This window comes from Triticum aestivum, chromosome 6B (genome assembly GCF_018294505.1).
Source record: "Triticum aestivum cultivar Chinese Spring chromosome 6B, IWGSC CS RefSeq v2.1, whole genome shotgun sequence".
Lineage (NCBI taxonomy): Eukaryota > Viridiplantae > Streptophyta > Magnoliopsida > Poales > Poaceae > Triticum > Triticum aestivum.
In genome coordinates, this window is record NC_057810.1 from 403,362,275 (window position 1) to 403,434,363 (window position 72,089).

At 44.6% G+C, this 72,089-nt stretch overlaps 1 protein-coding gene and 1 long non-coding RNA gene across 2 annotated transcripts; both read left to right on the top strand.

Annotated features, from left to right (window-relative positions):
* The first annotated feature begins 8,289 nt into the window (after positions 1-8,289).
* Positions 8,290-8,891, top strand: LOC123137282 (uncharacterized). The gene is made up of 2 exons (XR_006468030.1): positions 8,290-8,557; positions 8,651-8,891. It is a non-coding gene; the product is annotated as an uncharacterized lncRNA (long non-coding RNA).
* Positions 8,892-18,362: 9,471 nt separating this feature from the next.
* LOC123134168 (uncharacterized) lies at positions 18,363-19,506 on the top strand. Its single transcript, XM_044553474.1, has 2 exons — positions 18,363-18,632; positions 18,714-19,506. The coding sequence occupies exons 1-2, from the start codon at positions 18,467-18,469 to the stop codon at positions 19,367-19,369; spliced, it is 822 nt and encodes a 273-aa protein (XP_044409409.1). The 5' UTR covers positions 18,363-18,466; the 3' UTR covers positions 19,370-19,506.
* Positions 19,507-72,089: the final 52,583 nt, after the last annotated feature.

Genomic DNA, 72,089 nt, shown 5'->3' on the forward strand with positions numbered 1-72,089 from the left:
ATTGTCACTCAAGTCTTGTCTACTATATAAAGGGGCGGATCCCTCTCAACAAAGCAAAGAACATTATTGTTCACTTTTTGTGTACTACTTCACAGTAAATAGGAAAATAAGGTTATGTCAGTACTAGATCCTTCCATAATTATTCAATGCTCATGGAACCACATGCATGCAAGCTTACAATGAATTGATATACGAGGCTAGTCAATAAACAAGAATGTTCCGATCAAAACAGGCATCATCATTCATTCAATTTTAAGCATTGGGCAAGTCTAAGACTACACATGTTTTGCGAGGTAAATAATAACAAATAACAAATGCAAATATTTCAAATGTGGAAGAAAAGCAAATAATAATCAGAGAATATGTACTGTGGCAAAGTTTAGAACTAGAGACAGAGCTAACATACACAAGAAGTAGGAATATTCTTCTAAACAAGTTGTAGCTGTTTAGCAATGGCCTGATAGGTTAAGAACAGTTTGAGACAATCATGCTGGTAAAGATTATGGTGTAACAAAAGATTTGTCATGTACAGGTGTGATATGCATAAAAAAGTGTCGCGGTAATCATACCATGTGACATAAAGCGACACTGGATATGCTGCCAATAGTAGCTACAAATAAGAACCAGACACTGTAGTAATAAATCAGAAGGATAATACTGACCTCACCAAATGGTATATATGAAGGCAAAGAAGGCACTCTACTCCACCGCTTGGAACATCCAACTTTAGATGAATTAATTTTTTCAGTCCTATTGTGTTCTTCAGTGGTCCCTCCATGATTGTCAGATAAAGGGGTAAGAGCAATCCCTTCTGAACCTTCCTGAATTTCAAGAGACCACGGTTCTTCTTCCGATTCATCAACCTTCGCTTGCAAATAACTATCCAACTGTGTGGATGCCTTTTCAAAAATATTTGCTTGTTTTTGAAGTACACTTAAACTCTTCCGCACTCCTTCAACGGGAACAAGCTTTGAAAGTCTCCAGAGTGACTTTTGAACAGGGCCAACACCAAGAACAAGTTGTTCCCTATTGTTATCCACGGCACCTTCAGTGCTTATTTTCTTATTTTCTTCTGATCTTACATCCACTCTATTTGCAAAAGATGCTTCGGTTGTTTGGGCATTGTAGTGATGAAAGTACGCAGGTGACAGAATACGGGGCACCACATCCTCTGGAATACAGTACGATTTGAAGTAGTATTGCCATCCTCTTCGATGAACATAACTAATGCATGAAAAGAGGAGCAATTAAGAATTGGTTCACAATAATTAAAATAAAATAAAGTAAAGTATATTTACGATATTACACCACCCTGTCAAGTAGCACATTATGCCCATTCTAACCAAACTTACTCTCTTAATGCAGCATTCCCAACAGGTGGCTGAGAAAACGTGATACACTTCACCTGAAGCCTGTTAGCCTCTTTAGTTGGAGACGACGAGGATAGTACTCTTAATATAGCAAGAGTAGCCAAAGCAGCTACCTGTAATACAGTTTGTGACACATGAGTAATGAAAAAAGGGTAAGATAATGCAAGTTAGGCATTGCCTACCGCTCCGCCAAGCGAATGACCACAAAGAACAAGTTTTCTGTTCTTTTTCTGTGCAAGTTTGTATAGCTCCAGTGCTGGGATTCCCTTAGCACGAGCTAAAAAACCCTACATGAATTATTGAGTTAAAAGTCATAATAGCGCTGAATCAGTTCCTAGAAAAGACAAGAATTTTTTTCGAACAAAAATTGCAGCTAACGCATACTCTGTGTGCAGCAGGTTTTGATTTCCCGAACTGTTTTGGTTTTTCTCGACAGGATACCCCAATGTTTTCTTCACCAAATTGGTCACTGTTCTGCTCAGAGTCAACAGCATCAGCTAAATCCTGAGCTGTATCCTCGTGAAATATGGTTCCTTGGAGTATATTCACATCAGCAATAAAATCTCTAGAAACAAAAACATGGGAGAACCTGATGCAATTGTAAACGCAGCAAACTTTTCATACTTTTAAGTTCCCAAAAAATAAGCTTACTTGTATTGGTTTGTGCCGATAAATGTAGCAAATAGAGTGTCACCAGCCTCCGCTAAAAGATATCTACATGATTTCACCAACAAATAGATAAAAAAAGGCAGCAATAGCATGAGAAGATTTAGCATATGTGTGATTGGATCTTGTCTATTTGAGAGTTCTTCATGTGTTCCTCTTTGATTTGTCTTTCCCCCCTCCAAGTGTGAAAAGATCATCAATTAGGGTTCCACCCTACATCAACTGCCCTAAAGATTCTGCTCAGTGGTGCCGGACAGAAAAAAAATCTTGAAAGCGTTTGTTTCTGGTTTCAGATATATCAGGGGTCATATGCAATGTATCTGGATAATTTGCTGATTAAAGATGAGTGAAATTCTACCTGATATGGTTCTCTCATTAAGTGAATTTATCTTAGGCCATGTCACCATAGCAATATATAGGGTGCCATGCAAATACTCTTTAACAACGCAGAGAAGTCGTAAAGATCGGCACCAAAACTGTGTTAATCAAGAACGAATTCCAGCCTGGTAATGTTGGAATTAATCCTATTTCACATGACTGGTCCACTCCATATTCAGAGCAAAGCGGGAATTGGCACTAAAATTGGAATTCTGAGAACCTTACTATAGCATTGTCAAGACTGTACCACAATCCACATCATTCCAGGGAAGGCTCATTCTTGAAATGTGAATGGCGTGAAAAGAGGTTACGCAAAGCAAGAACAGCACATGATTACTTGAACAACTAGAGACTTACTCAAGCATAGTTGCATCGTATTTTAGCTTAATGCTTGATTAGAAAGGTTTATCGAGAAGGAACACCCATAATGTTGGCAAAAGTAAGTGTGAAGTTTAGCTTACAGCTTACCGATGTGGTACATGGTCCAAGGATGGCTGAACACGCTCAAGTGAAATAATGTTTCCACCAAAATCAGATTTGAACTTATTGATATATCTCATCATCTCAGAAACAGGCCTCTGTCATGCACAAAAAGGTGACAGAATAACATAAGAAAATGAACTGAACTTTATCCAAAAAGAGGAACAGTTATTGATGCTACTGCTGAGCTGGGCAACATCGACCCCTTCGTCAGCTTTTACAAGTAGAAGAATTGAAGATGTCAAATGGGAGAAGATTTTTTGACTTTGGCATGAATCGTCATAGTTGGTTCATGTTTTTGACTTTGCCCTCTTTTGGTGAGATCAAGTTTACTTTCTTTGTAATAAACAATGTAATAAGGTAGGCTATATGCATCTAAGGATGCAGAGGCCGGGGGTAATAAAGCTTCCATTTTCTAAAAAAAGAGGCGAGGGGATTAACATAATCATGATGGGCAAATATGCCAGGCGGCCCAGGACTAATGCTCTGTCATCGAATGCAGGTCTTTTTTCACCTCACCTAACTATTTCTGCAGAGACACTGCGAATATCCAGAGCACATGCTCTACAGAACTACATAAGGCATCAAGGCCATAGAGAATAGCAAGTTGTGTACTTTATGGGTGAGACTAACTAGAAGAGCTTTCCTCTGGAAGTGGAGTCTTCAGTTCTTAGCAGCTCGTCAAGCAATAACCAATTTAAGAAGGCCAAATCAGGTACTTATGCTTAAACTCACAAGTTCTACAACAAACAAGATATTCCTGCGGTAGATTTTCTATGAAGAAATATTATAAATGTATGTTCCTCATGCTGCTAGAGTAGAAAAGGTATGTATTGGTGGACAGATCATAGATGTACATAGGCAATTATATCTTTTTAGAGGTATTGCAGGTCCAAACTTTGGCGATGACTCTTCTATTATTGCTTAGTCAGACCTTTGGAAGGGTTCTATACTCCAATGGGCAATTCCAAAACACATCAAAGTATACAGATATTTAAACTTGCTAGAAATGGAAAGTGCATTCTTGCTTCCTTTGTCTAGATTGGCTTGGATCAGTTTCAAGAATTAGATGGTAAGGTGTCTGGAATAAAGTATTTAGAGTAAAGATAACTTCACATAAATTTGGTAATCGCCTGAATTCCAACGGACCAAGTGTATAAATTTTTATCAGATTCTGAGGAGAATTGGCATTTCCTTTTTGGAAAGGGAGAATGTCCTCTTGCATATGGATATGGATGAACTGCACACTTAAGCATGTGGTATTCATTTCCATGAATTATGTTGCATGATAACTCAACGTGAAACTTATAATGAGGAAGCACTTCGCGGAATCTTAACTATGAGCCCTTTGTCGCTCAGGTCATTTAGATGATTAACAGCACTTATTATTTGGCAGCTCTTTAGTCAAAGTTGATGCAGGCTTGGACCTTTCTTGGTCTCATATGGGGAATGTGTCTGGAAAAAAATTCACACGTTGGAATTTGCTAAAAGCTAGGCTACATAATAGTGTAATACACATAATCTTCCAAGGATCGTTAACTTTGAGCTGCTAGCATGTTTGATTCAATGGAACTGGAACAAACTCTAATTACCCTAGGCCTAATAGAAAGTACTACTCTGAATTCTGATGCTTTATCAGAAGCCCAATATATACGAGGGATAGCTTGGCTGACAATCCGACTCAAAGGAAAAACAATCTGACTCTGAAGCGAATTCTAATCTGGACTCTGCACCTAATAGGACTCTGAACCTAAAGAAATAACTTGTAGCAGCAAGGGAATCCTGGCCACTTTGGGCTGGATCAGGGAGGTGGTGTGGCCAGGGCTGGGACCCTCCGACCATATGTGGTTTCCCACATAACATCTCTCCCTCCCTCCACAAACAGCTCGTCCTTGAGCTGAAACGAGGGAAAACGAGCAATGAACTCGTCCAAAGGCTCCCATGTTGCATCATCTTCAGAAGCCCCAACCCACTGCACAAGGATATGCTTCACTCCACGGCGAAGGCTGGACTGAAGAACGTTGGCTGGTGCATGCACCAAACGACATTCTCAATGGCGGGCAGTACAGCAGGAGTGGCCGGCGGGTCACCATCAAACTTTTTTGAGGAGACTGACACTGAACATATCATGGAGCCGAGTACCAGCAGGCAGCGCGAGTCTATATGCAACGGATCCAATGACCTCTGTGGGGACAACTTGCCCACTGCATGCTTGCCACGCCATAGAAGCAGGAGACAACTTGCCATGCTTGCAGCCTGGTAACGATGCGGCTGCACAATGGTGAAGGTGAAGCCATGCCAATCTCCGACGTCAAATGCCAGCTCACGGTGCTTGCCATCATAATAATGCTTTGCCCATTGCATGCGGATGGTGGGGGTGTTATGTGGGGAATTCCTTAGGCGCAAGGCAGCAGGGGCAGGTTAGGTTGTGGCTAGACAAGAGCAGTTTGATGTCCGGAAGGATGCCCCTGTTTTGGTAGTCTCCAGGTTATGGTAAGGTAGTCTAGTTTGAGTCAGATTCCAATTAGAGTCCAGGGTATGTCAAAGTAGTACTAGTCTGTGTCCTATATAAAGGACCTGCTCTTGTAAGCTAGAGGGAGGCAATATAATCAATGGAAAGGCCGCTGCTAGGCGTAAGCCGGCTGATTTCAGGGGGAAATCAGTCGGCTCGCCAGCCGTCCGATCTAGGTCCCCGCATCCATTGGATTTATAATCGCATCTTTCTCATGCAAACGCTGCCGCAGCTTCGTCCTGCTCCCGCATCACAGCAAAAAAATTCCCCCACGCTCTCTTCTCCTCTTCCACGCACACGGGGAGTGCTGAGGAGGGCGACGAGCTCCGGCGAGACGCACTGAATGCCTCGCTGCTGGATTGTGGCAGTGCATCTGCAACTTGTGACCTGCTGCAACGCAGCTCCGCTGCCGGACATGGCAGCGGTGTCCTCCATGGCCGTTACAGCACCACCGGTGGGCGTGACAGCAACATTCCCGTGGTTCTCCTGCCGGAACGCAGCTCCACCGCCGTATATGGCAGCAGCGCCCCGTGCTTCTTCTGCTGCAACCCAGCTCCGTCACCGGCGTGGCAGCAGCGTTTCTCCTGCTGCAATGCAGCTCCACCGCCGGTGAGGCAGCAGCGTCCTCGTGCTTCGCCCTGCTGCAACGCAGCTCCGCTGCCGGCACGGCAGCAGCTTCCTCGTGCTTATCCCTGCTGCAACGCAGGTCCGCCGGCGGCGCGGCAGCGGCGTCCTCGTGCTTCGCCCTGCAGCAACGCAGCTCCGCCGCCGACGCGGCAGCAGCTTCCTCGTGCTTAGCCCTGCTGCAACGCAGCTCCGCCACCGGCGCGGCAACGGCGTCCTCGTGCTTCGCCCTGCTGCAACGCAGCTCCGCCACCGACGCGGCACCAGCTTCCTCGTGCTTATCCCTGCTGCAACGCAGCTCCGCCGCCGGCGCGGCAGCGGCGTCCTCGTGCTTCGCCCTGCTGCAACGCAGCTCTGCCGCCGACCTGGCAGCAGGCAACGTGATGCGGAGCATCCCAAGGTCATCCCCATGGACCTATCATTGTCTCACCAAGTTCCTAGGGGACCCATGACACGAGCACGTGCAAGAGCTCTCGAAACCGAGGTGACATCACTCCTCTCACAACTCCCTTTCAAATCACATGAGACATGGCTACTACCTCAAACAGAGACGCTTTGCATACTCAAGTACCAAGGAGTTAGCCATGAAGAAGGTAAGGAGCAAGGAGGATCGGAAGCGGAAGACATGCGCGAAGACGGAGAAGAAATCAGCCAAGTCTCAGGCTGGCCGGATGATCCAGACCCCGGTCCAGACAATCCGGCTAAGCCACCCAAGAGCAACCGAAACTGCGCCCCGAAGCCGGACCATCCGGACGTGCCCCGGATCATCCGGACCCCAGCCGGACGTCCAGGCCACAGGATCGCCATCAGACCCAGGGGTTGTTCCAATTTGGTATCAGATTCCATGTCTGGTGCCGAAACCGACACCGAGCATCAGTTCACGCTTCTTGACACCAAAATATGGGCGCTGCATCAAGAGCAACTTGCAACCCTCTAGGAACAACTCCACGATGTCAACAAGGATGGTGGCTTACGAGACCCGTCCACTGACCAGTGTTCCACTGGCTGCCGGCGTCGGCATCATGGGTCCTCTGCCTCCTCCCTCACCGACCCATCGCATCCTCCAGTATAGCAGCAGCTGTCTCCAGCAGCGCCTCACCTTCAGCCACCGCCGCTGCCAATCAACCATCGTTAGTAAGTACCTCCTTCCCCGCCCTTGCATCCCCTTCCCCTACCATGTTGCCAATGCAACCACCCTACCAGCCCTACTCGCCATACTACTTTCCACCCACCGGTACCCCTTGGCCTACCCTGCAACTTCCTACCCAATCCAGCAAAGCACACCAATTATCTCTATCCCTCCGAACCAAGCAAAACAACAGCCACCCAACTACCTGCCTCCACCATATAGTTCTGCCCACTTTCCACAAATCATCATCCATTCCGAACCAACATTCAGTTGACATCCTTGACCCAGGTGCTTCTTCCAAGCTGGAGTTTCCACTATTTGATGGCAAGGAAGACCTTTCTGCATGGCTGGTACAATGTGAGCAAGTTTTTTTGAAGGCCAGTTTTTAGAGTATAGGTTATGGTAGGTTAGGATTTGTTAAGATTGATTGTAATCTCTCTTGTACGATTCCTACTTTATCTCTAGGGGAGGCTTCTTGCCCTCCAAGTCTTGTACACTATATATACTAGCCCTCGAGGCTCCGGAACACAACAAGCGATTCCACCAATTCTTTCCTCTCTAATCCTCTTACATGGTATCTGCCACAAGTTCCTAGACCTAGCTTGTGCAGTGCGCGCCCTCGGGGAGGTCGATCTTCATGATCTCCTCCAGGGGCTGCGCAACTCGTACCTAGGGTTTGTCTGCCGATCGTGTTGATTGACTGACCTAGAGAAATCTTTTTCCCGATTCATTGATCGGGGTTTTTTTCTCTCGCGCGTACCGATTGATCGGCGTTTCTTTTTGGTTTTCCAATCTAAGATTGATCGTGTCGCCTGCCGCCATGACGACCCTCTACTCCAACCTCGGTAGCAACTACACCAGCCACCTCTCCGCTGCTTCGTCTGCACATCGATCTACGCCGCCATCGCCCATCGTCATGGCCTTCCTCAATCGGGACGCCACCACCTGCGCCAGGCGACGACCTGATCAGTCGTCTCTATGCGCCTCCGTGGTTCTCGTGAAGATCGTCACCGAGTACACGCGTCCCTCCACCGATCGAGCAACAGACTACCGTTGCGTAGCCCCTTCCGGCCAGTGTCGCCACTGCTTTGTGGTCCTTCCCTCCGTTGCATCGAATCGCGACCTGCAGCTATCTCTGTTTTTAAGGCGTCCCTAAGGCGTCGCTTAGGCGACGCCTAGGCGTCAGGGCGCCCCCAGGAGGCAAGGCGTCGGCCTTGCCTTACATGTGTGTCTAAGGCGTCCGCCTTAGTCCTTAAGGCGTCCAAGGCGTCCGCCTAGGCGCCACTCTGCCTGCCTTAGGCAAATAAGGACGCCTTAGACAGAGCTGGGTGGTTTAGGCGGGAAACAGATAACTGGGAGGGAAGGAAAGGGCGGGAAACTTTGTTTTGGCGCCAACAGGTACTAGAGGGAGAGAGAGAGAGACCTGTAACCATTTTCAGTTTCCCCCCACCCCCAGGCTGGATCTGAGCTTCTCCCCCTCCTCTCTGGCAGCTTCCCCCTCCTCCCCGGCAGATCCCCCTCCCCTCCTACAGTTCCTCCTCCTCCTCTCCTGCAGATTCTCCATCCTCTCCTGCAGATTCTCCATCCTCTCCAGAACCATATGGGCTCTACAACCATCAGTTGCAAGGTGTGTATGGCTGTATGCCTAGTTGCCTAATGCCTACCAAATTCTACTTAATTCTGTTGCTTACAAGTCTCTAAGGCGTCGCCTCGCCTTATGCCTTAGCGCTTAGGCAGTGAGGCGCCCCCCCAGCGCCTCGCCTCGCCTTACCGCCTTAAAAACATAGGCAGCTATGTACCCGCCGGAGTCGTAGCGCCGCCACACAGAGTCCACCTCACCGTCCCCGTGCTTAGATGTCTATCGTAGCACCTGTTGCATGGTACTCGTCACGCTGTTGGGTTCTTCCTCGCCTACTTCGAGCATTGCCGCCGCGTTTTACAAGCAACTTATGTGGCCCCCATCAGGCTACATCTAGTTTCCCCGACCACACCTTCATCTTCGTTCAGCACACGCTCGTCGCCAACGTCACCGTCTCTTCCTCGACCACTTCGTCTACTCCGGCAACCGTGGGAAATATAGACACCTTCTACCTCATGTCGTTTGCGCCACACCCGTTCTAGAGGCCTCCTTTGTTGGTCCCTCTGACATGGCGTACAGTTCGTGCTAGTCCCCAACTACGCATGCCCGGGGCTGGCAACACTGATGTGTGCCTTCGTCCTCGACGTGTCCCCGGCCTTGGCAAACATGGTGTGGTGCCTCGTCTACGACGGCTTCGACAACATCATCTTCGGCATTGACACTCCTTGACGACTGCCTCAATCGCGTCCCCGGTTTTCCTCTTAGTGCTTCCCTGCATCCCGGCTACACGGCGCTACCTTGCGCCCGCGGCTCCACATGCGTCTACCTCGACACCGTCAACCCGGACCTCGACATCGACCACGACGTCCCTCGAACAGCTACCTTGACAACGGCTACACCGCCTTGCTTGAGCAACGGCTTTCACTCCAGCCACAACATCTGTGACGCATGGATCATTCTGACTGACCTATGGCTTCTTATCCAGTCTCACCTTATGCTCTGCTACCGTTGTGACTGAGAGTGGGATGTTAGAATATAGGTTACGGTAGGTCCGGATTTGTTAAGATTGATTGTAATCTCTCCTATATGTTTCCTGCCTTATCTCTAGAAGAGGCTTCTTGCCCTCCAAGTCTTGTAATCTATATATACTAGCCCTCGAGGCTCAGCAAAACAACAAGCGGTTCCACCAATTCTCTCTTCCCTACTCTCTCATCCTCTTACACCAGTGCACTCCAGATGCAAATCAGGCTTGGTTGGCATCATTCCATCTACTGAAGATGCTCACTTGTGGTATCACAAGTATGCTAAAGCAAAGGGCCGTCCATCTTGGGATCTCTTTAAGCACTTGTGCGCCAAAAAATTTGGACCGCACGCACACACCAATAAGCTTGGGGCTGCAGCACTTTGACTGGATCAGGGGTGGTGCGGCCAGGGCTGGGGCCCTCCAACCATATGTGGTTCCCCACATAACATGAACGTATGTATTTTTTGACAGAGTTCCCAAAAATAAATACAGATGGAGGAAGCTTCTGGTCACTGACATTGATATTTCCAAATGGCACATTCAATAAATTATCATAGGGCCTCAAAGAAAAGAAGAGGAAAATGCTAATGTCAACTTGGTTGCAATAATTTTCATAAGGCGTGTGGCCTCCTTACTGGGATTTTGTGGATCCTTTTGTACATTGTTTTACATATATTAATATATAATACTCATTTGTCATATCAGCACTTGTGACCAATGCAAAAAACACTCGCGCGCGCGCACACACACACACTCGACTAAAATAGGACAACAAAATGAAATTATCTTATGTACAGGTACAAATGAAATTATCATAAAATTCAGAAATTGTACACGGATAGGTTATACTAAGCCAAGAGAGAGTTGATGCAGACTTAACCATATCAAGCAATGAAGCAACTACTGGAAAGATGTCTTTTCGTGCGGGATAGCACAAGATGTGAGTTACATCAACTGCACATGATTTTCCCGAGTTGGGAAGTTTATACTTTGGTTGATACACATATAGAGTTATAGACACTTGCCAACTCTGATTCACCTTTCCCGAGCACAAGAGGCTACTAGTTCCATAGCCAATTACTGGGTCAAAAGGTTCTCTCTTTTTGCGAAAACTGGACCAAAACGTTCAAACTTCTAACATTGTTGAAAAATAATTGGTTTTATCTTCCCACTTGCACCACATCATTCGTACGTACCAGCGTTCCGGATCTATCTAACCACTCGAACCATATCACACAAACGCAAGGCGACTAGAGAAGGTGGGAGGTTAGGGAACCTTGTAGACGCACTCGGCGAGGACCATGGCGCAGAGCAGCTCCTGCAGCTCGGCGATGGTGTCGACGCGAACGGCGCGGCAGAGCTCGCGAAGCTGGATGCGGCGGCGCTCAAACTCCTCGCGGAACATGCGCTCCCTCTGGCGCCGGCGGTCGCCCGGCCACGCGGGCGCCCACGGCGGGGGCCAGGGCCACCGCGGCACGGCGATAGGTGGCGCCCAGGGTGGCAGCCGCGCCCCCTGGTCGCGCACCCACGACTCCACACGTCTCACCAGGGTCGTCGCCATTGGCGAACGCGCGGGTGAGGAAGAGAGAGGGAAGGAGGGCGGTCCGTCGAGCGGAGGAAGGGAGCGTGCAAGATTAGTATATGCCGCGGTATATCTGCGGCGGGTAATAGAATTTGATCCGAGTCTCCGGATTGACTGGAACAGCACGACACGAGGTAGTAGTACTATGGAACAGCAGGAGGTATATCTCTGTTGGATCTTTCGGTTCCAGTTCTCACAAACGTGAGCACACGGCAACTAACATCGACCGTCAAGTTCAAAAAAAAAAAAAAAAACTAACATCGACCGTCCGATCGGGCATAATTGCTTGAAAAACAATTTGCTACAATTTTCTTTGGAGAAAGCGAGAATTCCCAGTGGTACGCATGAGAGGGCATGCATCTACGAAAAGTCGATGCGCGTTGTGATCCGGAATTCGGAAATTGTTCCGCTTATATTAGATGAAAATAGATTACGACGCAATATACTTGTACTTCGTGCAACTGTTCTTATACATCGCTTTTCTATATGTTACTAGCAAGATGCCGGTGCGTTACACGTAACATCAAAATGCTTTTGTATGAGTAGTTTATCTTATAAGAGTAAAAGATGAAGACCTTATTTGCAAATGTGAAGAGGGGTGTGGGTATTTTTTTGCAAAATTGTCATAGTTTCCTTCCTATTCGTCAGATATAAATCAGACGGTCTATATTGTAGGATGAGAGACACACCATCATCACCAAATCTGCTTTTTACAATAGTAGATAGATCTATCTTCTTTCTTCTGTGTTTAAGGTCTGCTCGTTCGGATCTTTTATTCATTGCTCATGTTCGTCGTCTTCTTTTTGATCGATATCAGGTCGGGGACATGTGAAGGATGTACACTTCCACAGGCCCGAAAAGGAAAGCCTTGGACTAGTTCTTTTAAGTTATGTTACGATTGAATAGGTTAACCAAATTTGTTCCAAAACTGTATACAAATAGCATTTGCTCTGTGAGAATCTGCCTACTCCACAGTCAGTGTTTTTCTCATCTCTTCTTCGCAAATTGCTTTCTTGAAATATGCTCGGTGTTAGTTATGAAGTAAATATGTCTTTTCACCTTCTATCCTTCGGTCTTCCCCACGGCAGCACATGCCTTTAAAAAATCATACACTACTTGGGGAAGCCCTATAGTAGTTCATGTCTTAAGTATACTATAAGTAGTTCGATTCATGTCTTCTACAATCTACACTAATAAAAATATTCATTCGACAACAAATCATGTGCCATATAATTCTTAATTCACTAGTTAAATTGAAGATCTAAAAATTCATGCCCACCTTACAAATCCGGATGGAGGGAGTACAATAACACTTCAAAACTAATAAGAATTCATAATTTTACATAACATATAGTTTTTGAAAATATTATGTTGTGTGTATGGTATAAAAAGAATTATACTAACTATTTTTCTTAATGGCTACGGCCTAGAATTATATTTTGCACATCGCCCCCAAATTATATTTTGCTCGATGTGTTATGCAATCCCCTTGTATTTCTTGTCATATGCTTTCCTTCCTTCCACTCCTTTTCGTGGTCTCGTTTCTCAACTTGTTTTACATCTACCCGTATTCTACTTCTATCCTGTCACATTGCCATAGTTCTTCCAATTGCAAATTCATCGACTCTTTATTTTATGTCAATATTATTACAGTACTACAGTTTATACCATCTTATTGGGTCCCTGGTGTCAGTAGTTCTTTGTGTAATTCTCTCGTTTATTAACAATGTTGACAATGGCGTGGGACCCATATGTCAACCCATTTTGAGGAAGCATTTTTTGTCTTGTAATAGCGAGGCACTTGCTTGCGTACTGCCATGACCCTGATGGGTCCCTACTGTTATCCTCTCCACGTACAATCATCTCCTTATTCCTCTCAGTTATTGACCATGTTAACAACACCAGATGGCGGCACACCGCGCACGGCGAGCGTACCAGGGGGAGGATGATGGCGAGGCCTCTGACGGGAACAAACAGGAGCCGTGGAAGATGCCGTAGTGTAGTCGCAGGCGGAGGGGAGTACGAGGGTTGACTGGTTCGGGTGCGGGTGCGGGTTGGGGCTGACGTCGCCAGAGAATAACATGATGTGTGGGGGAATAGAGGGACGAACTGGCCAACGTTTGAGGGTACGGTAGGGCGGCGAAGGCCCAGCCTGTCGTGGGAGGCGGGAGCAGGCGGGACCGATGGTGTGGTTTGGTTTGGGCGGCTAGAGGAGGAAGACAAAAGATAGAAGAAACACGACAGATGTTGGATGCCAATCGAACGGCTGGTAGGCAGAATCGTTTGTTGACTAAGTCGACACCACCTTGGATAAGCTTTTTCCTCGTGGGTCCCAAATGTCAGAATTCAAATCTGTTAGGGCCATGCAACCTTTCTTATGAAGAATCAACCCATTTGGTGTGCTAGCTCAAAATAAGTTTATGGATGCTGGAGGGGGCTAATCACTTGGGTTCTATAATGCACAGTGGGCTCAAGCAACCGGCGAGAGTGATGTTATTTTCCTTGGTTGGGATTTGTTACAATATTTCCCTCTTAATTAAAGGAATGGCAAGCCATTTGCCTTGTTTCAAAGAAAATATGACAGTCACAACCGAGTTGGAAAGGGCAACAACATCTACCTCCAACTTACAAACTGTACAAAAGCACGATGGTTAATTGTTCATTAGGTTTTTTAGACAAAACCCAGAATGAAAAGGGAAATAACATCTAGCTCCAACACTGTTTTCGGCAGTCACAATCATATGGATCGGTCAGGTCCATACAACGAACATCCAGGGTCACAAAATTTACCGGATAATGACCACAAGATGTTGTACATAGAAGCCCAGCATGTTCAGAAGCCCTTTTGTCCACCTGAAACTCCTTTTTTGCTCTTCGACATACCCATCCGTCAAAACCATGCTGTTGAGACACTTTAAGCCCGATGGACAATAGTAACCTCGCATTCAGCAGGAAGAATGTGACAAATCTAGTGTTTGCATGGTTGGCTACTGTCGTGGAATTAACACGTCAGATGTCCTCATGAAAGGACTTAGTCGTGGAGCCATCGCAACGGGTTAGCTTGAAGGGGTTAAACCGGACAAGGGACACGGAAGTTTTATACTAGTTCGGCCCCTTCGATGAAGGTAAAAGCCTAGGTCTAGTTGTGATGGGATTGATTGGGTTTCGATGATGAGGGAGCAAATACGCTTGCCTGAGTCTCGAGTTGTTGTCTGTTGTCCTTGAACCGCCGCCTGGTCGTCCCTTTATATACACAGGTTGACGCCCGGCCGGTTTACAAAGCCCCAAAGCCGACTCATACAAAGTGTCTGGTTCGGTCTCTCCTTCCCTAGCTTATATTACAAGTTACATAGTCATGGCGGTTTACCACTATGGGCCCTAATCCGCCTTTGGGCTTCGGGCCTCTAAGCTTCACTTAATAACTTCACCATCTTCTGGATCTTCATGGGCTTTAGCATAGTCGAGGGTGAACCGGGCCCTCCTGGCCGGTTTACACTCAGTAGCTATATCCCCAACATTTGGCCCCAGTTTGATTTGAACCTGTTCATGTCAATCTTCAATAACTTCAAAGATATATTGTAAACGTCCTCTTGTATTTTTGTAAATCGCCAGATTGCCTTTCTCCTGTAAATCTTGTTAAACCGCCGTGACGTCATCTTCTAGATATAGCAACGGTCCATTGTGACATCATCTCTATATAAAAAGATTAAAAGATTCCCCTCACTTAATGGTCGTCCCGAAAATCGAGGCGACAGGCGCACCCACTCTGCCGCTTCAGGCTCCTCGATTCTCGCACCTGCCATTTATCCTTTCTTCGATAAATACAGCCCGAGGGCCCTTTTCTCTTTTTCCCCTTCTGTGCCTTCTTCTTCCTCGCGACGCCCCAGTTCTGAAGCTCTGCCGCCGTCCGCGACCCTTGGGAGCTTCATCAACACAGGCCGTTGCATCAACCTGAAACGGACCAGAGCTCGCCGCTTCCTTCCGCAGTAGATCTGCACCGGTGAGTTTCCTCCTTCCTGCATCGTTAGATCTATGCTAGGGTTCATGCATTCATCTGTACAGTTCTCTGTTCTTCCTCTTCAACTCTTCACTGTCCTTTCAGTCGTGTTTATTTTGACCCAATAACTGTGTAGATCTTGTGCGGTAGTTACTCCGCATCCGTTTTTAATACTATTAGATCTTCCCTTTCTTCTGTAGAGCATACGACCTTCCTTATCCTGCTTAACGCCATTGTAGGGTTCAGGAAAATTTTCTTCAGTTATCCATGGTAGATCGAAAATTGTATTGTAATATTGTGAAACCTGTTTGTGTAACACTTAGCAGATTTTTTGAATCCTGGTCCTTCTGCCTATGGGCGGTTTAACCTTTGATAACCAATTTGCCATATATCATTAGCCCTCTCTTAAACCACCAACTGAACCTTCCATGGCAATTTTCCGGTTTAACACTCAATTTGTACACTTAAACCGTTAATTGTAAACCGGCTTTTATTTTTCCTTTCAGTTCTCCTTCCGAGATGACCAAACAATTCTCTGCTTGCAATTGGGTTCCGTCCCGGATCACGGAAACACAAATCAATGGATATGTCACCACTAGCGCTTTAGCCTCAAAAAGGGTCCTTCATTGGCGAGTTCCGGACTTTGAATGTCCACCTGAACCTCAAGATGGAGAAGTGATTGTATTTATGCAACACTTGGACCGGGGATTCAGCCCGCCCGGATCAAAAAAATTCCAGGATGTCCTCGCAAGTTTCCAACTCCATCCACAAGATATTGGACCGAACTCTGTGTCCAATATATGCAACTTTCAAGTATTCTGCGAAGTCTACCTTCAAGAAGAGCCATCCGTGGAGTTGTTCCAGGATTTCTTTCATCTGAACCGCCGTACAGAATTCTCGGATGGTTGCAACACAGAGCTTGGTGGCGTTTCAATTCAGAAAAGGAAAGAAGTTGACTTCCCTCATGCAAAACATCATAGCCATCCTAAATATTGGAACCAAATTTGGTTTTATTGCCGGAACACTGCCCCTGATGGAGAAAATCCTTTGCCAGGTTATTGCCCTCACCGGCTTAGGAACGGTCACCCTTTACCTTCGTGCTTATTCGCCACAGAGCGGAAAAACTTTGCACCTCAACTCGCCAAGCTCCGTGCTCTCATGGCCAACGGTTTGACTGGCATTGATCTTGTCCGCTGCTGGGTTTCTTGGGGCATTTTCCCCTTAAGCCGCCGCCCCGGATTGATGCATGAATATACTGGCAACGTCAAAGACCCTCAACGATATCATGAAGTAGTAATGACCGATCTTGAAGTTACTGAATCTGTGAAGAAAATGCTTGATGAGACCGATCTCTGCATGCAGCCAAACCGGGTTGCCACCTTTTTGCGTCTCCAATAAACCGCCAGCGGTAAAGTTCATCTTAATACTTACTGATTTGCCTCCGCATTAACTATGTGCTAACCTTTTCTTGCCTTTAATTTCACAGGCTAACAGCTCCTTCTGGAAACGGACTAAACCGGCCAGGGCTCCTCGTGCAAAGAGCAAGGTCACCAAGAAAGTTGCCAAGAAGAAAACCGCCGAGTCTTCTGATCCGCCAGAAGATGAGGAATCAGACGCAGAGGTAGAACTTGACTCACTTGGTTCCTTTTTCGTACATCTTATTGACAATGACTATTCCCAGGATGATGCTGAGGCCAGCCACGCAGACCATGTTGAGGTAATCATTCTTTCTTCCGATTCAGATCTTGTACCGGTTCAAAGAGTTCGCCGTACAGTCCGGAAAGTAAAACAATCTCACCCCCTTGCTCATTTGGATCCAAAATTTTCTTTGAAGACACAGCAAGTTCAAGAGCGTCGCACAACCCGGCATAGTGGTCAGCAAATCACTTCGTCCGGTTTAGCAGATACACCAACCCGGAAACGTCGTCCAGAGGTGACTTGTTCTCCTAAAAAACTTTATCCTTTGAAGGGTTTCTTCCGATGCCCACTTAATCCGTCTGACCCGAATTATCAGGCTTCGTCCAACTCGTCCGGCGGTTCATCAACCACTCAGCTGCCTCCTCTCAAAACCGTCGCTGGGTAAGTACATTGTTCCTTAACTTGTTTCTTCATGTGTCGGTTTATCATATTCTAACTTTTGATGTTGTAGTGCCAAGGCCCGATTAAGTAAGAAAGCCAAGACCAGGGACCCTACCGATGATGTTGATCCGGAGAAGACCCCAGAGAATGATGGCGAGAACCCTGAGATTGCCATAGACAGCTCTGCTCCGCAAAACCCAGGCGCTGATGCTAATCCGCCAGAAGTTGAATCGGATGTACATGTTGATACATCACATCCTCATGCCCCTCCAAGTCCAATTGCTGAGCAGCGGGATTCAACTGCCGATCCGCCAAGCCCAGTTAACAGACCATCGAGCCCTGCTGCCAAAGCGCCAAGCTCTGTTAAGAATGTTAATCCATCAAGCCCGGCCAAAGATGATGATGTTGTTGTTACTGACACTGCATATACCGCCCCTGGTAATCCGGTTACACTATCGAAGCACACTGCCAAGGATGAATTTGCTGCTATGAGCAAGGGGAAGGGGAAGACTGATTTGTTAGCCTATGTTGATCTTTCTGCTCAAGATCTTCACTCTGGTTTCTTGAACGGACTTTACACCAGCCGGGATTATGAAGCCAGTTTGGTAAATCTGATGAAGGAGCGCTATGAGGTAAATAGTTTGATCTTTTGCTCTGTACCTTCATTGCATTATAGCCCCAAGGGCCGGTTTGTCTTTAGAAAGTCAAACCGGGACTTTTATATTCCGTACTGTACCTTGCTGATTTTCCTTGTGTATTGTTTGATCAAACACACATTAGCCCCCAAGTGCCATGATTAAAACTTGTATTAATCCATGGGACTTCAACAATTAGTAGGAAAAAATTATCCACATTAGCCCCCAAGTGCCAAGTGTATAACTAGTTATATGCTTGGGACTTTCGAAGATATTGACACACTCTTCTGACTGTTGCAGACTGAGATAAATCAACAAGTCTCTCAAATTGCAGATCTTCAAGAGAATCTTAAATCCCAACAAGCAAAAAGCACCAAGGCAAAAGATGAATTAAAAACCGCCTTAACCACCATGGAGCAGCTCAAAGAGTGGTTCAAATCTGAAAGGGCCAACTGGGACACTGAAAAGGCTGGATTGCTAAAGCGGGCGAAAGATGCTGAATCAGCTCTTAAACCGGTGGCGGAAGAACTTAGTGGATTGAAGCGCCAAATTAATGCCATGACTTCTGCAATATTTGGTAAGTATCTTTGCCAAGGCTTTGTAACTGTCTAACTTTGAAATTTCTCCGGTTTAACATGAAATTATTAAACCACTGTAGGTATCCGCATTGCTCATATGGGCTCTGATATGTGGAAGAAACTAAAGGCCGCCTATACACTGATTGAACAGTTGTATACCGGTGCCCAGCGGGTTATCTGCGCATCTTCCTACGACAATGCGGCCCCAACACTGATCAAGGACACGCTGGCTAGGTTATCTATGACACCAGCACAGATAGAAGAGTTGAAGCGATCCGCTGCCAGGGCTGGCACTTTGTTAGCACTTACTCGAGCCAAGGCAGGGATAGCTGATCTTGATTCGGTTGATATAGCCAAGGGCTTCCCCAGTGAACAAGAAAACGGAGAAGTGTTTGATAACGAAGCTCTTAGACGTGTGACAAGGGAGATGCGTCCTCTGGCGAGTCAGTTGGCAGAAGAAGCTAACTTGATGGTTCACCGATCCTTCTATGATGCTAACAACAAACGGGTTGAGGCTGTCATTCCAGAAGTGCAAAATCTTATTCCGCCAATCCGTAAGCACACTTACACCCCTAACGTTGATCCGGTTGAGCTTATAAGTGAAGAGGTTGTCTTTCAGGCCTTAACCCGGATTGACTGGACCACCACTGACTTCCAGCCATTGGATGGGGAGGAGGAGGCTGAACCGACGCCAGATGACCCATCTACTTCACATCAACATGGCGATGAAGCTTGATTCGGCAATCCGGTTGATATGTCAGAAACTGTCCGGTTTAAAACAATTCCATATTTTGGGCCGCTAAGTGCCTTGTAATAGGGTAGCAAAAATACTTTGATCTGCTGCCATCGTGTAGTAGGAGATACTTTATGTGATCCGCCATGATAATTTCAATGTTGGTTCATGTATCATAATATGCAATCCCTTTTGTCTGCATGAAAAGAAAGTGTCCTGGCGGTTTACCGTCGGACGGGTCATAATGCCCAAGACAAGGCCTGATTGATAATCAAACCGTAAAAAAATATGAAATGACTCATACCTGTGATGTAATATCACTTTAGGCGGTTGACCAACTTTGATTGTAATAAGGGTGAAAACCCAAATATGAAATTCTTGTATAACTCCATCATGTATTGATGGCGTATAATAAGTCATACCGGGTGATGATAAACACCAGATGATCAAAACTGGCGACAAGTAGTCAAAGCCAGGTCGGGTTAACGAACTCCGATTTGATAATAAGGTCTGTCAACGTGTAGTTGAAAACCAAGCCGGTTCAAGGAACACCGGGCTAATAAGATGACTGATAAATCATACCAGGTCAAAGAAACCGGTTTAACATAAAATTTATCAAAAAGAAAAGTGACAAACGTAAATAAAACCGTGTAGTCGAGGCTTTTCAAGGGCTGCCAGGCCCAAATTCGAGGCTTTTCATGGGCTGCCAGGCCGCTGAGTTGAACCATTTAGCAAAGCCTTTTAAGATGGACCTCCAACTAACCAATCACCGTTTTAACTTTGACAAGTTCAGGGTCTCAATGAGAGTAACTGTCAAACGTTCGGAGGGTCATGCCAGGATTACCTGGATAGGAGTGTCTTACTTGATGAAGGCAGGTTAACCCGGGGTTTTAGGTAAATATACCAGGCCTCCAAGCCGTGGGTCGATACCCAGCTACAAGGGTCCTGTCAAACTCCTTGGTATTTGACACAAGGAGCCCCCAAGTAACGTGATGAGCTGTGCTCATTGGGTGCCTATGTTTGAGCTGTGCATAGCATCCAGACTCTCTTTGGCCCCTTGGGTGTGAAGCTCCCAAGCTATGTTGTGGCGTGATAGCCGGTTTAACAGGCAGTACTCCGCTTTGTCAGCTGAAGCCCCCATGTAACTCAAAGGATATATGGGAAAAAACAGCAAAGGCCCTTCTTATGGCAAGGATGTTGGTTTATTTATTGATCATAATATATACATTGTCGAAATATGTACATAAGAAAAGCCTATGGCTCAAGTGTAGTAAGGCCGTAGGAGAGCTATGTTCCACGGCCGCCGGGTCTCCTCCTCAGAGTTGCGTGAGTTGTCTCGAACGTCAATGAGGTAGTATGATCCGTTGTGCAGATTTTTGCTGACCACAAAGGGCCCTTCCCAAGGTGGGGATAACTTGTGCATGTCGGTCTGATCCTGGATGAGCCGGAGCACCAAGTCGCCTTCTTGAAAGGTTCTTGTTCTAACCCGTCGGCTATGGTACCGCCACAGGTCTTGTTGATAAACCGCCGATCGAGCCAGAGCCATGTCCCGTTTCTCATCTAACAGGTCCAGTGCCTCTTGGCGTGCTTGCTCGTTGTCCGCTTCAACATAATTAGCAACATGGGGCGAGTCATGACGAATATCACTTGGTAAGACTGCCTCTGCTTCGTATACCATGAAGAAAGGTGTGTAACATGTTGATCGATTGGGGGTGGTGTTGATGCTCCATAACAAAGAAGGCAATTCTTTCACCCAACAACCCGGTGTCCGCTTTAAGGGAATCATAAGCCGGGGTTTAAGACCCTTCAAAATTTCTTGATTGGCTCGCTCCGCTTGACCGTTGGATTGAGGGTGCACCACAGATGCTAAGTCAAGCCGGATGTGCTCTCTCTGACAAAAATCCTCCATCTCACCTTTGGAAAGGTTTGTACCATTATCCGTGATAATACTGTGTGGAAAGCCAAAGCGGAAGATGATCTTTTTGAGAAATTGAACCGCCGTAGCTGCATCACACTTGCTGACTGGCTCCGCTTCAACCCACTTGGTGAATTTATCAACTGCCACCAACAGGTGGGTCTTCTTATCTCGGGAACGCTTAAAGGGCCCCACCATATCAAGCCCCCAAGTAGCAAAAGGCCAAGTGATAGGAATCATCCGTAGTTCTTGAGCCGGAACATGAGCTCTGCGTGAATTTTTTTGACAAGCATCACATCGCTTTACCAAATCCTCCGCATCAGCATGAGCTGTCAACTAGTAGAACCCATGACGAAAAGCTTTGGCAACCAGTGACTTTGAACCGGCATGATGACCACAATCGCCTTCATGAATTTCTCGTAGGATCTCTTGGCCTTCTTCCAGACAAACACAACGCTGAAATACGCCTGAAACGCTACAGCAGTGTAACTCGCCATTATGGATAACCATGGACTTGGATCGCCGGACTATCTGTCGAGCCAGGACTTCATCATCTGGTAACTCGCCCCGGTTCATATACGCCAGATATGGAACCGTCCAATCCGGTACAATATGCAAAGCGGCCACCAATTGAGCCTCCGGATCAGGAACAACCAAATCCTCTTCTGTAGGCAACTTAACAGACGGGTTATGCAAGATATCTAAAAAGGTATTAGGAGGTACCGGTTTACGCTGAGATCCGAGCCGGTTCAAAGCGTCTGCTGCTTTGTTTTTGCGCCGATCGATATGCTCAACCTGATACCCTTTGAAGTGACCCACCACAATATCCACCTCACGTCTGTAAGCCGCCATGAGTGGATCCTTAGAATCCCAAGTGCCTAAAACTTGCCGAGCCACCAGATCAGAATCTCCAAAACAACGAAATCGACTTAAGTTCATCTCTTTAGCCACACAGAGACCATGGAGTAACGCTTCGTACTCAGCTGCATTGTTAGTACAGGGAAACATCAAACGGAGAACATAGCAAATTTTATCACCTCGAGGGGAAGTAAGGACAACTCCAGCCCCCGAGCCCTCCAACTGCCTGGATCCATCAAAGTGAATAGTCCAGTATGTATTATCCGGTTTGTCTTCTGGTGCTTGCAACTCGGTCCAATCATTGATAAAGTCCACAAGGGCCTGAGTTTTGATGGCTGTTCGAGGCACATACTTCAAACCGTGTGGACCAAGCTCAATTGCGCACTTTGCAACCCGGCCAGTCGCTTCTCTGTTCTGAATTATATCACCCAAAGGAGCAGAACTAACCACTGTGATGGGATGGCCTTGAAAGTATTGCTTGAGTTTTCGACTTGCCATAAAAACTCCATACACCAACTTCTGCCAATGTGGATAGCGTTGTTTTGACTCGATCAGGACTTCACTGATGTAGTATACAGGTCGTTGAACCGGATATTCCTTCCCAGCTTCCTTAAGCTCAACCACAATTGCCACACTGACCGCTCGGGCATTGGCAGCCACGTATAACAGCAAAGGCTCATTATCAACCAGAGCTGCAAGAACCGGCGGTTCAACCAACTACCGCTTTAACTCCTCAAAAGCCGTATTGGCTGCATCACTCCAGACGAAGTCGACTGTCTTTTTCAACATCTGATACAAAGGAATTTCCTTCTCTCCCAAACGGCTGATAAACCGGCTAAGGGCTGCAATCCGACCCGCCAGACGCTGAACATCATTGATACACTTCGGTTTAGCCAGGGATGTGATTGCCTTGATTTTTTCCGAATTAGCCTCAATGCCCCTGTTGGATACAAGAGAACCTAAGAGCTTGCCTGCCGGAACACCAAAAACACATTTATCCGGATTAAGCATCATTTTGTAAACCCGAAGATTGTCAAACGTCTCCTTGAGGTCATCTATCAGTGTTTCCTTCTTCCTGGATTTTACCACAATGTCATCCACATAGGCATGAACATTACGCCCAATCTGTGTGTGAAGACAATTCTGCACACAACGTTGATAGGTTGCCTGGGCACTTTTGAGCCCAAAGGGCATAGAAACATAGAAGAAGGCTCCAAAAGGAGTGATGAAGGCTGTCTTCTCCTGGTCCTTAACTGCCATCTTGATCTGATGATATCCTGAATAAGCATCCAAAAAACTCAGGCGCTCACAACCCGCCGTCGCATCAATGATCTGATCAATACGCGGGAGAGCAAAAGGATCGGCCGGACAAGCTTTATTCAAGTCTGTGTAGTCCACACACATACGCCAAGTGTCGTTTTTCTTAAGAACAAGCACCGGATTAGCCAGCCATTCAGGATGAAACACTTCAACGATAAACCCAGCAGCCAACAGGCGGGCTACCTCCTCACCAATTGCCTTGCGTCTTTCCTCATTAAAGCGATGAAGAAATTGCTTGACCGGTTTAAACTTGGGATCAATATTAAGAGTGTGCTCAGCGAGTTCCCTCGGTACACCTGGCATGTCAGAAGGCATCCATGCAAAAATGTCTCGGTTCTCACGGATGAACTCGATGAGCGCGCTGTCAGGACCCCGACTCAATGCCACATCGATCTAGCATGTAACACCTCATATCACTTTGCGGCCTCACGCACGGTATTCCCACGGGTGTCGCCTTACCTTAGCCCGGGACCGTTTGCGCCTTTTGGCACACGTATATGACAGTGTCGCTAGCATCCATATGATAAGGAGCCCGGGCTGACATGGCTAGTCGTAAACCCAAAGTGGCACAGACTTACAGGGACAGGCATCCATGACCCAGCATCGAACGTGTCGGTCATCAGCGAGTGAATCCAGGCTGTAGCACTGGGCTAGCAGGACTCCGGTGAACCGGGCTGTAGCGGGCTAACAGGACTCCGGTATTCATCGCGTGACATTTCCCCGAAGGGACAGACACAGGAACGAAGAAGGACACATGCCGGCCAGCCTAAGTGTTCCGGAGCAGTAGCAAGCTACCATGGCTCGGTGGAAACACTAGGAGACATTTCCCGGTAAGAGAGGCTACTAAAGATAAACAACTAGATGGTCAGATCCCACACATACCAAGCATTTCAATAACATACACACAATATGCTCGATATGTGCAAATACAACATGGCATCACAACATGACTCTACGACTCAAGTATTTATTCAGTAGGCTCCGAGGAGCGAGATATTACAACCATGGGTCTCATGACCCAACACTCAGAGCATACAAATCAAAGCACAAGCGGAAGCTATCATGTCTGAGTACAGACATCTATAAATGAAGAAGGCTGAGGAGCCTGACTATCCACCAGATCCTGCCGAGGGCACAAGACCGTAGCTGAGGTAACAAGCTAAACGTCGAAGTCCACGCGAAACTACTAGTGAGACCGAAGTCTCTCTGCAAAAACATAAAATAGGCAAACGTGAGTACAAATGTACCCAGCAAGACTTACATCAGAACTAACTACATATGCATCATTATCAACAAAGGGGTGGTGGGGTTTAACTGCAGCAAGCCAGCTTTGACTCGGTGGCTATCCTAACTACGACTGCAAGTAACTCTTTTGAGGTGGCGCACACGAGTCCACATATTCACCATATCAATACACCACTATGGATCCGCTCCCGTCTCCCTACGAGAACGCCATCCATAGCACTCACGCTTATCTTGCGTATTTTAGAGTATCCACTTTCACTTGTCTATGAACTATGCAAGGGGTCCAAGTTTCCATATCCGAGGAATCCGGCTATTCGAATAGATGATGTTAACCCTGCAGGGGTGTACTTCTTCACACACGCTTTCGCCACTTATCGCCCTGTACACGTCATGTACCTCGGCAACCTTCAAGCGGAAGCCGGGCGAGGGAGTCGGCCACGACCTGACTAACCGAACAAGTCTCTAGTCCAGGTTTATCGCCTATTCAGGTTCCATCCGCAAGGAGATCCGGCCGGGGTGTCGCTTACGGCCCCAAACGATGTGTGCAGGGTTCCCAAGCCCACCAACCGGGTGCCACTTGGTACACCGTGCCACTGTGCCTAGTCTGTCCCAAGCCCACCTGTACCGGGTGCCACTTGGTAGACTACTAACACTACCTACAAACACCAGAAACTAGTTGCAACTCCTGGACAGAGATCAAGTTGATTAATAAGTCGAGAGAGCTTGGAGCGCCCGGAGCCCAATGTGTGGTAGTAACTGGTCATGGATCACAAACACAGAACTCAGTTCCTGAGGACGGCTGCAATGAGACAACCCACCATGTACTCCTACATGGCCTCTCACCGCTACCTTTACCAAATCGTGTTCACACACTTAGCTCACACACAGTAGGACATGTTCACACGCCTCTGATTCATCCCCGATGAATCAGACCTGACTCAACTCTAAGCAATAGCAGGCATGACAAACAAACATGAATGAGTAGGCACAACAGGGCTCAAACAACTCCTACTCATGCTAGTGGGTTTCATCTATTTACTGTGGAATGACAGGTCATGCAAAGGATAAAGGGGTTCAGCTACCGCAGCAAGTAACAAATATGTCGTTGTTGTCCTAATGCAGTAAAAGAGAGCAGGAGCGAGAGAGTGGGATTTTATCGGAATGAACAAGGGGGTTTTGCTTGCCTGGCACTTCTGAAGATAACATTGAGTCTTCATCAGTGTCAACGATCACATCATCGGTATCACGTCTATCGAGAGGGGACAAATACCGGCAACAAGGAAGAAATACAATCAATGCAATGCACAATATGATGCATGCTCATGACATGGCAATATGAATGTGTTTTGGGCTAATGCACCTAAAACCAGATTAAATGAAGTTGGTTTGAATCCAAGATTCAAATTCAAACTCCATATGTGGTTATTTAAATGTCATTCACTTCATTTGTCCTAAACAGTAGTGATAAGTTGTTCTAACATGCATGAAAATGGTACAGATGGATTCCTTGAATTTTTCTGATAATTTTTCATATATAAATTATTTAATTTGGAGTTACGGTTGAATTTCTATGATTTATTGAAGTTTATACAATTTTCTGGAATTTCTGATTTATAATAATTCCAGTAATTCATTACTGCGTCAGCCTGACGTCAGTGTGACGTCAGCAGGTCAACAGGGACTGGTCCGGGTCAAACCTGACCAGTGGGGCCCACTGGTCAGTGACTCAGGTGACTAACAGAGTTAATTAACTCTAACTAATCAAATTAATAGCCACGGGGCCCACTGTCAGTGTCAGCAGGGGGTAGTTAGTTTAACTAATTTGATTAGTGCTAATCCTAATTAGCTAACAGGGCTGGGCCCACCTGTCATGGACACAGGGGGGGTCCCGCCGTGGTCAGAGTGAGTCAAACCCACCGGCGACATGACGCCGGCGAGGCCCGAGACGGCGGCGCGAATCGGAAACGCGCTACAGGGCACGGGCGAGGCCGTGCTTGGGCTCGTTGGAGAGCCCTTGCTGGTGCGCATCGAACGGTGGTGGTGGCCGTGCCGGTGGTGGCCGGTACCGACGACGGCGAGCTCGTGAGCGGCGGCCGGAGTTCGGGTGCGGTCGGGTTCGGCGCTGCTGCTCACAGACGAGGGAGCTGAGGCGCTGGAGGGGCTCTACGGGTCGCGGCAAGCACAACGGGTGCACGCCCGTGACCAAATGGTCACCGGGGTTTCGCCGGCGACGATCCCATGCGGCGGCGGCTGCTGTTAGCAAGGGGGCGGTGGCTACGGCAAACAAACGAAGGCGGGATTAGGGGGAAGAGGACCGGGGGCTCACAGCGGTGCCGACGGAACGCTCGGCGAGGTCGGGGACGGTCCGGAGCCGACGAATTTGACGGTGATGGCCGGCGGGTCCGAGGTAGAAGACGACGGCGATGGCGACGAAGCAAAGCCCTCCGGCTCGTTTCCTTCGGCTTGGGGATGTGGTGCTCGATTGCGGAGCTGCTGGGCACGGCCACGGGACGAGGGGTGGCCGGTGGTCATGGCTACGGCGAGCGGCGCTCTCAGGTGCGTTCGGTGACGAGAGGGAGGAAGAGCAGAGGAGGAGGAGGGGGTCCAGAGAGCGAGGGAGAAGTGAGAGGGGGTCGGGGAGGCGCGTGGCGTCACCGGAGCGTCCAGGCGGAGGAGGAGGCAGGCAGGCAAGGAGGAGGTGGCCGGGGCGCGTGGCCGCGCGCGCCGGGCGCGTGCTCATCCTCCTGGCAGAGGAGGAAGGCGACAGAGAAGGAGGCGGTGGGCTGGGCCGCACAGTGCTGGACCAGCACAGGAGCTGGGCCGGCTCTGGTGGGCTGCACGGGTAAGGCCAGGTAGGCTTTCTGCTCTGTTTTATATTTTTCTTCTGTTTTGTTTTTTATTTAATCTTTTGCCACTGTTTTGAATTAAAATAATAATTCAAACAATGCCAAAGCTCCTCTGAATATTTTTTTATTTTTGCTAGATGGACTTTTCCAAAAGCTCATAAAATATTTCAGGGGTATTTGAAATTATATTCTAATTATATGAATATAATTCAAATTCAAATAGCTAATGATTTAAATTCAAAGTCCCAAAAATAAATCCTTAAAAATGTTCAATATTTTGGTGGGGACCAGAACCCTTGCCAAAAATTATCAAACATTTAAGAAGAGCATTTTGGAACAATGAATGAGATTTTAGGGTTTTTGCCCTTCTATTATTTAAATTTTTGAGGCTTCCAAAATTCCTCAGTTCAAATTTCAGAATTTAAACATGATGCACACATGAAGCTAGCCTAGAGCATTACCAGAAGCTAGGGATGTGACAACTCACCCCCACTAAACAAGAATCTCGTCTCGAGATTCAAGCGTAGGGTAGGATGAAGGGGAAACGCAAACTAGTATAATCTTCACGATCCAGGTTGCACTTCATAGGAACGTTGATTTGAACACCATCTTTGTCTTGTCGTCTTGCTCTGAGAACTCCAGCTAATCATGACAAGAAGAGGAAAGGAAAACTCTAGAAGGGTCGATCTTCTCGAAGATCGAACAACTCACGAAATGAGACATAGGACCATTTCTCGGGTTGAGACACAAGATACACATCGAGAGGGGTGGAAAGAAACGGATGACGAAGGTTCACTAGGTAGACAACGATTCCACACCTAAGAAGGTGGTAAACGATTGTCGACGTAGCGAGGAGTTGAGTTGCCATGATACCACGACGAAACATCCTGAAGGAGGGTGATTCGTAGATTATTACCTTAAGTGGCAGAAAGAATTACCTTTGATATAGAGATCATTGAGACTCTTTATACCAGCCTAAGGCAATCACAAGTGATCATTTGGAGGGGGTCGGTAGAATGACATACTCGGACTTGGATGATGTGGATTACCTCGTTGAAGACAACGTAATGGATGAATTTGCTTATCACCGGAGATGGGAGGGACCCGTGGTAGAATGGCACATTGGCGGTGCAAGCTGGGAACAAAATGCAAATGCTGGGAATGATTCTGGTAACTGGGGAAGAACCCAACAACAGAGAGTGAATTCACGGTTTGAAGAGATCATAGCATTGCCGAGGAAACTGAGAGCAAACCCAGTTAGTGCCGATGATAACACGTAGCGCTTGTGCGTGCTCTCAAGAACTTGAGTATTTCCATATTCATCAAGGTTTTACCAACATCCGTATCAAGGATCCTGGCAACACAACATACCACCATGATGAACAACGATGGGCGATGCAGATGCATAGGAAGATAACACTTTCTCAGATTTCACCTTAGCGAGGCCAAGGGAATGAAATCTGGGTGATCGACCGAGAGACATTTAGCACTCCGCTTCTAATGTTCTCCTTGATGTGTTAGCGTATCCCATTCATAGACATGGTTTGATAACTAGAACATCAAGTAAAAGGTCGGACTTCGGGAACACAAAAAATCCATAGGGGCAACTAGGGAGTAAACCCTACGAAATCCCTATGGGAAGGTGGCCAACTTCATCAATCAAGATATTATAATAACAGGTCTTCCGGCTGGGTGTGTTGGGCACGACATCCACTCTACCGGTTATTGCGCGACCAATATTATAATTCTTGGGAAATATTCCAACCATCATATCTGCCTGAAATTCAGATCTGGTTGGTGGCAGGATATTCCAGACTCATCGAGTCTAGGAAGAAAAATGAAAGTTTGCAACACAAATCGACGAGATGACGTTGCGAGATTCTCGAGGGACGAACTGCGATAGCCAGCTCCAAAACATGAGCTGGTTCTGCTAAAAACATGTGAACACGCTGTCCTAGACAAACATTATCACATGGTAGTCTTACAATAAAACACTACCGAGTTCAGGTGGGGAATCATAATCGAGGATATTGAAGTCTTGTGCATGACCTAGGATTAGCACATCAACTCCTTTTCCGTGAACAAATCAATCAGTGGCTTGGTGTGCTAGGATATACATATGGAATGAAGATGATCAGTCTAACAGACCACAGAACTCTTCGCACGTGCATGACCGACTTGGGATGATTCCAAAGGAGCAAAAACAAACTTTCTCGAATTCACGACGGCAACTTACATCAAAATGCACGTGAATCAAAGGAAGTCACTCCTTTCATCAAACAAGTACTTCATGAGCTAGCATGAAGAAAATGCTTTCAAAAGTTTCCAACACTAACTTAATGTTCAACAACATCATGGAGGAGATAAGGATGTTGTCAATGGGCTCAACAACAACTCATCGGAATTTCCATATCACTGGACTTCCACCATCATGTGAACACGGTGATAGCATTGGTCAGACCCAAAAGATATAATGGTGTATGCTCGAGGGATCAACCACGAGTAAGACAACATTACGAACATCGTTGGTTCTGACTTGATTTGACGATAGCCCACACTCAAATCAAAGGATTGATAAGACAATAGGTCCAGCAACTGATCACAGGGACCAATCGATGAAGATATCATCTTTCTTCAACACACACTACACAGGAATATCCCTTTGGAACGAACTAAGTCAGGCAAGCTTTTATCTTCCAACCCTCCAAGTTGTCGTTTAGCTTAACCAACTAGCTCAGGGATATCTAACACCGATTCTTGGAGAGAAGGTGGTTCACAAGAAACCAACTTGATCACGAGCTCAACATAGCGGTCAGGTGACAACCTGGTAATACTTCCGAGAAGATCTTCGGAAATCACGAACCACCGATATGTTACTAAGCTCAAGAACAATCTTGCTTTTCAGGGCAAGACGATATGATCAAATGGGTGAGGACTTGACAAGATCCTAACTCATCAATCGAAGGGTGCACCAAAATAAGGACTAGGTAGCACGATCAATCTTAGAAGGATGATTCAAAAACCAACATGCTAAGAATGAAATTATTATCCTTTAACTACCAAGCAATGAGGTTGCTGGGAGTATTGATTTCACACATCACAATTCATTTGTCAGTATTCTGGTTGCATCAACACGAGGGCCGAGGAATGACTAATGATGGTGAGAAGTATCACTACGTCAAAATTCACAAAAGGTGGTGCAATTCTCATGAAATTCCTGTCATAAAGAAGGTAATACTTCAGGGTAGAGCAGACCAGAAGCTAGATTGTAACTTGATCTGCGGAACACAACTACTTTGACCCAATCCTAGATATGGATGAGGTACTGGAGTTTGTTTCTCCTAGCCACTCTCTGGAGTAGAATGGCTTGACGGACCACAAGAGTAATAAGCATTAACAACACGAATGCACAATTACTTCTGACTATCAATTGATAGACGAGGGCCAGAAAACAACTAAAGAGGGACAACTCAAAGGAACATATGATTTTCTGAGTGGTGAATGCATAGATTAGCATGTCGAACGAGTTCAACATATTTCTCCCGGACAATCCATGCGGAAAGTTAGAACTGGCAGAGTCACAATTATGAATGGAGAACCCATCGAGAGCACTCCTGTTGTGATCTTTTGATCCAACAAACTTTTGCCGTAAGTGGTTCATGGTATTTGGAAGAAGGATATACCACGGACCTCGAGAACTACTGCAAAGGTTACTAATAACCTAAGGGAGCTAGCAATTACTATCAACATGAAGTAAGTAGGGTGAATCTCGGGTTCAAGAACCCAGGAATAGAATACCTACTACTAAGTAGCATCACGGAATGCTTTTGCGAATAAAGGCCAGGATCATCACACTAGGACACAAATCATGGCTAGACCACTAGATGATCCCCTAAGCACTTAGGGTCATACTTATTAACTCCATCATATATGTCGAGGCAATAAAGTACCTCAACTCACTAATTTGTGTGATTAATCTGGCCCAAAGGACATCGGGAATGGAAAGAAGGGATTTGCAAATGCATCAGACTGTTTGGAAACCTGGGATGACTCGGACAGCATAACGGCTGTAAATGCTCAGAAAAGAATTGAGACATTCACAAAAATGGTGGCATAACCACTCGGAAGCACAATATCAAGGTTTCGAGATCAACAGTTAACATACAGAAGTCGTAGGAACTGAACTTAAGCTTAAATCCAACAATCTTATAGGTCTACGGATTAGTAACACGTGATCCTAATAGAAGAAGAGATAGCCTAGTTCTTAATCCTCGCAGGAAAGATAAGATGGCTCAGATCAGAAGGGCATAAGGTATAAGGAGTAAAAAGAGCCTTACGTTCCATCCCACAATCAATTCCCTTATATAACTAAAGAATTTCTAGACTCAACTTCGACCAGTTTGGCTTGGTAATCCTGCAGGCAGTCAAGCTCTGATACCAACGCTGTCAGGACCCCGACTCAATGCCACATCGATCTAGCATGTAACACCTCATATCACTTTGCGGCCTCACGCACGGTATTCCCACGGGTGTCGCCTTACCTTAGCCCGGGACCGTTTGCGCCTTTTGGCACACGTATATGACAGTGTCGCTAGCATCCATATGATAAGGAGCCCGGGCTGACATGGCTAGTCGTAAACCCAAAGTGGCACAGACTTACAGGGACAGGCATCCATGACCCAGCATCGAACGTGTCGGTCATCAGCGAGTGAATCCAGGCTGTAGCACTGGGCTAGCAGGACTCCGGTGAACCGGGCTGTAGCGGGCTAACAGGACTCCGGTATTCATCGCGTGACATTTCCCCGAAGGGACAGACACAGGAACGAAGAAGGACACATGCCGGCCAGCCTAAGTGTTCCGGAGCAGTAGCAAGCTACCATGGCTCGGTGGAAACACTAGGAGACATTTCCCGGTAAGAGAGGCTACTAAAGATAAACAACTAGATGGTCAGATCCCACACATACCAAGCATTTCAATAACATACACACAATATGCTCGATATGTGCAAATACAACATGGCATCACAACATGACTCTACGACTCAAGTATTTATTCAGTAGGCTCCGAGGAGCGAGATATTACAACCATGGGTCTCATGACCCAACACTCAGAGCATACAAATCAAAGCACAAGCGGAAGCTATCATGTCTGAGTACAGACATCTATAAATGAAGAAGGCTGAGGAGCCTGACTATCCACCAGATCCTGCCGAGGGCACAAGACCGTAGCTGAGGTAACAAGCTAAACGTCGAAGTCCACGCGAAACTACTAGTGAGACCGAAGTCTCTCTGCAAAAACATAAAATAGGCAAACGTGAGTACAAATGTACCCAGCAAGACTTACATCAGAACTAACTACATATGCATCATTATCAACAAAGGGGTGGTGGGGTTTAACTGCAGCAAGCCAGCTTTGACTCGGTGGCTATCCTAACTACGACTGCAAGTAACTCTTTTGAGGTGGCGCACACGAGTCCACATATTCACCATATCAATACACCACTATGGATCCGCTCCCGTCTCCCTACGAGAACGCCATCCATAGCACTCACGCTTATCTTGCGTATTTTAGAGTATCCACTTTCACTTGTCTATGAACTATGCAAGGGGTCCAAGTTTCCATATCCGAGGAATCCGGCTATTCGAATAGATGATGTTAACCCTGCAGGGGTGTACTTCTTCACACACGCTTTCGCCACTTATCGCCCTGTACACGTCATGTACCTCGGCAACCTTCAAGCGGAAGCCGGGCGAGGGAGTCGGCCACGACCTGACTAACCGAACAAGTCTCTAGTCCAGGTTTATCGCCTATTCAGGTTCCATCCGCAAGGAGATCCGGCCGGGGTGTCGCTTACGGCCCCAAACGATGTGTGCAGGGTTCCCAAGCCCACCAACCGGGTGCCACTTGGTACACCGTGCCACTGTGCCTAGTCTGTCCCAAGCCCACCTGTACCGGGTGCCACTTGGTAGACTACTAACACTACCTACAAACACCAGAAACTAGTTGCAACTCCTGGACAGAGATCAAGTTGATTAATAAGTCGAGAGAGCTTGGAGCGCCCGGAGCCCAATGTGTGGTAGTAACTGGTCATGGATCACAAACACAGAACTCAGTTCCTGAGGACGGCTGCAATGAGACAACCCACCATGTACTCCTACATGGCCTCTCACCGCTACCTTTACCAAATCGTGTTCACACACTTAGCTCACACACAGTAGGACATGTTCACACGCCTCTGATTCATCCCCGATGAATCAGACCTGACTCAACTCTAAGCAATAGCAGGCATGACAAACAAACATGAATGAGTAGGCACAACAGGGCTCAAACAACTCCTACTCATGCTAGTGGGTTTCATCTATTTACTGTGGAATGACAGGTCATGCAAAGGATAAAGGGGTTCAGCTACCGCAGCAAGTAACAAATATGTCGTTGTTGTCCTAATGCAGTAAAAGAGAGCAGGAGCGAGAGAGTGGGATTTTATCGGAATGAACAAGGGGGTTTTGCTTGCCTGGCACTTCTGAAGATAACATTGAGTCTTCATCAGTGTCAACGATCACATCATCGGTATCACGTCTATCGAGAGGGGACAAATACCGGCAACAAGGAAGAAATACAATCAATGCAATGCACAATATGATGCATGCTCATGACATGGCAATATGAATGTGTTTTGGGCTAATGCACCTAAAACCAGATTAAATGAAGTTGGTTTGAATCCAAGATTCAAATTCAAACTCCATATGTGGTTATTTAAATGTCATTCACTTCATTTGTCCTAAACAGTAGTGATAAGTTGTTCTAACATGCATGAAAATGGTACAGATGGATTCCTTGAATTTTTCTGATAATTTTTCATATATAAATTATTTAATTTGGAGTTACGGTTGAATTTCTATGATTTATTGAAGTTTATACAATTTTCTGGAATTTCTGATTTATAATAATTCCAGTAATTCATTACTGCGTCAGCCTGACGTCAGTGTGACGTCAGCAGGTCAACAGGGACTGGTCCGGGTCAAACCTGACCAGTGGGGCCCACTGGTCAGTGACTCAGGTGACTAACAGAGTTAATTAACTCTAACTAATCAAATTAATAGCCACGGGGCCCACTGTCAGTGTCAGCAGGGGGTAGTTAGTTTAACTAATTTGATTAGTGCTAATCCTAATTAGCTAACAGGGCTGGGCCCACCTGTCATGGACACAGGGGGGGGTCCCGCCGTGGTCAGAGTGAGTCAAACCCACCGGCGACATGACGCCGGCGAGGCCCGAGACGGCGGCGCGAATCGGAAACGTGCTACAGGGCACGGGCGAGGCCGTGCTTGGGCTCGTTGGAGAGCCCTTGCTGGTGCGCATCGAACGGTGGTGGTGGCCGTGCCGGTGGTGGCCGGTACCGACGACGGCGAGCTCGTGAGCGGCGGCCGGAGTTCGGGTGCGGTCGGGTTCGGCGCTGCTGCTCACAGACGAGGGAGCTGAGGCGCTGGAGGGGCTCTACGGGTCGCGGCAAGCACAACGGGTGCACGCCCGTGACCAAATGGTCACCGGGGTTTCGCCGGCGACGATCCCATGCGGCGGCAGCTGCTGTTAGCAAGGGGGCGGTGGCTACGGCAAACAAACGAAGGCGGGATTAGGGGGAAGAGGACCGGGGGCTCACAGCGGTGCCGACGGAACGCTCGGCGAGGTCGGGGACGGTCCGGAGCCGACGAATTTGACGGTGATGGCCGGCGGGTCCGAGGTAGAAGACGACGGCGATGGCGACGAAGCAAAGCCCTCCGGCTCGTTTCCTTCGGCTTGGGGATGTGGTGCTCGATTGCGGAGCTGCTGGGCACGGCCACGGGACGAGGGGTGGCCGGTGGTCATGGCTACGGCGAGCGGCGCTCTCAGGTGCGTTCGGTGACGAGAGGGAGGAAGAGCAGAGGAGGAGGAGGGGGTCCAGAGAGCGAGGGAGAAGTGAGAGGGGGTCGGGGAGGCGCGTGGCGTCACCGGAGCGTCCAGGCGGAGGAGGAGGCAGGCAGGCAAGGAGGAGGTGGCCGGGGCGCGTGGCCGCGCGCGCCGGGCGCGTGCTCATCCTCCTGGCAGAGGAGGAAGGCGACAGAGAAGGAGGCGGTGGGCTGGGCCGCACAGTGCTGGACCAGCACAGGAGCTGGGCCGGCTCTGGTGGGCTGCACGGGTAAGGCCAGGTAGGCTTTCTGCTCTGTTTTATATTTTTCTTCTGTTTTGTTTTTTATTTAATCTTTTGCCACTGTTTTGAATTAAAATAATAATTCAAACAATGCCAAAGCTCCTCTGAATATTTTTTTATTTTTGCTAGATGGACTTTTCCAAAAGCTCATAAAATATTTCAGGGGTATTTGAAATTATATTCTAATTATATGAATATAATTCAAATTCAAATAGCTAATGATTTAAATTCAAAGTCCCAAAAATAAATCCTTAAAAATGTTCAATATTTTGGTGGGGACCAGAACCCTTGCCAAAAATTATCAAACATTTAAGAAGAGCATTTTGGAACAATGAATGAGATTTTAGGGTTTTTGCCCTTCTATTATTTAAATTTTTGAGGCTTCCAAAATTCCTCAGTTCAAATTTCAGAATTTAAACATGATGCACACATGAAGCTAGCCTAGAGCATTACCAGAAGCTAGGGATGTGACACGCGCTTTCCTATTTCGGATCCAGATTTGTGCTGATGCTGAACTGCTTGGACGAATCGCCAGGCACGAAGTCAACAAGCTTAGTCTCGTCAGCCGGTTTGAAATGCAGGGTTGGGTCATGCTCAGTGGTGGGCTTCTTCAGAGGGGTCATATCTGCCGGATCAACATTTTCCTTATAGAACTTGAGCTCCTCTGTAGCACAAACCGACTCAGCATAGGCCGCATCACCTTCCTCGCAATTCAAAGCAATTTTACGATTTCCGTGAACCGTAATAGTCCCCTTATGACCCGGCATCTTGAGCTGTAAATAAATATAACAAGGCCTCGCCATGAATTTTGCATAAGCCGGTCGCCCAAACAGTGCGTGGTACGGGCTCTGGATTCTCACCACTTCAAAAGTCAATGTTTCAGACCGGGAGTCATGTTCATCACCAAACACAACTTCCAAAGCGATCTTACCTATAGGATATGCCGATTTACCTGGTACCACACCATGAAAAATAGTGTTGGACGGTCTAAGACTCTTGTCTGTCAACCCCATGCGACGGAAGGTCTCATAATACAGAATGTTGATACTGCTTCCTCCATCCATGAGTACCTTGCTGAACTTATAACCTCCCACCTGAGGCGCCACCACCAAAGCCAGTTGACCCGGATTGTCAACCCGGGGCGGATGATCCTCCCTACTCCACACAATAGGTTGTTCGGACCATCGCAGATAACGTGGTACTGCCGGTTCAACAACATTGACTGCCCTCTTGTGAAGTTTCTGATCACGCTTGCACAAACTAGTGGTGAACACATGATACTGGCCACCATTCAACTGTTTTGGGTGACTCTGGTAACCCGACTGCTGCTGATTTCCTTGATTACTCTCCTGGTTATTACCACCTTGGTTGTTCTGGTTGCCCTGATTATTCTGAAATCCAGAGTTTGAGCCGCTGCCACCATGAAAACCTGGACCTGAACCGCCTGATGGACCCTGATCATACCGGAAAAGATCAGAGTTTTTGAACTCCTTCATAATGTTGCAATCCTTCCAGAGATGCATTGTAGGAGCCTCCTTGGTCCCATGCTTTGGACAGGGCTGATTCAACAAATGCTCCAGATTCATTCCGCTGCCGCGCCGGGGTGGTTTACCCTTACGACGCTGCACATTAGTGTTAGCCACAAAATCTGAATCTGCTTTACGCTTACCATTATTCCCATGGCCTCCTTGGTTGTGCTGCTGTCCCTTTGCACCGCCGTTCTTCTTTCCCTTCTCCGGTTTCTCGTCATCAGAATCGGGATCCTTGGTATTATCAGAATCGGCGTACTTGACCAAGGCTGCCATGAGGGTTCCCATGTCGTTGTAGTGGCGCTTGAGCCGTCCCAACTTCATCTTCAGTGACTTAAACCGGCAATTACGCTCCAGTTTTATGATTGCTTGACCAACGTTAATCTGGTCAGACGAGTGCAAAACCTCTGAAACCCGGCGTACCCAATGAGTTGTTGACTCGTTCTCCCCTTGGACACAAGCATCCAGATCCACAATGGACATGGACTGTTTGCACGTGTCTTTGAAATTGGCTATAAACCGGGCTTTCAACTGATCCTATGACTCGATGGAGTTAGCTGGTAGATTTTTCAACCAAGTACGGGCCGTTCCTTCCAACATCATCGTGAAGTACTTTGCACAAGCCGCTTCATCTACATCCAGCATCTCCATTGCCATCTCATAACTCTTGACCCACGCCTCAGGTGGCTGATCCGCCGTGTAATTAGGAACTTTACGTGGACCCTTGAAATCTTTGGGCAGACGCACATTACGGAGAGCCGGAATAAGACACGGCACTCCCCAGGAACTGAAGGCAAGCCCGGTGCCTCGGTCGACTGACGCTGCTGGCTGAACACGGGCGGGTTGATGACGACCCAAAGCGGCCTCCCTTCGTGCCCTGCCATGATCCACCACATCTTGAGCATTACAACGCCGTGCACTGCTAGACACTTCCGGTTCATCCATACGCTTGCTATAGCTTGGGCTCGGACGAGGGGTTGAATGAATTCTATCCCGGCTATAAGAATAAGCCTGCTGCTGTACCTCGGCAGTTTGAAGAAGGTCCCTAGCCCGCCGCGTTTCAATTGCTGCTATTGAATCGCCCTCCATCGGAATGGCTGCCAGGCGTGATGTTGCGGCAATCATGTTGTCCAGAGGACTCGAAAAGTGACCCGGTGGTGTAGACATGTATTGTGGCGGGTTATCTGTTCGCCGTGGTGGTTCTGTTATCCGTAGTTGATCCGGAGCTGTCCTAGGCGCATCAGTACGGTTTGCAGCTGCCGGATTGCTCGGCCCAGCGCCTGGTGTTTGAAAGAGATTCAATCCTTCGTAGACCGGCGGCAGACGAGACCGGTACTTGCTTCGCATCACATCCTCTGACGCAGTCCGATCCAGCATGAGTCGATAATTCTGCGCCTGTATCTACTGTGTCTGGGCATCCAACGCGGCCCGTTCTTCAGCGATCGTAGCATCCTCAATTGCCAGGTCCTCCTTAGCCTGTGTTATCTGGTCCTTCAGCTTCGCAATATCCGCATTGTGCTGATCCCGTGTCTCCGGGGTGACTGCCGTGGTTAACAAAGTCGCCCAGACATCCATCAAACTGGAGAGGACTTGAGCCGGTCGGCGCGCCGAGACTCCTGCCGCGGCTGCTGATCCGATATTCATTGCTGCTGTTGATGAAGACTGCAAAGTGGGCTGTGTTCCGGCCATGTAAACAGCAACCCAACTTGGCGGTTCAAGGAGGTCCGGAATACTGTTTCCATCGGAATATCCTTCCAACACACCGTTATGAATCTGGTACAAGGACTCGGTTTCTCCAATGGATGACTCGCCGTCGAAATACACGGCCGTCTCGCCTTCAGACACCGGTTCAGATCCGATCCCATGGACACATCCTACGAATGCACGCTTCATGGCGGGCTTAACCCGGGCTGGACTCGCACGCTGAGCCGTCTCAACGAGGTCGGTGCAGATGTCCGGCTCAGGGCCCGGTTCGCTGATCTTGCCGATGAAGACATGAATTCCGCCAAAGGGGACCCGGTACCCGTACTCGATTGAGCCGGCCTCGGGGCCCCATCCTTCGTCATCGATGTAGAGCTTGCCGCGACAACTCTTGGTCATCCAGCCGACCACGTACCCCTTGAGTCCTTCAAAGCTGCCCTCCAAGAACTCGAAACCATCGTGCGATAGCCCCACGGTGGGCGCCAACTGTCGTGGAATTAACACGTCAGATGTCCTCATGAAAGGACTTAGTCATGGAGCCATCGCAACGGGTTAGCTTGAAGGGGTTAGACCGGACAAGGGACACGGACGTTTTATACTAGTTCGGCCCCTTCGATGAAGGTAAAAGCCTAGGTCTAGTAGTGATGGGATTGATTGGGTTTCGATGATCAGGGAGCAAATACGCTTGCCTGAGTCTCGAGTTGTTGTCTGTTGTCCTTGAACCGCCGTCGGGTCGTCCCTTTATATACACAGGTTGACGCCCGGCCGGTTTACAGAGCCCCGAAGCCGACTCATACAAAGTGTCCGGTTTGGTCTCTCCTTCCCTAACTTATATTACAAGTTACATAGTCATGGCGGTTTACCACTATGGGCCCTAATCCGCCTTTGGGCTTCGGGCCTCTAAGCTTCACTTAATAACTTCACCATCTTATGGATCTTCATGGGCTTTAGCATAGTCGAGGGTGAACCGGGCCCTCCTATCCGGTTTACACTCAGTAGCTATATCCCCAACAACTACATATTGTTCCAGCATTACTGTCTTCAATCGAATGTCATGAGAACTTAGGAAATCCTTGTGCTTATGATACCCTGATTGGTTATACCTTTCTTACCCCATCATGTTGCCTAAATAGACATGAAGATTGAAAACAGTTAAGGTCTAAAAAAAGAGTGTCCAAAGAACAACAGCCGAACGCTTAATTCTAGTACACTATATACGAGCTTCCAATGTGCGTGAAATTATCACCTTTATATACAACTTCTCCAGACATGCAAAGCATTGCAGCATGCCAATAATCCTGTTCAGATCAAAACTATTCATATTGATATATAAGATCTTGACAGAATCCAACACCATTGATAGGCCATCCATAGACAAACTCTTCATTAAGTGTAGAACATAATATTAGTACAATCTGTACTCCAAGATGATATAGAACTTATGTGCACAAATGAAAAATGCAGCTTATGATTACAAGTGTAGATGATAATATACAGTACCTGAATAACTGTGGAGCCAAACACCATCTTGAAATGAGCACAAAGATCATGTATTACACCTAAGGTCTCTAGTTTAGGCTGATAGGCGACAATTATTTGCGAAGGTGGATAACGAGAATTAAGGAACAACCTTTGAAGTGATGGGGCATCTTTGATGATGAGCTCCTCTCCATCAAAAGAAATTCCAATTCTTACAGGTTAGCGACTATTTGGAGACCACCGATTCTAACTGTCAAAACAAGCACCAAGCACTCTAGGGCAGGGCAACTGGAGTGGATGATTTTGTGCAATGAGGCCTCCGACATACGAACCCGCACAAGTGAAAGTTTTTTGAGAAGTGGGAGTTGAAGCTTTTGTACCATATTATCTGGTAGTTTGCACAATGCAAAGGTGGTGGTGTGGAGAGAGGAGGAAAACTGTGAGATGGACATCGGTGCTGAGGGCACAAGTACATGGCATTCTATAAGTGGTATGTGATTCTGGGGGAATAGTAGAACTGAAGCAGTTGTAGTTTTCTGAATTCAGGGGATTTCAGCCAGGCGCCCACCATGCAGGGCATGCACAGGAAGCATGCCGGGATGCAGAGGCCTTGACCGGAGTCCGATGGGAGAAGATGATGGCTTCGGGGGGGCTTTATAAGCCGGGGGGCCCCTGCCCCGCAGCCCACACCGCCGCCCCAGCCCATCCCGCGCTGCGCCGCCGCCGCTGCATTTTTTTCTCGGTTTATTTCGGTAAACCCTAGATCTAGATCCGTTTTTTTTAATTTCGATTTTTTTTCGTTAGATCGGTTTTTTGTCGGTTTATTTAATTTGCGGACGTTCGTCCGTACGTTCATTTTAACGAACGATTTTCGCCGTTTAGCCGCAGACAATGAATGTTTGTTAGTTAGCCTATTCGTCAGTTTTTCTTTTTCTCGGGTTTTTTCGTGATTATTTTTTATCGCGATTTCTGATCCTATTTTCGTTTTAGTATACCTTTTTGCTCGTTTATCGGAATCAGGCGATTCAAGCGCCTAGAGTTTCGTCTTGAAACCCTCTTTCCATTTAACCAACTCAAACAAGTTTTTGCTACTGTAAAATTTGACTTAGGTCCAGATTAGTAAACGAAGCTTGTTTCTTTCACCGTTTGAGTTTTGTTGCTTCGTTTGATTTGATTCTTTTTGCAAACCGGAGTTCTTAAGTTGAACTTTCTGGTTAGATCTCTTATTTGAGTTTTACCTGTGCATTAGATGAGTGCTTATTCTATGCTTGTTTGTTTGCGATAGAGTACCCGGAGTGCGCCGCGTGCTACTACGAGTCTCTAGGTTTCACGGATCATCAACAAGGCAAGTAACACTTTGATCATACCTCTTTACTACCCAGTTTTATTGCATTAGATCAATCCTCAAACAATTGCATGGTTAGGTTCTAATTAATATGTGGGTTTTGGGAAGTAGATGAGGTAGAACCTATTGCCCTGCTTATTATGAAACCTTTGGGAGTTACTTCTATGTTTGCTTATTTGCTATGCTATGCTAGTAGACGTGAATTGGGTGAGTGTATCCATGACAGATGTGAGTATTGTTAATTAATGGTTCAACTGAAGGTGGCAACTTTAATACACATCTGGGTGGATTGAGGCACCTGGGGAACCCAGTGTTGCCTGTATTTTTTGAAATCCCGGGGTACCATGTGATTCTCCTATGGACCACCACCCAGGCTCAAAGGGATCATGAGATTATTCATGCTAGAAACTTTCGTGTGCAGCCACAAGCTACTATGGGCTCTAGCATAGTTGATTAAGTCGTGTGAACTCTTACAGTGGTAGATTAGCAGATGTAGGGGAAAGTAGGTGTAACTGTCTAGCCATCGTAAGGTGCTAACGCTTCTGAAAGATTGTGTCTCGGTCATCCATTTCTCAAACACCATGTAGTGCGAGAAATCCAACGGAGGAGATCGAGTCTTGTGGGGAAAAGTGCGCAAACCTCTGCAGAGTGTATAAACTAATTATGGTTAGCCGTGTCCCCGGTTATGGACGTTTTGAGTATCTAGTTCTTGGATTATCATGTGAATCTCACCATGTTACTTAATTTAATTTTGATTCGGTTTAATGATGATGCTTAATTGGGATTGAGTTGGGTGAACCTTCTCAATGTTTAACAACCACCATGATAGTTAAATAAAATTTATTCCTTTGTTGTAGGGAAAAATTGGCTTTATGCAAAACTGTTACCATAGAGCTTTCCACCAGCCATATATGCATGTAGTGATAGCATTATTCTGATCATTACTCTCTAAGTTTTACATTGCCAGCATATTCCATGTGCTGACCCATTTTCGGGCTGCAATGCTCATGTTGCAGACTTTTCAGACGGCGAGTAAGGTGCCTTAGGTCATGATCTTTCACTCAGTGATGCCGTTGGAGTTGATGGACTCACTTTATCTTCCAAGCCTTCCGTTGTTATCGTATTTAGATGGCCATAAGCCATATTTATTGTAATAAGTTCTCTTTTGAGGCATTCGATGTAATAATTGTGTGATTGCTACTCTGTTATAAATCCTTCAAGTACTGTGCGTGTCAGCATTACCGATCCAGGGATGACACTGATGCATAGAGATCGGACTGCTTGAGGTCTAGTTGCTACATCGGGAGTTGCATAATCTCATAGTCTGAGGAACATGTATAAGTCATGAAGAGAGCAGTAGCAATGAAACTGTAATGATCATAATGCTAAGCTAACGGATGGGTCATGTCCATCACATCATTCTCCCGATGATGTGATCCCGTTCATCAAATGACAACACATGTCTATGGTTAGGAAACATAACCATCTTTGATTAACGAGCTAGTCAAGTAGAGGCATACTAGGGACACTACGTTTTGTCTATGTATCCACACATGTACTAAGTTTCCGGTTAATACAATTCTAGCATAAATAATAAAAATTTATCATCAAATAAGGAAATAAATAATAACTTTATCATTGCCTCTAGGGCATATTTCCTCCAGTCTCCCACTTGCACTAGAGTCAATAATCTAGTTCACATCGCCATGTGATTTAACACCAATAGTTCACATCGGTATGTGATTAACACCCATAGTTCACATCGCCATGTGACCAACATCCAAAGGGTTTACTAGAGTCAATAATCTAGTTCACATTGCTATGTGATTAACTGAAAGTGCAACTATCCCTAGGTGGTTTTGGTAATTCATAACAACATATAGCTCATTGAGCTAATGCTATTCCAAGACCATTATTTCAGGAAAGCTCAATGAATGGCATGGCATGGATGATGAAAGTGGATCCCTCAAAATACTAAGGACAAAGGATTGGCTCAAGCTCAAAAGCTCAAGACTCTTCATTTTATATTTTAGTGATCCAAGATCACATTGAGTCTATAGGAAAAGCCAATACTATCAAGGAGGGATGAGGTGTTGCTTAATGAGCCTCTTGCGTCATGTGCTTAGTGATATGCTCCAAAACTCTCAGCTACTTCCTCACATCCACAAATGACCTAAACCTAAAGCCAAAACCGATCACACCGATTCTTCCTATCCGGCACCACCGATTTCAAAAGTCATAGCCACTGCCAGAAACCCTAAGCAAATCGGTTCTACCGATAGGGATCTCGGTCTCACCGAGATGGGATTGTAATCTCTCTGTTTCCCTTTGTAATGTTTTGGTCTAACCGAAGTGAGCGATCGGTCCCACCGAGATTGCAATGTAAACTCTCTGTTTCCCTTTTGTAACATTTTGTCTCACCGAAAAGAGCAAATCGGTCCCACCGAGTTTACCTGACCAACTCTCTGGAAAGCTTATTACCAAAATCGGTCTCACCGAGTTTGTGTAATCAGTCTTACCGAGATTACGTTATGCCCTAACCCTAACTGAATCGGTCTTACCGAATTGCATGTCAGTCCCACCGAAAATCACTAACGGTCACTAGGTTTACTAAGTCGGTCCGACCGAGTCTGTTGAATTGGTCCCACCGAGTTTGGTAAATTGTGTGTAATGGTTAGATTTTGTGTGGAGGCTATATATACCCCTCCACCTCCTCTTCATTCGTGGAGAGAGCCATCAGACTAAACCTACACTTCCAACTTACCATTTCTGAGAGAGAACCACCTACTCATGTGTTGAGGCCAAGATATTCCATTCCTGCCATATGAATCTTGATCTCTAGCCTTTCCCAAGTTGCTTTCCACTCAAATCTTCTTTCCACCAGATCCAAAACCTATGAGAGAGAGTTGAGTGTTGGGGAGACTATCATTTGAAGCACAAGAGCAAGGAGTTCATCACCAACGCACCATTTGTTACTTCTTGGAGAGTGGTGTCTCCTAGATTGTCTAGGTGTCACTTGGGAGCCTCTGACAAGATTGTGGAGTTGAACCAAGGAGTTTGTAAGGGCAAGGAGATCGCCTACTTCATGGAGATCTACCGCTAGTGAGGCAAGTCCTTCGTGGGCGACGACCATGGTGGGATAGACAAAGTTGCTTCTTCGTGGGTGGAGCCCTCCGTGGACTCGCGCAACCGTTACCCTTCGTGGGTTGAAGTCTCCATCAACGTGGATGTACGATAGCACCACCTATCGGAACCACGCCAAAAACATTCGTGTCTCCAATTGCGTTTGAATTGTCCAAACCCTTCCCTTTACTTTCTTGCAAGTTGCATGCTTTAATTTCCGCTACTCATATACTCTTTGCATGCTTGCTTGAATTGTGTGATGATTGCTTGACTTGTCCTAAGATAGCTAAAATCTGCCAAACTCTAAAATTGGGAAAAGGTTAAGTTTTTAATTGGTCAAGTAGTCTAATCACCCCCCTCTAGACATACTTCAAGGTCCTACAAGTGGTAACAGAGCTTTGGTCTCCATTTGCTTTGATTTCCATAGCTTTTGGTGGTCATACCCTTGGTTTCACAACCTAGGAGAGTATGGCATCTAGTGAGGGAAATTATCACCGTAGAGGTCCTTACTTTGATGGTACTAATTTTGCTAGTTGGAAGCATAAGATGAATGCATATTCTTGGACATAACCCCGCCGTTTGGGCAATTATTTGTATTGGCTTGCAAGGTGAATTCTTTGATGGGAGAGAACCGAACCATGAAGCTAATGCGGAAGAATGGAAGATGTTGCAATACAACGCTCAAGCTTGTGATATCATCTTCAATGGATTGTGCCCCGAAGAATTCAACAAAATCAGCCGTCTTGAGAATGCAAAGGAAATTTGGGATACTTTGATTGATATGCATGAAGGTACCGAATCCGTCAAGGAATCCAAGTTGGATGTGCTCCAAAGTCAGCTTGACAAGTTCAAAATTAAGGATGGTGAAGGTGTCGCTGAAATGTACTCTAGGCTTGCTCTTATCACAAATGAGATTGCCGGCTTAGGGAGTGAAGAGATGACCGACAAATTCATCATCAAGAAGATACTAAGAGCATTGGATGGAAAGTATGATACCGTGTGCACATTGATCCAAATGATGCCAAACTACAAAGATCTCAAGCCAACGGAAGTCATTGGAAGAATTGTTGCTCATGAGATGTCACTCAAGGATAAGGAGGAACTTCACAACAAGTCAAGTGGTGCTTACAAAGCCTCAAGTGAAGCCCCCACATCATCAAGTGAGAAACAAACCTTCAATGAAGAATTGAGCTTAATGGTGAAGAACTTCAACAAATTCTACAAGAGTAGAAGCAAAGAAAGAAGCTCCAAGTCAAGGTCTTACAATGACAAAAGATCTTCAAGTCGAGAGCGGAATTGCTACAATTGTGGGAGACCTGGACACTATTCCAATGAGTGTACGACACCCTACAAAAGAAGAGAAGATTCTCCAAGAAGAAGAAGCAAAAGAGAAGAATCACCACCAAGAGAGAGGAGGAGTAGAGATGATCGTTATGAACGAAGACCCTCACGGAGAAGCAAGGATTCGGAGAGGAAGGACAAGTCATCAAGGAGCTACACAAAACGAAGACATCAAGCTCATGTTGGTGAATGGGTATCCGGCTCCGACTCCGACAATCACTCCGAGAGAAGCTATCACTCCGACTCTGAATATACTCAAGATGAAGGTGTTGCCGGTCTAGCACTTGTGTCGACCAACTCCTGCAACATATTTGATTCACCAAATGAAGGAATTGGAAGATGCTTCATGGCCAAAGGTCCAAAGGTAACACATCCTGAGTATGTTGATTTCAATAGTGATGAAGATGACTTGCTTGTGGATGATGATTTACTTGTTGACAACTCTAGTGATGAATACTATGATGAAACGTCAATTAATCATGCTAATCAAGATAAAACGAATGACAATGATAAGGAGAAGATTGAGCTTCTAACTAAAGAACTAAACACTCTTAAGTTGGCTCATGAAACTATCTTCGAAGATCATCGAGAACTTTTAAGGGCTCATGAGAAGTTACGCTTTGAAAAGCTCAATCTTGAGCAAGAGCATGAGTTCTTAAAAGCAATCAATGATGATCTCCGTAAGAAAAGTTCTTCTTACATTGCCAAGCGTTTACTCTTATCTACTTACATGCCTCAAGTCAAGTCTAGTAACAAGTACAAGAAAGATACTTCCTCTAGTAGTAACAATAATAATGTCAAATCCAATATTGTTGCTTCTAGTAGTTCTCTTGATTCCACTAATGATTCTCTTAGCCAAGTTACACTTGAGCAAGAAAATAGCTTATTGAAGGGAATTATAGAGAAAGGTGTTTACAAGAGCCTTGCCGGGAGTAAGCAATTCGAGGAAATTGTACGCAAGCAAGGAAGGCACCGGAAGAATCAAGGTGTTGGTTTTGAACGAAAGTTCAATGCCAATGGAGTTGAGTGGGAAGAAGATCAATACCCCAAGACGAAGTTTGTTCCTCAACAAGAGAAGTATGATCCTACTTCCTTCAAGGGAACACAAGCACAAGATGATCTTCCACCACAAGACCACAAGAACAAAGGCAAGGACAAGCTTCAAGAAGAGATTGATGCATTTGAAGAAGCACCTAAGGCCTCGTTCAAGTGGGTTCCCAAGACTACGTCAAGTTCTACTTCATCAAGTACAACTACAACTCCAAGGATTCCCATCAAGATGATGTGGATCCCGAAGAAGAAGAACTAGAGAGTTCTTGAGGGTGACTCCGCCAACATTCTTCACTCATATCATTATGGCAAGAACAAGTGCAATCAACTTCCACATCTTGCACTAGTTCAAGGAGTCACAAACCCTCATGTTGGTAAGGCAAGGGACAAGGTAACCTAATGATTTCATGGACATCATCTTGTGTGTGCATCACTCTATGTCTATGGATATTCTTGTTTGTTCCTTGTGGGACTAACCCATGTAGGTAAGTTGAAAGTGCAACTCACTCCAAAGGATTGCTCCAAATGATCTACATCAACATTGAGCATCCACATCTTCAACACCTACATGAAGTCATCATCGACAAAACCCAAGGTTAGTTCATCCCTCTAAAGGGGATCTCACATCTAGGGGGAGCTTAACTCTAAGAATTGAGTCAAAGCAACTCTAATGGTGTGAACACATCAATGCATTATGTAAAAGTGGTAACCCCACTTGAGCTTAAACGATGAGTATGACCTATGATCAAATGTTTTCATTTGACTCCTAAGTCAATATACTCATATATAGATGACCTAGTCATCGCCAATTGTTTGATAGATGCTAGAATTGGTTGTGCATGCTTTGCCACATATTTCATTTGCCATCTTAGTGTGTGAGCATGTTGGTGCATATTTTACTCATCCACTTGTTGTTTTGATTGTTTGGCTTCTTTTCTTTTTGCCAAGTGGATGGACAAGAATGCCTAAGAACATTCTCTAGCTATCTATGCTTTTCTCGTCTCAAACTCTATTCATGCTACATCACAAAATTTGATCAAGTCAGATTCGAACCACTCTGTGTGAGGAGCACTCGGAGTCCCCGATTCGTCATAGACTTAAACTTCCAAAACTTCTTTGTGATTCTCGGTCTGATCCATTCCTCCATTTCGGTCCTACCGAGATCATTAAGTTGATCTAAGTTTTCCATCTCGGTGCAACCGATTTGAACTTTTCGGTCACACCGAGTTGCTATAACTGTACACAGTTATGCATCTCGGTGCCACCGAGTTGTTCCACTCGGTCACACCGACAGGGTCGGGCTATATATAGTCACGGGAATTTTTTTGGAAATTCCCCCGAATCCCTTCGCCCGCGCAATAGCTCGCTCTGCCTCCAAGGTCTCCGGATCGTCTCCTCGTCGCCAGCCGCCCCCTGTCGCTGGTCTCCGCCGCCGTCAACGGATTTCAACCCCGCCGTTGCCACCGTAGCGAGTTCATCGCCAAGCTAGGGTATGGACTCGATCACTGTGCTATCCTCGTCCGATTCCTAGCACATTGTGTTCTTATTGATTCTTGCCACGATTGAAACACTCCTATCCAGTCAATGCAGTCCGTAGATTAGATGAGATTCGAAATTTTAGGGTTAGGTTTCCACCGAAACCATCTCGGACCCACCGAGTTGAAAAACTCGATCCCACCGATTTGGCTTATACCATTGCACTAGTAACTCTCGGTCTGACCGAGAATTGCTAATTGGTGAGATCGATTTTAGGACTTTGTGAAACCCTAGCAGTCTCGGTGCCACCGAACTATGACTCGGTCCAATCGAGTTCATCAGTTTAGGTTCCAAAACTGCTTCGGTATCACCGAGTATGAAAATCGGTTGATCCGAAATGCTTTCTGTGGAAAACTAAAACTGAATTTTTGAATCATTCTTTTGCAAAAATCTCTGCATTTTGTGATGCTCATCCATTCTACCTCATCTATAACTCTTCACAGGGTCAGCAGTCAGTGTTTGCAGCATGTCAGACCAGAGTGACAGCCAGAACAGGTCAGAAGAGCAGATTGACATGAGTAAGGGCACTAGTCCCTCTAGCACTTCAGATGAAGGTAGCAGAAGCACCCCAAGTAATCCGCCTAAGGCTGCTACCAGGCAAAGGAGGAAAAGAACTTCAGACTCTAAAGATGAGGACTATAGAGCTGAAGAGGATGAGGCTACTTCCAAGAAAGTAGTGCTCAAAAAGGAGTATGGCTCAGCACATAGCACAAAGCCTGGACTGAATAAGAAAGTTCCTGCCAAGAGGACACCTATGCCCAAGGTCAGAAGGTCCACTCAAGTGCCAGAATAGACTGAATCCAAAGAGGCACCTGCAAAGAAAGTCACAACTTCCAAATCCAAGAAAGTTCCCACTAGAGAAACTATGAAGTTTACCATTGAATCAGAGGATGAAGCTGCTCAGGACAAGAAGAAGAAGAGAGCAAGAACCACAACTACCCAGGTTCTTGGAAAGCCCTCAATGAGAAGAGACTCTGAAGAGGAAGAAGAGGTTGCTGCACCAGCACCCAAGGCACCAAAGCTTATGGGTGATGCTATTAGATCAGGGGCTGCAACATCTAAGCCCAAGGAAGCACCCAAAGCTGCCCCCAAGGCCAAGCTTGCACCAAAGAGGAATACCAGGAGTATTCCAGCTGCTGAGAAGAACAAGGCCCCAGTGCCTAATGTTGCTGATGAGGAAGATGAAGAAGGACAGATCCTAAGGAAGCTCAAGCCCAAGATACCAGACCACAATGATGCCCATCCTGTGGCTGAGGACATGAGGATCGGGAAGGACTCAGGGTTGAGGATATGGAGGATGGAAGATCCATATGCCTCAAGGAGAAGAACTGCTGTTGATTATAGGTTCCATACAAAGGAACAACAGGACTTCTATGAGACAATCTTGTTGGATAAGAAGCCCATAGTGTGTGATATGAGGTGGGTCGACTGGACCTACATAAAGGACAATGAAGAGCACTATCCTAGAGTGCAAGACAGTTTTGTTGCTTGTGGAGTTGCTGATTTTGTTGGGCAAAAGCTCACCAACTGAAATGATGAACTTATCATGCAATTCTACTCCACAACACACTTCTATCCAGATGGGAGGATAGTTTGGATGTCTGAAGGTACAAGGTACCAGTCCACTGTTGAGGAATGGGCAAGACTGATAAATGCCCCAAAGGAAGATGAAGATGACCTGGACATTTATGCCAAGAAGAAGATGGACCACAATTCCATGGCACACATGTACAAGGAGATCCCAGACAAAGCTGTAGAGACACATAAGTTTGGATCAGTCCACTTCCTTCTGTCAGGGCTGCCAACTATCAATTGTATCCTAAGGCACACTCTGTTGCCTAAGTCTGGTGACCACAACATGATCAGAGGGCATGCCATCAACATGTTGCATTTGTTTGATGTGCCACAGAAGTTTAAGGTCATGAGCCTTATGATTGATACCATTCAAAGGACTGCAACAGATCAAAAGAGGAGCTGTGGATATGCCCCTCAGATTCAGGAGTTGATTAACTCAAAGATGGGCACAGGGAAATATCAATTGGATAAGGAACATTTTCCACTTTATCCAGACTTTGAGGACAATCAGGTTGTCATGAATGAGAATGATCCATCATCAGTTCAAGCTCAAGAGAAGAAGGAGAAGGCAAGGAAGGAGAAGGCAAGGAAGGAGAAGGCTGCCAAGATGCCAACTCAAGAGGAGGCATCTGAGTATTTCTTGAAGAACAAGCAGGAGCAGCTTGGTTACTTAATAGCATCAACTCTGAGGATTGAGAAGGGATTGGCCACCCTCACTCAGAATCAGGAGAGCTTGGAAAGAATCATGGAACTCAAATTCCATGACCTTGATGTCAAAGTAACTGAGATTCAGTCAGTTGTGGAGCAGCTACAGGATGACATGCAGGAGAGGCAGGGCAAGACTACCACTAATGTGTTTGCCAGAGTGCCTAGAGCCCAGAGGTCAGTTGTAGTGCCTGTGACATACACCAGAGCAACATCTTTTGCACCAGCTACAGCCCCTACTGCTCCAGTGCAACCAGCTCCAGCGTCAACTCCAGCACCCTCTACTTCAACTGAAGCTTTCGTTCTTGGAGTTATCCGGACACCACCACCTGAAGATCAAGCCTGAGAGTCGATCTAACACTATGCATTTTCTATGAACTTTTTGGTAACTTGTTGCCAAAGGGGGAGAAAAATGTATAGATCATAGGCTTCGAGAGAGAGAGTGTTGCTTTTGTTCTCTCTTGATTTGGTGGTTAAACTTGTTTGCTTTTGATTGCTTGAGATACTATGCTTGTGAGACATTGATGATCATGTGTTTGATCATAAGCTACACTTATGCATGTTTGATGATATTATCCTATCTATCCTATGTGATCATTCACTTTGCTTGGTGATGAGTGCATGTATTCAATCTTTATTATTTTGAGCGCTCCACCAAGATGTATGTGACATGGAAGAGTAACCCATGAGCCTAATTCCTTGTGCATTTGCAGTCCAAAGCAAATTTTAAAATATGCACAAATTTAGGGGGAGCTCTTGCTTATCACATACTTCTCAAAGCGACGATGTTTTTCAATCTTATTATCATTTGTCGAAGCTTTGATCTATATGTTGTCATCAATTACCAAAAAGGGGGAGATTGAAAGTGCAACTATCCCTAGGTGGTTTTGGTAATTCATAACAACATATAGCTCATTGAGCTAATGCTATTCCAAGACTATTATTTCAGGAAAGCTCAATGAATGGCATGGCATGGATGATGAAAGTGGATCCCTCAAAATACTAAGGACAAAGGATTGGCTCAAGCTCAAAAGCTCAAGACTCTTCATTTTATATTTTAGTGATCCAAGATCACATTGAGTCTATAGGAAAAGCCAATACTATCAAGGCGGGATGAGGTGTTGCTTAATGAGCCTCTTGCTTCATGTGCTTAGTGATATGCTCCAAAACCCTCAGCTACTTTCTCACATCCACAAATGACCTAAACCTAAAGCCAAAATCGGTCACACCGATTCTTCCTATCCGACGCCACCGATTTCAAAAGTCATAGCCACTGCCAGAAACCCTAAGCAAATCGGTTCTACCGATAGGGATCTCGGTCTCACCAAGATGGGATTGTAATCTCTCTGTTTCCCTTCATAACGTTTTGGTCTAACTGAAGTGAGCGATCGGTCCCACCGAGATTGCAATGTAAACTCTCTGTTTCCCTTTTGTAACATTTCGGTCTCACCGAAAAGAGCAAATCGGTCCCACCGAGTTTACCTGACCAACTCTCTGGAAAGCTTATTACCAAAATCGGTCTCACCAAGTTTGTGTAATCGGTCTTACCGAGACTACGTTGTGCCCTAACCCTAACTGAATCGGTCTTACCGAGTTGCATGTCAGTCCCACCGAAAATCACTAACGGTCACTAGGTTTACTAAATCGGTCCGACCGAGTCTGTTGAATCGGTCCCACCGAGTTTGGTAAATTGTGTGTAACAGTTAGATTTTGTGTGGAGGCTATATATACCCCTCCACCTCCTCTTCATTCATGGAGAGAGCCATCAGACTAAACCTACACTTCCAACTTACCATTTCTGAGAGAGAACCACCTACTCATGTGTTGAGGCCAAGATATTCCATTCCTACCATATGAATCTTGATCTCTAGCCTTTCCCAAGTTGCTTTCCACTCAAATCTTCTTTCCACCAGATCCAAAACCTATGAGAGAGAGTTGAGTGTTGAGGAGACTATCATTTGAAGCACAAGAGCAAGGAGTTCATCATCAACGCACCATTTGTTACTTCTTGGAGAGTGGTGTCTCCTAGATTGGCTAGGTGTCACTTGGGAGCCTCTGACAAGATTGTGGAGTTGAACCAAGGAGTTTGTAAGGGCAAGGAGATCGCCTACTTCATGAAGATCTACCGCTAGTGAGGCAAGTCCTTCATGGGCGACGGCCATGGTGGGATAGACAAGGTTGCTTCTTCGTGGACCCTTCGTGGGTGGAGCCCTCCGTGGACTCGCGCAACCCTTACCCTTCGTGGGTTGAAGTCTCCATCAACGTGGATGTACGATAGCACCACCTATTGGAACCACGCCAAAAACATCCATGTCTCCAATTACGTTTGAATCCTCCAAACCCTTCCCTTTACTTTCTTGCAAGTTGCATGCTTTAATTTCCGCTGCTCATATACTCTTTGCATGCTTGCTTGAATTGTGTGATGATTGCTTGACTTGTCCTAAGATAGCTAAAATCTGCCAAACTCTAAATTTGGGAAAAGGTTAAGTTTTTAATTGGTCAACTAGTCTAATCACCCCCCCCTCTAGACATACTTCAAGGTCCTACATTAACACCCAAAGAGTACTAAGGTGTGATCATGTTTTACTCCTGAGAGAAGTTTAGTCAATGGGTCTGTCATTCAGAGCCGTATGTATTTTGCATATATTCTATGTTTACAATGCTCTGCATTGAGCTACTCTAGCTAATAGCTCCCACTTTCAATATGTATCCAGTTTGAGACTTAGAGTCATCTGGATCTGTGTAAACTCTTGCATCGACGTAACTCTTTACAAAGAACTCTTTATCACTTCCATAACCAAGAAATATTTCCTTAGTCCTCTTAGGTAACTAAGGATAACTTTGACCGCTATATAGTGATCCACTCCTAGATCACTATCGTACCCCCTTGCTAAACTCATAGCAAGGCACACAACTGGTTTGGTACATAGCATGTCATACTTTATAGAACCTATGACTGAGGCATAGGGAGTGACTTTCTTTCTCTTTCTATCTTCTTCCGTGGTTGGGCTTTGAGTCTTACTCAACTTTACACCTTGCAATACAGGCAAGAACTCCTTCTTTGACTGTTCCATTTTGAACTATTTCAAAATCTTGTCAAGGTATGTACTCATTGAAAAATCTTATCAAGCGTCTAGATCTATCTCTATAGGTCTTGATGCCCAATATGTAAGCAACTTCATCGAGGTATTTATTTGAAAAACTCCTTTCAAATTCTCATTTATGCTTTCTAGAAAATTATACATCATTTTCGATCAACAATATATCATTCACATATACTTATCAGAAAGGCTGTAGTGCTCCCACTCACTTTCTTGTAAATACAGGCTTCACCCTAAGTCTGTATAAAACTATATGCTTTGATCAACTCATCAAATCGTATATTCCAACTCCGAGATGCTTGCACCAGTCCATAGATGGATCGCTGGAGCTTGCACACCTTGTTAGTACCTTTAGGATTGAAAAAACCTTCTGGTTGCATCATATACAACTCTCCTCGGATATATCCATTTAGGGAATGCAGTTTTGACATCCATCTGCCAGATTTCATAAAATATGGCAACTACTAACATGATTCGGATGGATTTAAGCATCGCTACAGTTAAAAAACTCTCATTGTAGTCAACACCTTGAACTTGTTGAAAACCTTTTGTGACAAGTCGAGCTTTGTAGATATTAACACTACTATCAGCGTCCGTCTTCCTCTTGAAGATCCATTTGTTTTCTATGGCTTGCCGATCATCGAGCAAGTCCACCAAAGTCCACACTTTGTTCTCATACACACATCCCATCTCAAATTTCATGGCCTCAAGCCATTTCACGGAATCTGGGCTCATCATCGCTTCCTCATAGTTTGTAGGTTCATCATGGTCTAGTAACATGACTTCCATAATAGGATTATCGTACCACTCTGGTGCGGACCGTACTCTGGAAGACCTACAAGGTTCTGTAGTAACTTGATCTGAAGTTTCATGATCATCATCATTCGCTTCCTCACTAATTGGTGTAGGAATCACTGGAACTGATTTCTGTGATGGACTACTTTCCAATTCGGGAGAAGGTACAATTACCTCATCAAGTTCTACTTTCCTCCCACTCACTTCTTTCGAGAGAAACTCCTTCTCTAGAAAGCATCCATTTTTAGCAACGAATATCTTGCCTTCGGATCTGTGATAGAAGGTGTACCCAACATTTCTTTTGGGTATCCTATGAAGACACAGTTCTCCAGTTGGGCTCGAGCTTATCAGGTTGAAGCTTTTTTACATAAGCATCGCAACCCCAAACTTTAAGAAACGACAGCTTAGGTTTGTTGCCAAACCACAGTTCATATGGTGTCGTCTCAATGGATTTTGATGGTGCCCTATTTAAGGTGAATGCAATTGTCTCTAATGCATAACCCCAAACGATAGTGGTAAATCAGTAAGAGACATCATAGATTGCACCATATATAATAAAGTGCAGTTACGATGTTTAGACACACCATTACGCTGTGGTGTTCCAGGTGGCGTGAGCTGTGAAACTATTCCACATTGTTTTAATGAAGGCCAAACTCGTAACTCAAATATTCACCTCTGCGATCAGATCGTAGAAACTATATTTTCTTGTTACGATGATTTTCCACTTCACTCTGAAATTCTTTGAACTTTTCAAATGTTTCAGACTTGTGTTTTATTAAGTAGATATACCCATATCTGCTCAAATCATCTGTGAAGGTCAGAAAATAATAATACCTGCCACGAGCCTCAACACTCATCGGACCGCATACATCGATATGTATTATTTCCAATAAGTCATTAGCTTGTTCCATTGTTCCGGAGAACGGAGTTTTAGTCAGCTTGCCCATAAGGCACGGTTCGCAAGTATCAAATGATTCATAATCAAGTGATTCCAAAAGTCCATCAGCATGGAGTTTCTTCATGCGCTTTACACCAATATGACCTAAAACGGCAGTGCCACATGTATGTTGCACTATCATTATCAACTTTGCATCTTTTGGCATCAATATTATGAATATGTGTATCACTACGATCGAGATTCAACAAACCATCAACATTGAGTGTATGACCATAGAAGGTTTTATTCATGTAAATAGAATAACAATTATTCTCTGTCTTAAATGAATAACCGTATTGCAATAAACATGATCTAATCATATTCATGCTCAACGCAAACGCCAAACAACATTTATTTAGGTTCGACACTAATCCCGAAAGTATAAGGAGTGTGTGATGACGATCATATCAATCTTGCAACCACTCCAACACACATCATCACTCAACTAGTCTTTGTTTATTCTGTAACTCCTGTTTCGAGTTACTAATCTTAGCAACCGAACAAGTATCAAATACCTAGGGGCTACTATGAACACTAGTAAGGTACACATCAATAACCTGTATATCAAATATACCTTTGTTCACTTTGCCATCCTTCTTATCCACCAAATATTTGTGACAGTTCCACTTCTAGTGACCATTTCCTTTGCAGTAGAAGCACTCGGTTTCAGGCTTAGGTCTAGCTTTGGGCTTCTTCAGGGGAGCAGCAACTTGCTTGCTAATCTTCTTGAAGTTCCCTTTCTTTAACTTTGCCCTTTTCTTGAAACTAGTGATCTTGTTTAATCATCTACACTTGATGTTTTTTCTTGATTTCTGCCTTCGTCGATTTCAGCATCACGAGGAGCTCGGGAATTTATTTCATCACCCCTTGCATATTATAGTTCATCATGAAGTTCCAGTAACTTGGTGATGGTGACTAGAGAACTCTGTCAATCACTATCTTATCTGGAGGATTAACTCCCACTTGATTCAAGCGCTTGTAGTACCCAGACATTCTAAGCACATGTTCACTAGCTGAGCAATTCTCCTCCATCTTGTAGGCAAAGTACTGTCAGAGGTCTCATACCTCTCGACATGGGCATGAGTATGAAATACCAATTTCAACTCTTGGAACATCTCATATGCTCTATGGCGTTCAAAATGTTTTTGAAGTCCCAGTTCTAATCCGTAAATCATGGTGCACTAAACTATCAAGTAGTCATCATATCGAGCATTGTTCAAACGTTCATAACATCTGCATCTGCTCCTGCAATAGGTCTGTCACCTAGCGGTGCATCAAGGACATAATACTTCTGTGCAGCAATGAGGATAATCCTCAGATCATGGACCAAGTCCGCATCATTGCTACTATCATCTTTCAATTTATTTTTCTCTAGGAACATATAAAAAACATAGGGAAGCTACAATGTGAGCTATTGATCTACAACATAATTTGCAAAATACTATCAGGACTAAGTTCATGATAAATTAAAGTTCAATTAATCATATTGCTTAAGAACTCCCACTTAGATAGACATCCCTCTAGTCATCTAAATGATCACGTGATCCAAATCAACTAAACCATGTCCGATCATCATGTGAGATGGAGTAGTTTTCAATGGTGAACGTCTCTATGTTGATCATATCTACTATATGATTCACGCTCGACATTTTGGTCTGCAGTGTTTCGAGGCCATATCTGCATATGCTAGGCTCGTCAAGTTTAACCCGAGTATTTCTGCGTGTGCAAAACTGGCTTGCACCTGTTGTATGTGAACGTAGAGCCTATCACACCCGATCATCACGTGGTGTCTCAGCACGAAGAACTGTCACAATGGTGCATACTCAGGGAGAACACTTATACCTTGAAATTTAGTAAGGGATCATCTTATAATGCTACCGCCGTACTAAGCAAACTAAGAAGCATAAAAGATAAACATCACATGCAATCAAAATATGTGACATGATATGGCCATCATTATCTTGTGCTCATGATCTCCATCATCGAAGCATCGTCATGATCTGCATTGTCACCGGCGTGACACCTTGATCTCCATCGTAGCATCGTTATCGTCTCGCCAACTATTGTTACTACAACTATCACTACCACTTAGTGATAAAGTAAAATAATTACATGGCGATTGCATTGCATACAATAAAGCGACAACCATATGGCTCCTGCCAGTTGCCGATAACTTTGTTACAAAACATGATCATCTCATACAACAATTTATATCACATCATGCCTTGACCATATCACATCACAGCAAGCCCTGCAAAAACAAGTTAGATGTCCCCTACTTTGTTGTTGCAAGTTTTACGTGGCTGCTACGGGCTTCTAGCAAGAACCGTTCTTACCTACGCATCGAAACCACAACGATTTTTCGTCAAGTATGTTGTTTTAACCTTCAACAAGGGCCGGGCGTAGCCACACTCAATTCAACTAAAGTTGGAGAAACAAACACCCGCCAGCCACCTATGAGCATAAGCACATCGGTAGAACCAGTCTCATGAACGCGGTCATGTAATGTCGGTCCGGGCCGCTTCATCCACAATATCATCGAATCAAAGTATGACATGCTGGTAAGCAGTATGACTATTATCGCCCACAACTCTTTGTGTTCTACTTGTGCATATAACATCTACGCATGGACCTGGCTCGGATGCCACTGTTGGGGAACACAGTAATTTCAAAAAAATTCCTACGATCACGCAAGGTCTATCTAGGTGATGCATAGCAACAAGAGGGGAGAGTGTGTCCCCGTACCCTCGTAAACCGAAAGCGGAAGCGTTTCAAAAACGTGGTTGATGTAGTCGAATTTCTTCGTGATCCAACCAATCAAGTATCGAATGCACGACACCTCCACGTTCAGCACACGTTCAGCTCGATGACGTCCCTTGTGCTCTTGATCCAGTTGAGGATGAGGGTGAGTTCCATCAGCACGAGGTGTGGCAACGATGATGATGATGTTACCGACGCATGGTTTCGCCTAAGCACTACGACGATATGACCGGGGTGTGTAACTGTGCAGGAGGGCACCGCACACAACTAAAAGATCAACTTGTGTGTCACATATATAAAGGAGGGGAGGGAAGAGGTGGTCAGTCCAAGGGGGGCGCACCAGGTGTGGGGAATCCTACTAGGACTCCCCAGTCCAAGTAGGATTCCCCTCCTCTTTCCTATTCATAGTAGGAGAAGGAGGGAAGGAGGAAGAGGGGAGAAGGAAGGAGGGGGGCACCGCCCCCTCCTAGTCCAATTCGGACCAGCCCATGGGGGGGCGCGCGACCAATGCTTGAGGCTCTTCTATCCTTTCTTGTATGGCCCATTAAGGCCCATTACTTCCCTCGATGAATTCCCGTGACTCTCCGGTACCCCAAAAAAATATTGCATCACTCGGAACCTTTCCGATGTTTGAATATAGCCTTCCAATATATCAATCTTTACGTCTAGACCATTTAGAGACTCCTCATCACGTCCATGATCTCATCCGGGACTCCGAACAAATTTCGGTCATCAATTCACATAACTCATAATACAAATCATCATCGAACGTTAAGCATGCGGACCCTATGGGTTCGAGAACTATGTAGACATGACCGAGACACATCTCCGGTCAATAACCAATAGCGGAACCTGGATGCTCATATTGGCTCCTACATATTCTATGAAGATCTTTGTCGGTCAAACCGCATAACAACATGCGTTGTTCCCTTTGTCATCGGTATGTTACTTGCCCGAGATTCGATCGTTGGTATCATCATACCTAGTTCAATCTCGTTACTGGCAAGTCTCTTTACTCGTTCCATAATACTTCATCCCGCAACTAACTCATTGGTCACAATGCTTGCAAGGCTTATAGTGATGAGTATTACCGAGAGGGCCCATAGATACCTCCCCGAAACACAGAGTGGCAAATCCTAATCTCGATCTATGCCAACCCAACAAACACCTTCGGATACACATGTAGAGCACCTTTATAATCACCCATTTACTTGTGACGTTTGGTAGCACACAAAGTGTTCCTATGGTATTCGGGAGTTGCATAATCTCATAGTCTGAGGAACATGTATAAGTCATGAAGAGAGCAGTAGCAATGAAACTGTAACGAACATAATGCTAAGCTAACGGATGGGTCATGTCCATCACATCATTCTCCTAATGATGTGATCCCATTCATCAAATGACAACACATGTCTATGGTTAGGAAACATAACCATCTTTGATTAATGAGCTAGTCAAGTAGATGCATACTAGGGACATTATGTTTTGTCTATCTATTCACACATGTACTAAGTTTCCGGTTAATACAATTCTAGCATGAATAATAAACATTTATCACGAAATAAGGAAATAAATAATAACTTTATCATTGCCTCTAGGGCATATTTCCTTTAGCGGGATCTACAACAGGAGTCGTCGATGGTGGGAGCCTCATCTCCTTGGCTCTGGGGTCAGCCGACTCCATTTTCCTTGCGGGCCTTGCGTCGAGCCCACGGATTTGGCCAGAGTAACGAATGATGAGCCTGGTTGTAATGCACGCGGAGAAGAAGGGGACCTGGGTTTTTTTGTAGCAGTGAGGAAGAAGGGGAGCTGGTTTTTTTTGTAGGAGCGAGGTGAGGAATTTGGGGGTACGAGTGGAGAGAGCTGACGTGAGGTGGGAGTGAGGAGGAAGAAGAGCAACCAGGTTTTTTTGGGGGGTGCGGTGTGGTGGGGAACGCCTCTCATTAAGTAAATATATGGGCTTTTGAATTGATTTTATTATTTAGGGTGGATGACGTCTTTTGTATTGGGCCTAGAGAAACAATTACTACTAGTACAATGGAGACACTCTACCGCTACCTAGAAAATCAATTACTACTAGTACATTGGATACACTACCGCTTCTAGCTGCTCCCCAGTCGTCAAAACGGCTCTCGCTACTGAATGTCATTTTACTTTGGTTCACCGACATGCAGGCTATGCAGCGCATGGGCCCAAATGGCATGCACCAAATTAGTAGGCGGTATGCAGGCGGAGAGTCACCCCGGTCATAGCGCGACAGTAATGAGCCTTCATATCACAAAACCCCACCTCCCCGCAGTCTAAGTTGGACGAGCGAAGCAACCATCATTTCACTCTTTGCTGAATCCGCTTCTCCCTCATCATCTTCAAGAAAACCAACACTCACTTCTGCCATTGTTCTTCTCTCCCAACAAAGGGAAGGTAAGTGCATCCGTGATGTGGGTATATTTTCTTTACAAAAATATATACTTTGTAAAGCAGTAACCGATCCTCACTCTCTTTTTTGTTTCATTGTCATTGCGATTATGTTTTCCTCTCAGTTGTGTTCTATTCATCAGTTTCATGATGGATCAAGGAGAACCAGGCAAGGAACTACCAATGTTGGAGTAGACGCAGGAGGTTGATCCCCATGAGACAAAGAGCTCCAAGAATATGAAGGCCACTGCCGAGCCGACCCCAGATATGCTCAAGGCTAGTACTAAGATGGTCAATGCCATGTTTGAGGTTACAGTCCTAGTGGCCCTGCAGGAGCAGTTTTCCCCCTTCGAGGATGTGCACCCTTGTTGAGCTTCCCAAGGTGATTTTCTTATTTGCCGATCTTGATTGTGGTTTTTCATCTAAGTATGTCGTGATAAATAATGCAAGATTTATTAGCTCCAGTGCCACACCACCTTCCCTGCCATGCATACTTTTGACTCTACATAGTGGTTTATATAACTTGTGTTTTTTATACTGGAAGTAATTCAGAATTCATCCCTATTTCAATTAGAGCCCTGATGTAGACAAGGATTGTGTGGTTGTACATGTCACTCGCTATGAGGCTGATGACCTGAATATACGCACTAGGAAAACAAAGTTCTTAGGTTGTTCGATCCTGGAAGCCTGTTGCACTTATACCAAAGACGAGATGTATTCCAGCCACACTATTGTTAGGCGCGTTGTCCAGGGTGTACTGAAGCACAAGAAGTTCAAAGCTACTCCTTCGTTTGTGAGGCATAATGTTCTTGTCAAGATTACTCAGGAAGATGGCGTGGCATGCCTTGACAAACAAGTTTATGAGTGGCAAGGCCACAAGGTTATCTTCAAGAAAGATGACAACATTGAGCTGATGTCGGACGTCCTCAAGAATGTTCATGGCAAGGTCCGTCTTGTGTCCATCCCTGGTTAGATCGATGACATGAAATAGTGGGCCCAACTAGTGTTTCAAAGTAGTTTGGATTGTGTTTAATTACCCACACCTTGCGTATTATTGAGCCCTATGGGGGGTAGTAATCTATTTGAATCCCTCTATGGGAACCACTCCTACTTTTGTGTGACCGTGAATCATGTGAGAACCCTCATAATTGTTGCCGAAACAGATGCACCCACACTAGTTTTTTCATGTAATATGGCATGGTAAGACATAAGTTGCCATAGTTTATCATACGAGCAGTTTGTGTGTGTGTGTGATGAAATAGAGTACTTGTTTGACAACTGTGCACCGACATATACATAGGGTAGGTAATGTTGGTTAAGTACTTGTAAACACTGTTGGTGCTACCACACTTGTAAGTAGTTATGCAAAACACGGCACATTGGTGCAGCTCACTTCAACACTAGAAAAGTCGGCTACTGAGTAGCTCACACTCAATACTCTGTTGTCTAACATATAAGCAACTACGTATCTTGTTACAGTGGTTCATGAAGTTAACTGAGGCCACAATGTACATTTCACATGTTCACACGCTAGTCCAACATTCATGTGAAACATTCACATTAAACTCAGCTTCATAAAATACTTCAAAAACATAAGTTCGATAGTTCTATACATCTCAATGATTTTTAGAACATAACCAACATTTACTAGTTCACAATGAAAGACAAAAGTTGTGAGAAAGTTTACAAATCTGGAAAAATCAAGCAAGGCTTCTCTGAGCAAAGGGCCTCCCTAGGCATGCTTTAATTTCCTGGGGTTTACTCTGGTTTTTCTAGTTGCCACCATCTAGGGCCAGGTTCTGTTGTTCTAGAATAACCAACTATAATTGTGTCCTCAGTTGGAATACTAAACTGAACCTTGTAGCGGAGTGACCATATGAACTTCTTGGGTAGTTCCACTAAATTTAAGCACCATTATTTGCAGAAATAAGCAGACCACAATGCCTCTTGTCCGCGCACCTGTCAACAAAACCTCCATGCAACCATGCCAGCTGATACGTCCATTTTGCATCATGCTTTTATATTGATACTTATTGCATTATGGGCTGTTATTACACATTATGGTACAATACTTATGCCTTTTCTATCTTATTTTACAAGATTTACATGAAGAGGGAGAATGCCGGCAGCTGGAATTCTGGACCAGAAAGGAGCAAATCTGAGAGACCTATTCTGCACAACTCCAAAAGTCCTAAAATTTACAGAGAATTATTTTGGAATATATAAAAATATTGGGCGAACAAAATACCAGAGGGGACCCACTAGGAGGCCACAAGCTTGGGGGCATGCCCCTAGGGCTTGTGGGCCCCCTGGCTGGTCTTCGGTGCCCATCTTCTGCTATATGAAGGGTTTTGACCTGAAAAAATCAGAAGGGAGCTTTCGGGACGAAGCGCCATCGTCTCGAGGCGGAACCTGTGCAGAAGCAATCTAGGGCTCTGGTGGAGCTGTTCTACCGGGGAAACTCCCCCCCGGAGGGGGAAATCGAAGCCATCGTCATCACCAATGATCCTCTCATCGAGAGGGGGTCAATCTCCATCAAGATCTTCACCAACACCATCTCCTCTCAAACCCTAGTTCATCTCTTGTATCCGATCTTTGTCTCAAAACCTCAGATTGGTACCTGTGGGTTGCTAGTAGTGTTGATTACTCCTTGTAGTTGATGCTAGTTGGTTTATTCGGTGGAAATCATATGTTCAGATCCTTAATGATATTTAATACTCCTCTAATTATGAACATTAATATGCTTTGTGAGTAGTTATGTTTGTTCCTAAGGACATGGGAGAAGTCTTGTTATAAGTAATCATGTGAATTTGGTATTCGTTCGATATTTTGATAAGATGTATGTTATCTGTCCTCTAGTGGTGTTATGTGTACGTCGACTACATGACACTTCACCATGATTTGGGCCTAGGGGAAGGCATTGGGAAGTAATAAGTAGATGATGGGTTGCTAGAGCGACAGAAGCTTAAACCCTAGTTTATGCGTTGTTTCGTGAGGGGCTGATTTGGATCCACATGTTTCATGCTATAGTTAGATTTATCTTAATTCTTCTTTCATAGTTGCAGATGCTTGCGAGAGGGGTTAATCATAAGTGGGAGGCTTGTCCAAGTAAGGGCAGCACCCAAGCACCGGTCCACCCACATATCAAATTATCAAAGTAACGAACGTGAATCATATGAGCATGATGAAAACTAACTTGACAATAATTCCCATGTGTCCTTGGGAGCGATTTGCTTTATATAAGAGTTTGTCCAGGCTTGTCCTTTGCTACAAAAAGGATTGGGCCACCTTGCTACACCTTTGTTACACTTATTACTTGTTACCCATTATGGATTATCTTATCACAAACTACCTGTTACTGACAATTTTAGTGCCTGCAGAGAATACCTTGCTGAAAACTGCTTGTCATTCCCTTCTGCTCCTCGTTGGGTTCGACACTCTTACTTACCAAAAGGACTACGTTAGACCCCCTATATTTGTGGGTCATTGAAACTCTTTTCTGGTGCCGTTGCCGAGAGATCTACATCAAGCCTACCAAGTACACACCATAAACTCTCATCTCTTGCATTACATTATTTTCCATTTTCCTCTCGTTTTCCTCTCCCCCACTTCTAAAACATTTTTAGGAAAACACAAAAAGTTTTGCCTTTTTATTCGCCCTTCTTCTGTTCATATTTTTGTTTTCTTTTTGGTTGCTCGTGTGCTAGATTGCTTGCTTTGTCACGATGACTCAAGAGAATACCAAGCTGTGTGATTTTCCAAATACTAATAATAAGAACAATACCTAGATCTATGTTTTATGCCTAGCTAGGCGCGTTAAACAATAGCGCTTGTTGGGAGGCAACCCAATTTTACTTTTATGTTTTTGGTTCTATATTTCAACAAATACACATTATTACCTCTGTAGTAATTGTGTTTTGGTGTTTTAATTAGTGTCTGAGCCAAGTAAGACCTTTGGAATGGCTTACGGTGATAGTTGATTTGATCTTCCTGAAAAACAGTAACTTTTGCACCTAGTAAAACAATTTTAAACAATCACAGAAGCTTGATTTTGACCTGAATTTTTTTACACAAGATTTATATACAAATTTCCTAGGTTGTCCTAATTTTTCAGAATTTTTGGAGTTACAAAAATATTTGAAGTTTTCAGATTGCTACAAGTTGTTCTATTTTTGACAGATTCTGTTTTCTATGTGTTGTTTGCTTATTTTAATGAATCTGTGGGTAGTATCGGGGGTGTGAACCATGGAGAAGTTGGAATACATTAGATATTACACCAATATAAATAAATGATAAGTCCACAACAGTTCCAAAAAGTGATGATTTATTTTCTTATACAACGGACCTCATGAGTTTTCTATTGAGTTTTGGCTGTGAAGTTTTCAAGTTTTGGGTAAAGATTTAATGGACTATGGAATAAGGAGTGGCAAGAGCCTAAGCTTGGGTATGCCCAAGGAACCCCAAGGTAATATTCAAGGACAACCAAGCATCTAAGCTTGGGGATGCCCCGGATGGCATCCCCTCTTTCGTCTTCATCTATGGTAAATTTACTTGAGGTTATATTTTTATTCACCACATGATATGTGTTTTGCTTGGAGCGTCTTGTATGATATGAGTCTTTGCTTTTTAGTTTCCCACAATCATCTTTGTTGTACACACCTTTTGAGAGGGACACACATGAATCATGAATTTATTAGAATACTCTATGTGCTTCACTTATATCTTTTGAGCCAGGCCATTTTGCTCTAGTGCTTCACTTATATCTTTTTAGAGCATGGGGGTGGTTTTATTTTATAGAAATTGTTGAACTCTCATGATTCACTTATATTATTTCGAGAGTCTCTCTAAACACCATGGTAATTTGCTTAGGTTATGAATTTAGTCCTAATATGATGGGCATCCAAGAGGGATATAATAAAAACTTTCATATAAAGAGCATTGAATACTATGAGAAGTTTGATTCCTTATGATTGTTTTGAGATATAAAGATGGTGATATTAAAGTCATGCTAGTGAGTAATTGTGGATTTGTAGAAATACTTGTGTTAAAGTTTGTGATTCCCGTAGCATGCAAGTATGGTGAACCGTTATGTGATGAAGTCGGAGCATGATTTATTTATTGATTGTCATCCTTTGTGTTAAGGTCGGGAGCGCGAGATGGTTAACTCCTACTGACCTCTCCCCTAGGAGCATGCGTGTAGTACTTTGTTTCATAGCTAATAAATTTTTGTAATAAGTATGTGAGTTATTTATGACTAATGTTGAGTCCATGGATTATACGCACCCTCACCCTTCCATCATTGCTAGCCTCTCTAGTACCACACAACTTTCACTGGTGCATTAAACCCACCGTATACCTTTCCTCAAAACAGCCACCATACCTACCTATTATGGCATTTCCCTAGCCATTCCGAGATATATTGACATGCAACTTCTACCGTTTCGTTTTATTATAATACGCACCATCATTGTCATATTGCTTTGCATGATCGTAAGATAGCTAGCATGATGTTTTCATGGCTTTTCCATCTTTTTGATGTCATTTGCTACGATAGATCATTGCACATCCCGATACATCGCCAGAGGCATTCATATAGAGTCATATTTTGTTATATTATTGAGTTGTAATTCTTGAGTTGTAAGTAAATAAAAGTGTGATGATCATCATTATCAGAGCATTGTCCCATGTGAGGAAAGGATGATGGAAGCTATGATTGCCTCACAAGTTGGCATGAGTCTCCGGACTTTACAAAAAAAGAGGCCAAATAAGCCCACAAAAAAAAGAGGCCTAGAAGCCGAAACAAAAAAAGAAAAAGAAAAAATGAGAGAAAAGATAGAAGGGGCAATGCTACTATCCTTTTTCCACACTTGTGTTTCAAAGTAGCACCATGATCTTCATGATAGAGAGTCTCCTATGTTATCACTTTCATATAGTAGTGGGAATTTTTCATTATAGAACTTGGCTTGTATATTACAATGATGGGGTTTCCTCAAATTGCCCTAGTCTTCATGAGCAAGCGAGTTGGATGCACACCCACTTAGTTTCTTTTTGAGCTTTCATAAACTTATAGCTCTAGTGCATCCGTTGCATGGCAATCCCTACTCACTCACATTGATATCTATTGATGGGCATCTCCATAGCCCGTTAATACCCCTAGTTGATGTGAGACTATCTCCTTATTTTTGTCTACTCCACAATCACCATATTCTATTCCACCTATAGTGCAATATCCATGGCTCACGCTCATGTATTGCGTGAAAGTTGAAAAAGTTTGAGAATACTAAAGTATGAATCAATTGCTTGACTAATAAGAGGGTTGTGCATGATTTAATACTTTGTGTGATGAAGATGGAGCATAGCCAGACTATAAGATTTTGTCGGGATAACTTGCTTTGGCCATGTTATTTTGAGAAGACACGATTGTTTTATTAGTATGCTTGAAGTATTATTGTTTTTATGTCAATATTAAACTTTTGTTTTGAATCTTATGTATCTTAATATTCATGCCACAATAAAGAAAATTACATGGATAAATATGTTAGGTAGAATTCCACATCAAAAATTCCGTTTTTATCATTTACCTACTCGAGGACGAGCAGGAATTAAGCTTGGGGATGCTTGACATGTCTCCAATGTATCTATAATTTTTGACTGCTCCATGTTATCATATTATTTGTTTTGGATGTTTTATATGCATTAATATGCTATTTTATATTTTTTTGGGACTAACTTATTAACCCAGAGCCTAGTGCCAGTTTATGTTTTTCCTTGTTTTTTGAGTTTTACAGAAAAGGAATATCAAACGGAGTCCAAACGGAATAAAACTTTATGATGATTTTTCTAGGACCACAAGACACACGTGGGACTTGGAGAGGAAGGCAGAAGAGTCCAGAGGGCTCGACAAGCCCTCAGGCGCGCCCTAGGGGGGGGGCGCCTCCTTGGCTTGTGGGCCCCACGGGACTCCTCTAACCCTAATCTTTGGCCTATAAATTCAGAAATATTCCCAAACAACCAGAAGCGTCCACCAAAATACTTTTCCGCTGCCGTAACCTTCTGTTCCCGTGAGATCCCATCTTGGGGCCTTTTTCGGCATCCAGCTAGAGGGGGATTCGATCACGGAGGGCTTCTAGATCAACTCTATTACCCTTTCGATGAAGCGTGAGTAGTTTCCCACAGACCTACGAGTCCATAGCTAGTAGCTAGATGGCTTCTTCTACCTCTTTGATCCCCAATACCATGTTCTCCTCGATGTTCTAGGAGATCTATCCGATGTGATATTCTTTTGCAGTGTGTTTGTCAAGATCCGATGAATTGTGGATTTATGATCAGTTTATTTATGAATATTATTTGAATCTTCTCTGAATTCGTATATGTATGATTTGATATCTTTGTAGTTCTCTTCAAATTATCGGTTTGGTTTGGCCAACTAGATTGGTTCTTCTTGCAATGGGAGAGGTGCTTAGTTTTGGGTTCAATCTTGTGGTGTCCTCACCCAGTGACAAAGTAGGGGTAGCAAGACACTTATTTGTATTGTTGCCATCAAGGGCAAAAAGATGGGGTTTTCGTCATATTACTTGAGTTTATCCATGTACATCATGTCATCTTGCTTAAGACATTACTCCGTTCTTTTGAACTTAATACTCTAGATGCATGCTGGATAGCGGTCGATGTGTGGAGTAATAGTAGTAGATGCAGGCGGGAATCGGTCTACTCGACACAGACGTGATGTCTATATTCATAATCATTGCTGGATATCATCATAACTTTGCGCTTTTCTATCAATTGCTCGATAGTAATTTGTTCACCCAATGTATTATTTTGCTTCAAGAGAGAAGCCTCTAGTGAAACCTATGCCCCCCGGATCTATTTTCCATCATATATTTTCAGATCTATAAACCAAAAACCCCCCAAAACACCTTGCTGCAATTTATTTGTTTTTTTTACTTTGTTTTATGTTTTAGTAATATTTTATATCTATCTCTATTAGATCTCACCTTTGCAAGTGACGGTGAAGGGATTGACAACCCCTTTATCGCGTTGGGTGCGAGTGTTTGATTGTTTGTGCAGGTGCATAGATTGGAGACTTGCGTGTATCTCCTACTGGATTGATACCTTGGTTCTTAACTGAGGGAAATACTTATATCTAGTTTGCTGCATCACCCTTTCCTCTTCAAGGGAAAAACCAACGCAAGCTCAAGAAGTAGCAGGAAGAATTTCTGGCGTCGTTGCCGGGTAGTGAAGCGCCTTTGATGAGTGGAATTTGGTAAGGAAACATTTATATTACGTGCCGAAATTTACTGTCACTTGTTACTATGGAGAATCATCATTTGAGGGGCTTGTTTGGGGTATCTTCACCCCGACTAGTAGAGAAAGAAGTTGCTCCTCAACCTACTGAATCTACTGAAAATATTTATTATGAAATTCCTTTGGGTATGATAGAGAAACTGCTAGCTAATCCTTATGTAAGAGATGGAACCTTACATCCTGATATGCATCTAATCTATGTGGATGAAGTTTGTGGATTATTTAAGCTTGCAGGTTTGCCCAAGAATGAAGTCAAGAAGAAGGTCTTCCCTTTGTCTTTGAAGGAGAAGGCATTGACATGGTATAGGCTATGCGATGATATTGGGACTTGAAACTACAACCGATTGAAATTTGAATTTCATTAGAAGTTTTATCCTATGCATCTGGTTCATCATGATTGGAATTATATTTATAATTTTTGGCCTCGTGAAGGAGAAAGTATCACGGGGAGGCTTAAGTCAATTTTATATTCATTCCCCAATCATGACCTGTCAAGAGAAATTATTATTCAATTATTTTTATGCTTGACTTTCTCGTAATGATCAATCAATGCTCGATACTTCTTGTACTGGTTCTTTTACGAAGAAGACTATTGAAGTCGAATGGGATTTATTGGAAATAATTAAATGCAACTCTTAAGATTGGGCACTCGACGAAGGTAAGGAGTCAGGTATAAACCTTAAGTTTGATTGTGTTAAATCTTTGATGGACACCGATGCTTCTCATGAATTTAGCACTAAATATGGACTTGACTCTGAGATAGTAGCTTCTTTCTGTGAATCATTTGCTACTCATGTTGATCTCCCTAAGGATAAGTGGTTTAAATATCATCCTCCCATTAAAGTGAAAGTAGTAGAACCTATTAAAGTTGAAGAAGAAACAATTACTTATAATGTTGATCCTGTTATTCCTACTGCTTCTGTCGAGAAACCACCTTTCCCTGTAGGATAAAGGATCATGCTAAAGCTTCAACTATGGTTCGTAAGAGTCATACTAGAAGACCTACACCCCCTGAGCAAATTAAGTTGAACATAGTATTGCTATTGTGAAAGATCTCTTCGTCGATAATCTTGATGGGCATATTATTTATTTCTATGATGAACCTGCTAGAATTGCTAGACCTGATAATAAAGATAAACATAGACCTGTTGTGGGCACGCCTGTTGTTTCTGTTAAAATAGGAGATCATTGTTACAATGGCTTATGTGATTTGGGTGCTAGTGTGAGTGCAATTCCCTTTACTTTATATCAAGAAATTATGAATGATATTGCAGCTGCTGAGATAGAATATATAGATGTTACTATTAAGCTTGCCAATAGAGATACTATCTCACCAATTGGGATTGTTAGAGATGTTGTCTTGTGTGGGAAAATAAAATACCCTACTGATTTTCTTGTTCTTGGTTCCCCACAAGATGATTTTTGTCCCATTATATTTGGTAGACCATTCTTGAACACAGTTAATGCTAAAATAGATTGTGAGAAAGAAACTGTTAGTGTAAGTTTTGGGGATGTGTCCCATGAGTTTAATCTCTCCAAATTTCGTAGACAACCCCATGAAAAAGAATTGCCTAGTAAAGATGAAATTATTGGTCTTGCTTCTGTTGTCGTGCCTCCTACTGATCCTTTAGAAAAATATTTGCTAGACCATGAAAATGATATGTTTATAAATGAAAGAAAGGAATTAGATGAGATCTTCTTTAAAAAAATGCCTATCTTGAAACATAATTTTCCTGTTGAGACTCTTGGAGATCCTCTATCACCCAAGAGTGATCCTATTTTCGATCTTAAACAATTGCTTGATACTTTGAAATGTGCTTATCTTGATGAAAAGAAGATATATCCTGTTATTATTAGTGCTAACCTTTAAGAGCATGAAGAAAAGAAATGGTTGAAAACTCTGAAGAAGCATCGTGTTGCTATTGGATATACTCTTGATGATCTTAAGGGCATTAGTCCCACTCTATGTCAGCATAAAATTAATATGGAGCCTGATGCTAAACCAGTTGTTGATCATCAATGACGGTTAAATCCTAAGATGAAAGAAGTGGTAAGAAATGAAATATTAAAGCTTCTGGAAGCGGGTATAATTTATCCTATTGCTGATAGTAGATGGGTAAGTCATGTTCATTGTGTCCCTAAGAAGGGAGGTATTACTGTTGTTCCTAATGATAATAATGAATTGATTCCACAAAGAATTGTCACAGGTTATAGAATGGTGATTGATTTTAGAAAATTGAACAAAGCTACTAGGAAAGATCATTACACTCTACCTTTTATTGATCAAATGCTAGAAAGACTATCCAAGAATGTACACTTTTGCTTTCTAGATGGTTATTCTGATTTTTCTCAAATACCGTGTCATAAGAGGATCAAGAAAAAAACTACTTTTACTTGCTCTTTTGGTACCTTTGCTTATAGACATATGCCTTTTGGTTTATGTAATGCACATGCTACCTTTCAAAGATGTATGACTGCTATATTCTCTGACTTTTGTGAAAAGATGGTTGAGGTTTTCATGGATTACTTCTCTGTTTACGGAACTTCTTTTGATGATTTTTTTGACCAAAGAACAGTAGGGTAAACCCCCTACCGTGTGTCATTTTCATTTATTATGAGCATATCCAAAGTACATAATTTAGTGGTTGTTGGGGAAACAAC

Excerpts from the sequence above, each read along its gene's own strand:
- LOC123134168 (XM_044553474.1), top strand. The coding sequence starts at position 18,467 with ATGGAGCAGCTCAAAGAGTGGTTCAAATCTGAAAGGGCCAACTGGGAC. Across the intron at positions 18,633-18,713 it reads CATGACTTCTGCAATATTTG|GTATCCGCATTGCTCATATG; the intron begins GTAAGTATCTTT and ends AAACCACTGTAG.